The sequence below is a fragment of the Carcharodon carcharias genome, chromosome 1, assembly GCF_017639515.1.
Source record: "Carcharodon carcharias isolate sCarCar2 chromosome 1, sCarCar2.pri, whole genome shotgun sequence".
Lineage (NCBI taxonomy): Eukaryota > Metazoa > Chordata > Chondrichthyes > Lamniformes > Lamnidae > Carcharodon > Carcharodon carcharias.
The window spans coordinates 44,515,396-44,587,484 of NC_054467.1; the positions used below are offsets into that span (position 1 = coordinate 44,515,396).

The 72,089-nt window shown below is 45.4% G+C and overlaps 2 protein-coding genes across 2 annotated transcripts; both read right to left on the reverse strand.

Moving 5' to 3' along the window:
• Positions 1–38,592: 38,592 nt before the first annotated feature.
• LOC121277810 (interleukin-8-like) lies at positions 38,593–42,883 on the reverse strand. The gene is made up of 4 exons (XM_041187469.1): positions 42,727–42,883; positions 41,555–41,690; positions 41,342–41,425; positions 38,593–39,977 (listed from the first exon to the last, which is right to left on the reverse strand). The coding sequence occupies exons 1-4, from the start codon at positions 42,788–42,790 to the stop codon at positions 39,953–39,955; spliced, it is 309 nt and encodes a 102-aa protein (XP_041043403.1). The 5' UTR covers positions 42,791–42,883; the 3' UTR covers positions 38,593–39,952.
• A 12,642-nt stretch (positions 42,884–55,525) lies between these two features.
• Positions 55,526–59,362, reverse strand: LOC121277807 (interleukin-8-like). Its single transcript, XM_041187456.1, has 4 exons — positions 59,221–59,362; positions 57,833–57,968; positions 57,619–57,702; positions 55,526–56,254 (listed from the first exon to the last, which is right to left on the reverse strand). Exons 1-4 carry the CDS (start codon positions 59,282–59,284, stop codon positions 56,230–56,232), a joined length of 309 nt encoding a protein of 102 aa, XP_041043390.1. The 5' UTR covers positions 59,285–59,362; the 3' UTR covers positions 55,526–56,229.
• Between the last annotated feature and the right edge of the window lie 12,727 nt (positions 59,363–72,089).

Below are 72,089 nucleotides of genomic sequence, written 5' to 3' on the forward strand. Positions count from 1 at the left end.
ACCCCAGCAGCTCCAGCTCAACAGGCTGAATAGGGTGCAGCTGGCCCACGACAGGACATCCATAGCAGGCTGAGGCCCTTCAGGTGTTGGCTCTCCCGAGAACATCCATCAAGGTCATCAGTGACAGGGCCTAGCGGTCAGTTGGCTGCCTCCATCTCAGCTGTGGATTTGGGGGGAGCACCAAGACATAGCAGCAGGGTTAGAGAGGTTAAGAAGAATAACTCTTATAGAGTCAAAACAATTAAACTAAATTAACAAAATTGGGATAAATCAGCCACACCCCTAATTCAGGTCAGCTGTAAAACCAAAAACACAGTTTAAAGGAAACTTACAACGTTAAATCAAAATGTGATAAAAGGGGTCAATAAAGCACCCCAGTCCCCGCTGTGCCCACCAGGCACGGAAGGCCTCGAGAGTGCCAGCAGATACTGCGTGCTCCCTCTCCAGGGACATCCAGCCGCGAACGTAGCCGCGGAAGAGGGACAAACAATCGGGCAGGGCTTCCCCGTCGATCGCCCGCTGCCTGGACCTGTTTATGGCCAACTTGGCCAGGCCCAGGAGCAGGTTCACGAGGAGTCCTCCTCCTTCCTGACCCCCTTCCGCACCGGGTGCCCGTAGATCAGGAGCGTGGGGCTGAACTGCAAACAAAACATTAATAACAGGTTTTTCAAATAACTAAAAAGGGAGTGCAGCCTACCACACCCTATATATGCATGGTCCACGGACTCCACAAGACTGCAAAAAGGGCATGTGTCCTGGGGGTCCGTGAACCTATGCATTCTCCTATTATATGGGACTGCTGCATTCAACACCCTCCAACCCAGGTCCACGATAGAAAGGGGGAGGACACCTCCGTAGAGGGCCTCCCATCGGGGGCCTCCACCGCCGAACAGCAACAAGGCACGCCAGGGCGTGTCCGGTCGACGGACAAGGGCGAGAAAATGGAAGGTGTGCAGCAGCAGTCTGTACAAGAAGCTCCTCTTTGCCGTGCCAAAAGGCACAGAGGGCATGTCCCCGAGGCGGCTCATATTGTGGGGCACCAGCACCCGAGGGAGGGTTCGGGGCTTGGGGCCAATGTGGAATTCCGTCCGAACAGGGGAACGCTCAGACGGAAGACCACTGCGCACCTGGGCCACCTCAAGACCTAAAATAACATCAGGTCCGAGCACGACCGTTCTCAGGTCTTGGATGGCATCGGCTGCGACTTGGACACTCAAGGTCGCGAGACGCGCCAACTCCTGCGGGAGCATCCAGCCCAATCCTCCGCCACCCAGCATATCCCCGATCCTGGTCATCAAGAAGATGTAACTCTTATTGAGTTAAAACAGTTAAACCAAATAAATAAAATTGGGATAAATCAGGCACAGCCCCTAATTTAGGTCAGCTGTAAAACCAAGAACAAAGTTTAATGGAACCTTACAAACTTTAAACCAAAATGTGATAAAAGGGGTCGATAAAGCACCCCAGTCCCCGCGATGTCCACCGGGCACCAAGAAGATGTAATTGCACAGCCTAGGCATGGGTGTTAATCAATTGGACATAACGTTCACTATTGTAAATTAACTCCCAAGGATGTCTCCCTGCCTCTGGCTCCTTGTTCTGATGAGCAGTGTTCATTTTACTCAGACATGAAACCTTTCTGCACAAGATAAAGGCAGGTGTCTCAGTCCAGGGTCACTTCCCCTGTGCAGTGTGTAACCTTCAAAACAAAGTGATGGTCCGGCTTCACAATCATTGGACACATTACCAATGCCTGCACCTCAATGATGCTTGTCATTGCTGCCAGGATATCATCATTTTCTCTGTGTGCACTCAGCACCTTTTAGTAAGGGCTAGACCACCATCTCTTCATCTGTGACCGGTGACGCTGTGCTCCTGAAGAGTTCAGGTGCTGAAGGCAGTCAAAGGATCAGGTGCATTTAAAATTTCACAGCTGCATCTTCATGATATGATCCTGATCACAGAGCTCAAGCGAGCTGCCCTCAGCCATACAGGAGTCAGACATTCACAGAGGCTATGTGAAGATCTATGGGGTGCCCTCACTGCAGGTTGTCATCATCCTCCTGCAATGGAACACCTATTAGGGTCTCCACTGCATCTCCATGACAGGAGCCTGAGCACCAAGGGTATGTGTGCTGCCATCAGCCACACAGGAGTCAAACATGCACAGATGCAAGGTGAGGATGTCAGGACTGACCTCACAACATCTCGTCATCATCCTCCCGTCATCAGCCTTGTCCTCTGTGGGTAGCCCTTGTCCCTGAGGAGCCATCCCTGCAGCCTCTGTGGACCTCGGAAGATGTCAGGGATCTGAGACCTGCTAGGGATGTAGGAGTTGTGGACGATCCCTGGGAATCATGAGCAGACCTGTAGGATGCATTTGTGGTGATCATACACCAGTCGAACGTTCAGCAAGTGGAAGCCCTTGTGGTTGATGTAGTTGCCTGCTTGTTGCCATGGAAATGTAAGTGCCACATGAGTGCAGTTGATGGCACCCTGCACCTATGGGAATCCAGAGATTTGCGCAGATCCCAGCGCTCTTGTTTCCTGGCTTTCCTGATCCCGGGCAATTTGTACAAAGTTCTTTGCCTTCACAAAGATGGTGTCCGTGACCTCCTGGATATACCTGGTGCATGGAGGCTTGCGAGATCCTACACAGGTCACCTGCGGAGTCCTGAAAGGAGCCACTGGTGTAAAAATTGAGCGCAGCAGTCACCTTCATGGCCACTGACAGTGCATCCCTCCAAGTCCCCATGGCGCAAAATGCTGCAGCAGGTGGCATATGTGACTCAACAGTTCCCCAAGCATGCACAGTCTTTGGCAACACTGGTTCACAGTCATCTGGAGGAACAACAAGCGCCGCCTGTAGACCCTAGGCCTAGCGAGGTGCCTACGAGCGACGGCTCACTTTGGATCTTCAGCTGCAGCACCTTTATCTTGAGGGAGGTGCTCCTCGCTTTGCCATGCCAGGCGCTCCACAGCTCTCCACATCTTCTTCTCTGGTCTTTGTGAGCCATGAGGCAAACCATTAAATCACCAGGCTCCATGATCCTGATATTCCCCTCCTGCAGGATTAAAGAGAGAGATGCATGGGTTAGTATTGGTGTCCTAAGAACCTCTCTTGGTTAAGTCTGAAGGCCCCTTCCCACATGCAGGAAAGTGCTGGCCACCACTTGGATGGCCAGTGTGTAGAACGCTCACTGGCTGTCCGAAAGCCCACCCACCTTCACCCCACTCCACTTGACTGATTGGCAGCAGCTTTGGCCACTGGACTGTGCTCTCAGCTCAGGCATTCTCCTAACCCGCGCAAGGCTGCGCTGTTAGCTTGAACCATAATGGCTACTGGTCCAAATCTTAACAAAGACATTGCAAGGGACTGTGAGTGCCTCTGCCAGTGACTGTGCCATGGCCAGCTTTACAAAGGGAATTCTACAACTTGCCCAAAGGTCCAATTGCTTTGCTGCCCCTTAAAATGCGCATTAATTTGCAGTCTGTGCCTGAGGGGTGAAAGGTTCTGGAGCATATGGTGGCACTTTCATGCTTTTGCATTGCTTGAGTGGGCAGAAAAGCTTCAGAGGCCCGACTCCAAGCATGTCAATGGAGCTGCAGCTGAGCGGTCTCAGCTGTGGAGGAATGCTCAGTTTGGACAAGCTTTTCCAAGTGTGTGGCCAGTTCTCTCATACCAACCCCTCAACTCCTCAACCCCACCGGCATGTGCTTGTGCGCTTCCTTCAGTCTGCGCTGCCTTGCACTCCAATCCCCTGGCACCCACACCTCCACCCCCTCCTCCCCAACACCTCAGCCTGACCGACTCTGGACCCCTCGTCCCAGCTCCGCACTAAAAGCCAGCTGGAAAAGAGTGACTTGCCTGTGTCCCCTGCGACTACAGGGTGCCCCTTCCTTGGCGCACTACGGGCGAACCCTGTCAAGTGCTGTGCAAGGCTGTATGCCCTCACCTCCGAGTGCTCTTAGAGATTCAGAGGCCAGGTGCATGCCTTTCAAAGGTAGTCATGAAGCACCACATTCTGAAGGCATGCCGACGTGGGTGGTCAATTTGATGTTGGAACTTATAATTAGTTTCTAAAGTATTGAGATTAGTTTCCCGATGTGCAGCGGTGGCAGACACGGCCTGCCATTGACAACTGGAGCAGATGATCTCAAACTGGTTTCACAACAGCGTGAAACTGATTTTTGGCCTTCTCGCCAGATTACTGCCTCCCCCACCTCCCCCCAGCCCCCCCACCCCTGCCCCGCTCACTATGTGGCCTGACGCTAACCAGTCGATTCGATCTTTAATATCAGGTACTGATTTTCAGTCAGGGCAGGTATAGTTGAGGGAGTGGGTTATGTTGGGGGAGTAGGGGGCAGAGGACATACTATCATTATGTTGTCGGGGGAGGCATGAGCTATTTTAGCTCCCAGGCCTCACGAACATTTGAAGTCTGCTGAATCGAGTTGTCCATCCATCTGACCTGCAGAGCAGTCCAACACTCTCTCCTTGACTTTGCTCAAGGTAGAGATGCACTTCTTAAAGTAAGATTGTGTCTCCTAGTTTCAGTTTACATTAAACATCTCTGAAAGGTTAGCCGACTGCAAACGTGAGTCAAATAGCTGTTCCTCGTGCCTTTCCCCACTTTCCCCCAATTTCCTGATGCATCCCTGGAGTTTCAAGGATAGCAAGAGAGAAGTAACCTGCTGTGCCCAGAATCTGCTGGAACATTCATCAGTGTCAAGGAAGGTCAGCGATGGGGCCTGTGCCAGCAGCTTCACGCCAGGACTTGGAATCAACTGGATTCAATGCATAAAGAGTTTTAATGAGAGCAGCATGGTTAATTACATCTCCTTACATCGCCTGTTTTCTCAACGCCATCACGCTGGGAAGGTCTTTTTCAGCCAGCACAGGCATGATGGGGCAAAAAGAATCCTTCTATACCATTAGCTTTCTTTCTTATTATGGGCAGAATCCTGGGGAGGTGACGGGAGCCTCAGCCATCAGCTGGAGAGCAGGTGAGGACCCCATATCACCTCATTTCGGGAAGGCAACTTGTTCTGTTCAGGCACTGACAGGCCAGTGGTGGGCCTTCTCCGGGGGCGCTAGTCCCGCCTGCCGAAAGTGGCCAGCCAGCCAGAGGCTGACAGCTCACTTGGTGGCTACTGCCAGTACGACACCCATCCGAGGCCTCAGATTGTCACTGGAACCTAGGCCAGGGGTGAGTGATGGTAGGAGGTGGTTGTGGGGTAGAAGTCGCCAGGGAAGGGAATTGGCAACAAGGGGGGGGGGGGTGGGGGGTGGGCGTTGGTGGGGGCTGGTTCTCAGCAACCTCCCCTCTTCCCAATGGCGGGTTCCTCAATCAGACACTGAGTGCCTTTGATGAGGGACCCAACCGCCCCACCCCACAAACTTCCTGGGAGTCAGCAATCTACCTCGACAGGGTCTGTTTATCATGCTCCCCACATGGCAAGCCCCACATGCCCATGCCTGGGTTAATACCAGTGGCGGCAGGGCAGGCGAGCCATCCACAGGCCTTCCTGCCATGGACTCAAGCGAGGTGGAGGTGAGAGGTGACAGGATCCCCAGGCACCACACTCCTGGCCGATTAAATGCACTACCCCACCACCAGCGCCGTCGGGGATGGCACAAGATTTTGCCCTATGTTTCCATGGATGGAATTTAATGTCCTCCCCCATGGTGAGTTGGTGGAGAGGTTGTGCATTTAATTAGATACGAGGGTAGCGGGTAGCAACTCTACAAGGGAAGTTTGCTACTGCAGCACCATCCTGCACTACCCGACAGCTGGATCCAGTTAGTGACTCTTCAGCTGTAGACTCTGCGGCTTGGATTTACACAGAGTCAGGGAGACTACACAGACATGTAAAAATTGCAGATGGGGACCAGGATCCCCAAGTCCCATCCCCATTTGCAGCAGATCCCATTTTTGCCAATAAGGGCAAGGGTGTGAGGCATGGAGCACAGGGGTGCGAATTACGAATCGGCTAAGCCATTTAAACTCAGTACATGGGGCAAGCAAACCAGATTTTCACGCCAGGAGTGACCTCAACTCGCAGTATGTGCATGATGACATTATGCTGGAACATAAATGCTTATGAAGGGCAGACATGTTACGTTGGAGTTGTCAAGCTGTCAAGTTATTTAAACATCCATTAAATTTATAAACTGCATACCAGTGGCTGTGAGAGTAAATAAATCCGTTTTAATAGATGTTTGCTGACATAACCTTATGTGCTGGACTTCCTGCTGGTAACCCAGGCACCCAAAGATCCTGTGAGCTGTAGCAGACAGCCCCATTTTATGTAGCCTTAGAAGCTCTGAATCAATCCCATTCCGTTTTGCTGGCAGGTCCGAAATTGGGAAGAGCATCCACAAATTTAAATGCAAATGCAGTGGCGTAGAGGGGGCATTATTAACGTCTTTGGAATCTGGCCTTTTAATTAGGACCTCAGTTGCCTGTGGCAGGTGGTGGCATGCAGCCAGAAGCTGGTGAGCAGAAAATGATACTAAGTTAGAAAAGGCAACTCAGAAATAAAAGAACATGTTGAACAAGGTGAGCAAGTAAACAGGGGAGGCCAAGAAAGGCCAAAGAATCCGGCAAGACTGAGGACATGGTTGTCCTGTTGACCTTTGAGGGGTTGAGGGGAGCACTCCTGCTTCTCCTGACCTGCAAGAAATGATGAAAGAAGCAATTTACCTCATCTCTCCATGGCAGGACTTCTTGCACATCAGCAGGCACATACGGCCCCCATAATTCACCCTTTTGCTTCCCCCCACCTGCCCCTCTCTGCAGCCCAATCCTCCAGAGATCACATTTCATACCCATTTCATCAGGCTATACTGTGAATACTAAAAACAGTTTGGGTTGCTTAGCTAGAAGAGAGACATTCAAGCACAGAGGGCAGTGCACTAGGTTCTTACCCAGTGTCAGGTGTCTATGTTATGAAGCTAACTGAAGAAACTTCAGCTTTTCAAGCAAAATGGAGACATCCATACTTTTAATATAAATTGTTTAGTGTATAAAGAAACCTAGCTTGGAATAAATTACTGCCAAGAGTAATTAAGAGACACTGATTGATGCTAAGGAAGGGCAGTTTTAAGACAGATGTTAGGAAATTCTTCACACAAAGGTTGATCGACATGTGGGGCTGGATTTTATGCAACTGGCGGGTTTGAAGGTGGGAGCCTTGTTCAATCCAATGGGTGGTCTGCCCCCACTACAATTACACCAGTGGCGGGTGGTATTGGGCAGCCCACCCACTCATGGGCCAATTGAGGCCCATAAGTGGGCAATTATTTCCCACTTAAGGTCCTGACCCCACCACCACTGGGACGTAACCGGCAGCGTGAGAGACCCACGTTAAGTCGGGGGAGGCGGGAATCCAGTGCCTCATATAATTCAGCCCGTGGAATAAAGAATCATAAAGTCATTACAGCAGAGAAGGAGGCCATTCGCCCATTGATTTTATGCTGGCTCCCCACAGAGCAGTCCAACTTCCCTGCTTGTTGGCCATAGCCCTGTAAGTTTATTCCCTTCAACTAATTACAGTAGTGGAACCACAATGCCTGGGATTGCTTAAGAAACAATTTGCAGAACTTTGCACCATTTCTAGAAGGCTTTCAGCAACCTCCTGACAATGTGACTGTGAAGGATCAGAACCACAACAATTCCAGCAGCACGTTCTTAACCCTGTGGTTGGCCTCTAGCCCACAAACGTCTGACTCAGAGGTAAGGAGCACTATCAAATAAACCAAACAGACAGATGCACATGGGCATTTCCTCATCTATTTAATTGCAGCATTTCCTGTCTTGTGAGTATTGCAAGCAATGATGCATTTTTGGAAGTGACTGAGTAAGACAAAAGGTAATATTGTTAAATATATATATATATAATACGTACCAGGGATCTTTTTCATCATTGTATGATGTTTTGAAACCTCATGTTTTAAAACCCCACTCTGCCTTTCCCCTAGTGCTAATTTTCTGACTTTGACATGCAATACAATGAGAAAATGTCAATGTGTGAGAAAACTGGTACGTGCTCAGGCCAGCATAATTTGGCAGAGGAGTCCTAACGGGCATTCCTCATCATGGAAAACACTTCGTGCTGGTTTTGACAAAGATGCCTAAGAAGAGGGGCCCGCAAATTTAGCCTTAGAACGAAAGGATGCACAGCTCACAGCCGGCCACCCCTGTATGAAATTTGTCATTGATGCACCTATTTGACACTTTGACAAATAGAGCATTGTGTGTCAATTTCTACCCCCAAACTCTTAAGACCAGAATAGAAACAAAGCGGCAGATTTAACCATAGCAAGAAGCGGGTGAGGGAAAAAAAAGGCATGGAAGTTATCATGTGACCAATTTACATTACAATTCTTAATTGCAATAATTGTTATGAGGTGGATGCAATCTCTAGGCATGGCCTCCATAACTTTTTAGAATACCAAATGTGGTAGCTCGAAAAATCAACATTCAGGTGACCATGCCAATGAAGGCATGCTGTAGAATGAACGTTGAGCTCACCACAACAGATTGATTCTTATATTCTGAGAGAGTTACACAGAATACACAGAGAGTAGCAATAGATAGGAACTTCATGGATGTAAACCCCGAACTGTATTTTATGTAGCCCTAGGGTTGCCAACCTGCCTGGATTGGCCTGGAGTCCCCAGGAATTGAAGATCAATCTCCAGGACACTGCTGTGTACAACCTGGAGCATTAAAAAAGATTTTTTTTCTTCATTTTCTTTGAACATTTCTCTTCACCAGATATAAAAGTGCTGAAAATGGGGAAAAAATAGGCTGTTTGGCTGACAGTCAAGTATCATCCAATTGCATATTGAGTCGTTTTCCTTTCCAGCTGATGGAGGAAGGCAGTGCACCACAAGGATAGATATGCTGACCAACGAATAACTGCATCATGGGGGAAAGTCATGTGATGGTACTTCCAGGAATACATTTGATCACAGTTGGCAGCCCAACGTAGCCTACATAGATTTTAGATTTCTGATTGCATGCACTGAGCCGTGTACCATAGAATCATAAAGAGATGGAAAAGGACAATCAGGCCAACATATGCTAATCCTCCACATTGCCCTGTAAATATTTCCATTTAAGACCATAAGACATGGGAGCAGAAATTAGGCCATTCGGCTTATCGAGTCTGCTCCGCCATTCAATCATGGCTGGTAAGTTTCTCAACCCCATTCTCCCGCCTTCTCCCCCTAACCTTTGATCCCCTTACCAATCAAGAACCTATTTATCTCAGTCTTAAATACACTCAATGACCTGGCCTCCACAGCCTTCTGTGGCAATGAATTCCATAGATTCACCAGTCTCTGGCTAAAGAAGTTTCTCCTCATCTCTGTTCTAAAAGGTCTTCCCTTTACTCTCAGGCTGTGCCCTCGGATCCTAGTCTCTCCTACTAATGGAAACATTTTCCCCACATCCACTCTATCCAGGCCTTTCAGTATTCTGTAAGTTTCAATCAGACCCCCCCTCATCCTTCAAAACTCCATCGAGAGTGGACCCAGAGTCCTCAAACATTCCTCATATGTTAAGCCTTTCATTCCTGGGATTGTTCTCATGATCCTCATCTGGACCCTCTCCAGGGCCAGAACATCCTTCCTGAGATATGGGGCCCAAAATTGCTCACAATATTCTAAATGGGGTCTGACTAGAGCATTATAAAGCCTCAGCAGCACATCCCTGCTTTTATATTCTAGTCCTCTCGAAATAATTGCCAACATTGCACTAGCCTTCCTAACTACCGACTCAACCTGCAAGTTAACTTTAAGAGAATCCTGGACTAGGACTCCCAAATCCCTTTGCACTCCAGATTTCTGAATTCTCTCCCCATTTAGAAAATAGTCTATGCCTTTATTCTTTCTACCATGACCTCACACTTCCCCACGTTGTATTCCATCTGCCACTTCTTTGCTCATTCTCCTAACCTGTCCAAATCCTTCTGCTGCCTCCCCGCTTCCTCAATACTACCTGTCCCTCCACCTATCTTTGTATCATCTGCAAACTAGCCAGGATGCCCTCAGTTCCTTCATTTAGATCATTAATGTATAAAATGAAAAGTTGTGGTCCCAACACTGACCCCTGCGGAACCCCACTAGTCACCGGCTGCCATCCTGAGTAGGACCCCCTTATCCCCACTCTCTGCCTCCTGCCAGACAGCCAATCTTCTATCCATGCTAGTACCATGCCTCTAACATCTTTCTGTGTGGCACTTTGACAAAGGCCTTCTGGAAGTCCAAGTAGATAACATCCATTGGCTCTCCTTTGTCCAACCTACTCATTACCTCCTCAAAGAATTCTAACAGATTTGTCAGGCATGAGCTCCCCTTGATGAAACTGACTTTGCCCTATTTTTCCATGCACTTCCAAGTATTCTGAAATCTCATCCTTAATAATGGACTCTAAAAACTTACCAACGACCGAGGTCAGGCTAATCGGCCTATAATTTTCCATCTTTTGCCTCACTCCGTTCTGAAACAAGGGGGTTACATTAGCGATTTTCCAGTCCTCTAGGACCCTCCATGACTCCAGTGATTCCTGAAAGATCACCACTAATGCCTCCACTATCTCTTCAGCTATCTCCTTCAGTACTCTGGGGTGTAATCCATCTGTTCCAGGTGATTTATCCACTTTCAGTCCTTTCAGTTTTCCTAGCACCTTCTCCTTGGTAATGGCCACCATACTCACCTCTGCCCCCCCCCACTCTCTTGAACTTTGGAGTTGTTACTCGTGTCTTCCACCGTGAAGACTGACGCAAAGTACCTATTCAGTTCCTCCGCCATTTATTTGTTCCCCACTACTACTTCTCCAGCATCATTTTCCAGCAGCCCAATGTCCACTTTTGCCTCTCTCTTACCCTTTATATATCTAAAAAACTATTGCAATCTTGTTTTATAATACTGGCTAGTTTACCCTCATATTTAATCTTCTCCCTCCTTATTTCTTTTTTAGTTGTCCTCTGTTGGTCTTTGTAGGCTTCCCAATCCCCTGGTTTCCCACTGCACTTCACCACATTGTATGCTTTCTCTTTAGCTTTTATGCTGTCCCTGACTTCCATTGTCAGCCATGGTTGCCTTGTGCTCCCTTTAGTATGCTTCTTCTTCCTAGGGATGAATTTTTGCTGTGTCTCCCAAATTACTCCCAGAAACTCCTGCCATTGCTTTTCCACTGTCTTTCCTGCTAGGCTCATATTCCAGTCAATTCTGGCGAGCTCCTCCTTCATGCCTCTGTAATTACCTTTATTCAACTATAATACTGTTACATTCGATTCCAGCATTTTCCTCTCAAATTGCAGGATAAATTCTATCATATTATGGTCATTTCCTCCAAAGGGTTCCTTCAACTTAAGCTCCCTTATCAAATCTGCCTCATTACACATCACTAAATCTAGAATTGCCTGTTCCCTAGTGGGATCCAGCACAAGCTGCTCCAAAAAGCCATCTCGTAGACATTCCACAAATTCCTTTTCTTGGAATCCACTACCAACCTGATTTTCCCAGTCTACCTGCATATTGAAATTCCCCATGATCACTGTAACCAAGCCTTTCTTACACGCCTTTCCTATCTCCTGGTGTATCTTGTGTCCCACTTCCTGACTACTGTTCGGAGGCCTGTACATAACTCCCATTATGGTTTTTTTTTACCTTTGCGGTTCCTCAACTGTACCCACATCATCTGACTCTATGTCGTTTCTTGCTATTGATTTAATTTCATTTCTTACTAACAAAGCAACCCCACCCCCTCTGCCAACCTGCCTATCTTTTCGATAGGATGTATATCCTTGGATATTTCGCTCCTAGTCCTGATCCCCTTACAGCCATGTCTCAGTGATGCCCGTTACATCATACCTGCCAATTTCAATCTGTGCCAGAAGCTCATTTACCTTATTTCGTAAACTGTATGCATTCAGAAACAACACCTTCAGTGTTGTATTTCCTGTCCCCTTTCCCATTGTTGTCCCTTTATCTGATGTGCTTGAAATTAGATTCCTAGCCCTTTTCAAACACTCTGTCCTATTTTGTGTTCTCGATACTTTTATAGCCTCTCCTGGACTCTTTTCTTTTCAGTTTTTTCATAATTTTCCATGAAGTTGAATCCACCCCCCACACGCTAACCTGTTGCTTTATTTCCCATTAGTCATACTTCTTGTAGTTTTACCCTTCCCTCCTCCCCCACTTTCTAGTTTAAAGTCCTGTTGACCACCCTATTTACCTTTTTTGCTAGAACATTGGTCCCAGATCGGTTCAGGTGGAGACCATCCCAACGGTACAGGTCCCTCCTGTTCCAATACTGATGTCAGTGCCCCACGAAATGGAACCCCTCTATCCCGCATCACTCCTTTAGCCACGTGTTTACTTCCCTTATTCTCGAGTCTCTATGCCAATTTGCACGTGGCTCGGGTGGTAATCTGGAGATTATAACACTTGAGGACCTGTTCTTTAATTTAGTTCCTAGTTCCTGATAATCCCCAAACAGGCCCTCTTTCCTAGTTATACCTATGTCCCAATGTGGACCACAACAATGGATCCTCCCCCTCCCTGTCCAATATCCTTTCAAGCCAGTCAGAGATATCCCTCACCCTGGCACCGGGCAGCCAACATACCGTGCAGGACTCTTGATCCTGCTAACAAAGGATGCTATCAATTCCCCTAATTATAGAATTCCCTACAACTACCACTTATCTTTTTGCTCCCCCCTCTTGAATGGCCTCTTGTGCCACGGTGCCGTGGTCAGCTGGCTCATCCTCCCTACAACCCTGTTCCTCATCCACACAGGGAGCAAGTACCTCGTACCTGTTAGACAAGGTCAAGAGCTGAGGCTCCTCTGTTCCTGAACACAGGATCCCTCTACCTGCCTCATTTGCAGCCACACCCTGCTGACCCTGACCACCGACCGAACTTGAGGAACTTAATCTACCGGGTGTGACCGCCTCCTGAAACAAAGCGTCCAGGTAACTCTCCCCCTCCCGGATGTGCCGCAGCGTCCGGAGCTTGGAATCCAGTTCATCAATTCTGAGCTGGAGTTGCTCCAGCAAGCAACACTTGCTGCAGATGTGGTCACTGCGGCTTGCCATGGGATCTGCCAGCTCCCACATCAATACCGCTACAGCACATCTCCTGCCCAGACATCTTGGCTTAGATAATTTATTTATTAATTAGCTTTGCAGAGTTTTTTCTCCAAATTTGGTGCAGATTTCCTACCAACCAATCAGGTCGCAGCTTTCCCGTGATGTCACTTTTTCAGTTTTGGCTTCAGTTACTTTGTGCCCTGAGGTCACCTTTCCAGTACTTCCCCCTCCGAGTCTGCTCCCTAGAGAATAGGCTGCGAATCCCTGAGGTAAGCTAGACTTATACTCACCGCTCCGGTGCTCCTCCCTCCGAGTCTGCTCCCAGGTTTACTCACCAATCAGCTGCTTTTTCTTTAAAATCCACTTTCAGAAGAGTGTCCCTTGCAGGTCTGGTGCACTCCTGAAGGCACTGCCTCTTCCTCTCTCTTTTGTTTAAGTTTGAGGAGGAGGGAGGGATGGAAAAACTATAGCAATGTACTGTTTGGGGCTATTCCGTTCTTTGACAGTGGTCCTCCTCGATTCCCTCCTGAGTCACGGTGGCTGAGGTGACTTCTCCCAGAATGCTTCAGTCACTTCTCACCATCGCCCTCTTTTGGAAGAATTTAAGTGTTTACCCAATTCTCTTTTGAAAGTTATTATTGAATCTGCTCCCACCACCCTTTCAGGCAGTGCATTTCAGATCATTACAACTTACTACATAAAAACATTTCTTGGATCAATTAATTTAAAATCTGTGTCCTGTGGTTACTGATCTTTCTGCCTCTGAAAACATCTTTTCTTTATTTACTGTATCAAAAGCCCTCATGATTTTGAACACCTCTATCAAATCTCCCTTTAACCTTTTCTGCTGAAGGGAGAACAACAAAGGCATCTCTAGTCTCTCCATATAGCTGAAGTCCCACATGCCTGGAACCGTTCTATGAATCATCTACGTGTACCCTCTCTAAGCTTTGACATCCTTCCTAAGGAATTGTCCATAATACTCCAGTTGAGTTATCTATATAACGGGTGGTATAATTGGTGTCAGCTCTGGCTTGGTTGGTAGCACTCTTGTGATGAAATGTGCATCAGTTAGGTAAAATGTGATTAGGTGGAATATCGATAATAGGTAGAATTCACATATAATTAAGACCTTACAATATAGTGCATATGAACATACAAATTAGGAAAAGGGGTAGGCCACTCGGCCCCTTGAACCTGCTCCACCATTTCATAAGATCACCGCTGATCTGATTGTAACCTCAACTCCATATTCCCATCTACCTTTCACCCCTTGCTTATCAAGAATCTATCTAGCTCAGCCTTAAAAATATTCAACTACTCTGCTTTTGCTGCTGCCTTTTGAGGGAGAGAGTTCCAAAGACTCACGACCCTCTGAGAGAAAAGATTTCTTCTCATCTTTGTCTTAAATTGGTTGAGACCTTATTTTGACTCACTGACCCCTAGTTCTTGATTCTCCCACAAGAGGAAACATCCTTTCCACGTCCACCCTGTTAAGACCCCTCAGGATTTTATACATTTCAATCAAGTCACCTCTTACTCTTCCCAACTCCAGCAGATACCAGCAGAGCCTGTCCAACCTTTCCTCAGGAGTATGTGTCCTTGCTGAGATGAGGTGCTTACTGAAGGAGGATGCCCTGGCATCAGATGTCAGAAGGTGATGCCTCTTCGAGTGTACCTCCAGCAGCCCTGTCACAGTGGCAGCCTAAAAGAGCCAGGAGCTGTTCCACTATCCTCAGTGGAATCATTGCTGTATGCCTTCAATCTGACAATGCTCCTCAAGGAGATCCATCTCTGGAACAGGACATTGAATTCTGTGTAAAGTTGATGGTAAAGCTGATAGGTGATGCTTGGGCCAAGGTAACCGAAAACATTCTGCAGGTGTGCATCTATTCTGAGATGACTCAATCCTCTGTGCCATCATCCTCTCTACCACATTCACATCCAGTGTTCCCAGTTAGAGATGCTAGCCTGCGTTTATCCTCACCTTACTATGCATGTGGACCACATGAAAATGACTATGTTCAACTTGCTTGCCAGACATTAAAATGCCTTCTCTTTGAGAAACAAATTGTGCAGTCATGGCCAGCCCTGGCCCTTGTGAACTCCAAAAGTCTCAGACACCATGAAACCCTCAAGGTCACAAGTCCTTGCTAATAAAGAGCACACTTCAGCTTCAGTACATCCTCACTCTTATCCCATTGCTCCCCTAAACATTGTTTAAAGTTACGATGTGCCCTTCCAGAGCATGCTCAAAGGCTCTATTGACCACCAAATATGACCATTTTCAATTAGCAACACTCGTCCCATTGAGTGTTTAGGTGATGGGATGCACAGTGCCGCATCCCAACATTGTGACGAGAGCTTTGGACTGCAATACAGACAATTACAGGCTGGGAGATGCTCAATGTTGTAGGTTTGAGCACCAGGGCAATAATGGCTCAGAGGGGCAGATGTTTGGCAGCTTGAGGTGGCAGTAATGTGGCTGAAAGGGGTAGAGATTTGGCAGCTTGGGGTGGCAAAGTGCTCCCACTTATTGGTGAGCTCAGCAAATGTACACTCAGAAAGTTAGAAAGGTGTTTGGCAAATAGCAGCGCACATGGGCTCTGTGTATAGGCTCATAGAATGAAAACCCTGCCGGATGACAGAGATCACATGGAGTTGCATGATATATGATGCCTCTCCTTGCATAAACACATTCTTTCCTGTACACTGTATCATCACCTTTCAAGAACACAGACGAGGTAGCAGAACACGTCTACCTCAATCTTACTCAACCAAGAATAAACATGACGTGACACTGCAAAGCGTGTGAACGAGATTTATTCCACTAGCACACTTAACATTAAGGTCAAGGCATCACTGATGTTGATAATGACCTGGCAAAGGCTCACACACTGTCGTCATATGGAAACACACTACATAGATGCGAGGCCCATGATACTGACATCTGAGATAAGTTGGGGGAGGACCATGGTATCACACCTGATAGACAGCAACACACAGATCATCATAAAAAGGAAGCATATCCATGATGAGATTTGAAATGTGTGTGATTCTATTTACATTTGTGAACATTTTCTACATGTTGTGAACACTCATGCTGCCATTGTGCTCCTAAATCTTTTTAGCTTCCCCAACATCCACAGTGGAGGTGGAGGCAACCTGCTGACTGCTAAACCCTGTTGTCTGTGACAAGATCTGGAGGCTCTGGCCTGCTTTGGATGTCCTGCTGTGGGGTAGGTGTAGCTTCGTCAGTCTGCAGAGCTGGAGGTGATGGGGGTCACAGGAAGAGAGGATTGGGATTGGCCAGGCAGTCTTGGAGTCACCTGCGTGGATGACTCCGGGGTGTCCTTATGCTGGTCCTCCTCCCTATGGGTGTTCAAGGGTCCCTGGCTGATTCCTTGAGCAGAAGGGGCAGCTGGAATGTGATCTAGGTGCCCCATCGCCCCCTCTCGCATAGCCACTGATGGATGCCACCAATGGCTACAGCGATGGAGTGCAGCTCATGCAGCAGGGCAGGACCAATTTCCTGGACCAAGGCCACCATGGTGGCCACCATCCTGCCAGTGCTGACCTCAGTGCGTTGGTATGCTGGCGCTATCATCTCAAGCTGAAAGCAGATGGGCACCTCCGTTGTCCTTTGCGATCTGAGGAGTGCAGCTGACACCCCTTCTTGATGTTCCTGTGCTTGCCTTTACAGCTCCACCAACTGATTTAGGACTGAGTCTGGGAGGCTTGTTATCTGCCTTGGAGTCAGCAGAATCTTTGCCTCCAGCAGTCCTCCGAATGCTGCCGATCTCAGCTGTCCCTGCCTCCGCCTGCCGTGGACCAGATGGTGCACTGTGCTCACCAGACTGAGACCCCGAGGCTTCTCTAGAACTAGATCCCACTGAGGTGAGTAGGGTTCATGCCAGGGCAGATGATAAGGATACTTGCCTCTTGTGGGTGCTGAGTGTAGTCATTGACGGGATGAGGATGAAAACTGCAGAGGACATGAGGCAGATGGATATGTGAAGGCATATGTGATAAATATGCCGGCTGGGGGGGGGGGCGTACAACTCCAACCCTCAGCAACCCCCTCACCAACCCTCCTCACCAACCCTGCTCACCAACCCCCCTCATCATTACCCCTCACCAACCCCCCTCACCAACACCCCTCACCAACCCTCCCTACCATCACCACTCACCAATACCCCTCACCGACACCCCTCACCAGCCCCCTCACCAACCCTCCTCACCAACCCTCCTCACCAACCCCCCTCACCAACCCTCCTCACCAACCCCCCTCACCACCACACCTTCACCACCACCCTCACCACCATCCCTCACCATCACCCCTCACCACCACCCCTCACCATCACCCCTCACCACCACCCCTCACCAGCATGCACCCACCACCACCCCTCACCAGCACTCCCCCACCACGACTCCTCACCACCCCCCGCACCACCACGCCCCCACCACCACCCCTCACCACCATGCCCCCACATTCACCCCTCACCAATCATCCTCACCACCAACCCTCCTCTCCACCACCCCCTCACCACCACCACTCACCAAACAACCTCACCAACCCCCCTCACCACCACCCTTCACCAACCCTCTTCACCACCAGCTCTCACCAACAGCCCCCCCACCACCATCCCCTATCACCAGCCCACACCCCTCACCACCTCCCTCACCACCACCCCTCACCACCACCACTCACCAAACACCCTAACCACCACCCCTCATCACCACCCCTCACCACCATGCCTCCCCAACACCCCTCACCGCCAGCCCCCCACCACCACACCTCCACCACCACCCCCCTCACTACAACGTTCCTACCACCACCTATCACCACCACCCCTCACCACCACCCGTTCACATCACACCCCACTATCACCCCTCACCACCCCCCTCACCACCACGCCCCCACTTACACCCCTCAACATCATGCCCCCACTACCAGCCCTCACCAACCCCCCTCACCACCCGCCTCACCACCACCCCTCACTACCACTCCTCACCAACTCCGCTAACCATCGTCCCTCACCAACCTTCCTCACCACCGCCCCCACCAACCCCCCTCACCACCTCCCTCACCACCACCCCCCACCACCCCTCACCACCACCACTCACCAAACACCCTCACCACCACCCCTCACCACCTCCTCCACCACCACACCCCCACCACCACCACCACTCACCACCACTCCCCACCCCCCCTCACCACCACGCCCCTCTCACCAGCCCTCACCACCATCCCTCACCACCACCCCCATCATCACCCCTCTCCACCACCCCCCCCACCACCACCCCCACTTCACCACTCCCCTCAGCATCACCACCCCTCACCACCACATCCCCAACACCACCCCTCACCAACCCCCTCACCAACCCCCTCACCACCACCCCTCACCAACCCCCTCACCACCATGCCCTCACCAACCCCCTCACCACCAACCCTCACCAACCCCCCTCACCACCACCCCTCACCAACCCCCCTTACCACCACACCCTCACCAACCCCCCTCACCACCACGTCCTCACCAACCCCCCTCACCACCACGCCCTCACCAACCCCCCTCACCACCATGCCCTCACCACCACCCCTCACCAACCCTCCTCACCACCACGCCCTCACCACCACCCCTCACCAACCCCAAAGATTCAATTATGAGGAGGAGAATTCTAGGAGTATCTGCTCTCCAATGCCTCTTGCAGATGTCAGTGAGGATTCCTCAAAGTAATTGTTGTCCTGATGTTCTGCTTTCTGGAGGTCAGGTTGCTCCATAAACAACATCTCGTCTTCACTATGTTAAACTTCTTGAATGGGAGAATTATGAAGAACACAACAGCTTCACAATTCTGGATCCCTTATCTGGAGTGTACTACAGATCCTTGCTTAACCTGCTCAGGCAGCAAAAGCAAGTTTTCATCATTCTGATGATCCTCTCAACCACCAGCCTGGTAACTTCATTGGCCAGGTTTTATCACCCCCATGCTTCTGTTTAGGTAATTCAATTGGGATAATCAGCATGACAGCAGAGGCTAGGCTTTGTCCTGCTGTAGCTATCTGTTTGTATGGGGCCATAACTTTCGATGCTGTGGCGATCGAGTGGGATTGCCACTCCCCTCGTAATTCCTTATCTTCAAATCCAGGTGATCCTATCTTGCCAGACCTTCCGACTCAGGCTGGGTGAAATCTGCAAAGTGCAGCTCGCTCCGGGGACCCACCATCAACAGCTGCTCAGTCAAAGGCAAATAAGCCACTCCCCATTTTTTATGCCACTAGCCGCTGTAAACCAGGTAACCTTAAAGGTCCAAGCCAAGGAGAAGGTAAGTGTAGAAGATAAGTAGTTTGGGGCTGGTCAGTGTGGAGGAGGAGCATCGACGGAGGAGCGGGTGGGGGGGGTGGGGGTTTAGGTAGTTGGGGGAGTTCAGTAGTGTGGGGTCAGTCAGGGGGGTCAGTTGGGCAGGTCAGTAGGAGGGATGCCAATCGGGAGGGTCATGCGAGTCAGGGGGGTGTTGGGAGTTAGGGGGTTAGTTGGGGAGGGGTGGGGGCAGTTGGGGGTATCCCATACTGGGTTGGGGTTCCCATGGGGAGATGGGGTGGAGGTGTCAGGACCCCATGGGATGTCGTGTGGGTTCAGGGGTTGCAGTGGGGGTATGGGGGTAGCCGGCTGACCCATGCGAGGTTGGGGAACGTCAGTATAATAGTTACCCAGAATTGTTTTTTATGCTTCTAACTTTTCTTGGGTAACTATTGATGTTAAACAATCAGAACCATCTGAGGTTTGCTATTTAAATTGCATTATCGGATGGTTTCCATTCCCGGGCAATTGCCAGGAAATCCCCACCTGGGAAGTTTTTGGGGTGGGTGCGGACGTGAATTTCCCAGCACACCTATGGAGTAACCCCAGTTACAACCCCCTGGAACTCTGAAGTTACAGGCCATGGTCTACTTCCTTGAAGAGATCAGGAAATGACAAATGCCAAAGGATGGAGGTGCCTTGGATATCGAGTATTGACATGTTGGAGCCCCTGAGTGCAGTCAAAAACTATTCATGAAGTGGAATCCCTTCCTGTTCACATAGATAAGATGGTGCTGTGTGTTGCCTTCAATGTGACTTGTGTGCTATCAATGGTGTCCTAGAGCTTGGGGAAGTGGAAAAGCCCATAAAATACTTCTCTACTGCCTCAGTGTGATGTCAAAGTTAATGAAATGATCTGGTCCATTGTAAATGGAATCAATGACCTGGCATATGTATGGAATTCCGCAGGGATAGTTCCCTCTGGGACACTCTGGTCCACTACTCCATCACCCCCTACACCTCAACCCCATCCCACGGCACCTTCCCACGCAACCGCAGGAGGTGCAACACCTGCTCCTTTACTTCCTCTCTCCTCACCGTCCAAGGGCCCAAACACTCCTTTCAAGTGAAGCAGCATTTCACTTGCACTTCACTCAATTTAGTCTACTGCATTCATTGCTCCCTATGCAGTTTCCTCTACATTGGCGGGACCAAACACAGACTGGGTGACCGCTTTGCAGAACACCTTCGGTCTGTCCGCAAGCATGACCCAGACCTCCCTGTCGTTTGCCATTTCAACACTCCACTCTGCTCTCTTGCCCACATGTCCGTCCTTGGTCTGCTGCATTGTTCCAGTGAAGCTCAGCGCAAACTGGATAAACAGCACCTCATCTTCTGACTAGGCACTTTACAGCCTTCCGGACTGAATATTGAGTTCATCAATTTTAGATCATGAACTCTCTCCTTCATCCCCACCCTCTATCAGATCCCCCCTTTTTTTTCCAATAACTTATGTAGATTTTTCTTTTCCCACCTATTTCCATTATTTTTAAATGTATTTCCATCCATTGTTTTACCTATACCTTTTAGCCTATTTCAATTCCTTCACCCCACCCCACCCCACTAGGGCTATCTGTACCTTGCTTGTCCTGCTTTCTACCCTTAATTAGTACATTCCTTAGATAATATCACCACCTTCAACAGCTCTCTGTCCCATGGTCTGTGACATCTTTTGGCTTTCTCCACTTTCTTCACTGGCCCTCTACCCAGATCTACACCCCTCTTCCCCTTAAACCAGCTTACATTTCACCTCTCTTCTATTTTTCCTTAGTTCTATTGAAGAGTCATTCGGACTCGAAACGTTATCTGTGTTCCTCTCTGCAGATGCTGCCAGACCTGCTGAGATTTTCCAGGTATTTTTATTTTTATTTTTCATATGTATGACTGTACTGCTCCCCCTAAATATGCCAGATCCCTTCAGCCTCAACTCCACCTTCCTGTATTGTCCTCTTATCCCTTAATCCCGTCAGTGGCCAAAAAATCTGTCAACCTCTTGGCTTGCTCATACTCATTTAACAGTCAATGACTGAGTATCCACAGCTTTCTGGGGTAGGAAATTCCAAAAATTCACAATCCTTCGAGTGAAGAAATTTCCTTCTCTCAGTACTAAATGGCTGATCTTGTTCTAGACTCTCCATTATTGATGGCCATAGGTCCTAACCTCTGAAACTGCTTACCTCAACTTCTCCATCTTTCTCTTCTTAAAACACACCTTTGTGACAAAACATTTGGCCATCTCCCTACTATCTCATTATGAATCTCTATGTCAACTCTTTGCTGCTGTGAAGTGCCTTGGGACCTTTTACGACATTAAAGGTGTTATATAAATGCAAGTTGTTGTTGCAAAGGCATACAAATAGCAGGGACAGCTTCCAAACAAATTTCCTTTCTAAACAAAGGTCCCAACCCAGAGAGTATTCATGAAAGGTTGAGGAAATTCATCCACTGCGTTTTTAAAACCTATACAGAAGTTACAAAGTAGATCAGTTCCTCACATCAATTTTACACCTTTGGGAATGCAAATGAGCATCACAGGAAATTCATGTGCCCTGCCATCCATAAGTCACCAACGAACTTAACACATTTTTTAAAGGTGCCACAGATATAAGTAATTTAGAGGAATCTATGCCTGTGGGAAAAATTTCACCCCCGTTGTTGGGGGAGGTTCGGGAGTGGGTGTGGGTGGGCGCGCTTCTGATCGTCACCCCCAATTGGGGGCACGCCATCATTTTTTGTGGGCGGGCTTAATTGGCCTGCCCAGTGTGACATCCGCCAGGAAGCACTATGCACTCCCTGTGGGGGCAGAGGGGGATTCCCTAAGATGGGAGTGCGCACTTTAGTGCATGCGCATGAAAGTTCGCACAGATCTCCCTGAGGCTAAGTGCTGCCTCAGGGAGATCGGCTTGGAATTTAAATTTTTAATAGAAATGATAAACAAATTTCCCTGACATGTCCCCTCATGTGACACTGTCACATGAGTTGGGACATGTCCAAAACTTTTATTGAAAGATTTGATTAAAATTTAAAGACCCTCATGAAACCTTCATCCCGCCCATGGATGAGGTGTCATGCTTTTTCAGAAGCCCATCAGAGCTTCCTGCCTGCCTGCCAACCTTAAGGTTTGACGGGCAGGTCCTTTAAATATTTCAATTACCTTATCAATGACATCAATAGGCCGTTGACAGGTCGGTGGGCGTGCAGCTGATTTGGCTATGCCCCCACCGACCTGAAAATGGAAATGACGCGGGTTGACGTCGGGAGTTCCACCCAATGTCAACCAGCGTCATTTTACATGTCAGTGAGCAGGCCCCGTCCCCGCTCGCCGACCGGAAGATCCTGCCCTGTGAATAGATGTTTGTTACAGCTATCTTTTGTTGCTTGATGCATTATTCCCACATTATTTAGTACAGAGAATTCTGGCATCTTGCAAAACAATTCGGAATATATTTTAATATTTATTTTAATATATAAATCAAGTCAATATCAGGCACAAGCTTTCCTCTTCACAGAGTTATAATAACATAATAATAAATTAATGAAAAATGTTTCAGAACAATTCTTATTAGAGCAACATTTACAGATCAATTGCATATAGACATTTTAATTATTAATACATAATTCTTGGAACTAATAAATAAAATCAGTTATTTTAAGAGCTATCTGGATAATAAAGTAGAAATTGCATTGAATTCAAATAACAAAGACATTATTGACAATTTGTCATACTGAACAATATAACATTGAGTAACTGCATCCTGTAATATTACTACCTGGCAGCAAATGTTAAGAATTTGGTTGAATAACAATTAAGAATAATTATGCAAAAGAGCTATGTATCAAGCTATCTGATGTTTCTTACTCATTGTCAGGTTACTTTGGTACCTGGGCTGTAGGCTCATTAAATAAGGAAATGTTCATGTTTCAACGTTACAGGTGCTAAAATTGTTAAATAAGCAGAAACATTTTCAACAGTTTAACCTCATTGACTGTGATGACTCGGCACCAAGCAAGGCAGGAGGGTGTTAATTCCCAACTTTCTACAAGCGTTTTTTAATCTCTTGACAACTAGAATTGAGCTTCTCTTTGGTGAGGTCAACTCCTCTTCTTGGAATTATGGAAAATGTGAGAATGAGTAAATTAAGTGAATGTTACACCAAACAAGGATATTTACGAAAGACAAATTGCTTTAAAAGTCATTATATCGTGCAGGAAATTGTTTTAGTTGGTTGAAAGAATTTACAGTGTTGACTTGAAGCTGAATGAAATATTAAGTATTTAATAGATACAGAATATTAAACATTTAGATCAAAGACCACCCTGAAGAGACATGTCTTCTCCCTCTAACGTATTAAACACTGCCTGCAGACTCAGCTCAGCAGTGCATTTACAATCTTGTTCTGTGGGGACCAAAGTTACTTGTGCTCTGTCATTTCCTTTGAGTGGGCATTCTTGGAGTATTTGTGAGCTGTTTGACAATGAGGCTATTATTTCCAAACCTTGAGCTGTCTTTACCACATGACAAAATCACCCGAAGTAAGAGGGGGTCACTGGATAGTGACGAGGAGCAGGAACCATGCAGATTTCTTTCCTTTACTAGGCTTGGGATATGAAACCAACACTGGGAGCTGCCAGCTCTAGTTATCCAACCCAGAACAAACCAAACATAATCCCTGGAGTTTTCCTGGTCAGTACCAGATCACAAGGTGTACAGATTCACTGCGTCATTGGGGCCTATTCAATTCGTCAGTTTGACTCTGAATAACGTTATTAGAAAGTAAGATGAGTATTTAGCTGAAGTTGGGTTAGAGTAAATGTCGAGAAACCCATCAGTATGTCTGTCTTATACCACACCTAACTGGACAGAATTAGATATTGTGATCTGACATAAAGTGGTATACTAAATAAAAGTAGTGATAGAAGAAACTGTGTCCTTCCTCTTCCCCTCACCCCTACACAGAATGAAACTTACTCTTTCATCATCTTGCCAATGATTTTCTTCACCCAAAATGCTTCATGCCACAGACACACACGACCCATGTTTTTAAGGGTGGCACTGAAAGAAATGAAGAATGACATTTATTTCAAATCGTTAGCCACCTACCACCCCGAAAGAGACTTGAACTCCTATTTGAATCTAGAATAAACACTCTTGATCTTCAATACAGAAAACTGAAGAGGAGCTAAACACTTACATAATTTCTACATTCCCACAGTGAGGACCACTTGGTATAATTTCAAAATTGTCTATGTGCCTAGGATGGATGAATGTTGAAGTTGTTTTGATACATTGACAGCGTGGGTTCATTTCTGTTCCTCCAATCGATGCAGCTGTAAATTAAACAGATTGCAGGCTTTCATATTTATTTTCAGATTTGCACTTAGTGTCTCTCTTTCTTATGCCCACTTTTTCTACTGCGACTAAACTGCTATCTATCCCCTGTAATCAATTTCCTGAAAGTCACCTCACTGATTCCAAACAGTCAAGCGGGAATCTCAGCAAACAACATTGCAGATTGAAAGGAGAGCTTGCATTGCCGTTGTAATAATTTGTAACACTCAAATTAATTGAAGAATATAATAAAGTGTTTTGAATTTCTTGATGTCAAAATTATTTTTGTAATTTCCATCAATTTTCAAACTATTTTGACACACTCATTAATTCTAATTACATATACTCCCATCTCCTCTGGCTATAGAATCATAATAAATAGTTTTTAATATTGAAAAATACTGACAGATTTTAATAACTAGGATTCCTTTCGCTGTTAATTTTCATCTACGATATATATATGTGGCAGAGCCAGTCAGTGATATAAGGACCAAATCTAACCCATGTGATTATAGATATTGTATAAACACTATATCTTTCTTATCTTGTGTGGATAACACACACAGTACAATGAGATTGAGAACAGTAAGAGTAACCTTGCTATTCATTTTGATTTCCTTGTTTGATGATCTTTATCTGCTAGCCGTGGTGCTACTGCAACCGCTCACTTGCTGCATTTATGGCCAGAATCCCTGTGACTCACTGGGAGGAGTTGGTTTATTTTGGAATTTCTCCGGATGTTTGGCTGTATAATAAAGCTAATCATTCATGAAAGAAGATAAAGTATAATGAAATGGAAGACAGGTTTCTTAATTACGTCAATCAGAGTACTTCAATGAGAATTTTTACTATTGCAGAATCAGTTTCTATCCCAGGCCCAAGTGGCCAAAATAATCTCTTAATTCCAACAAAAAGTAATGGGAGATTTTCATAGCATCTTGTAATGAAAATATCACCAGATACAATATAAATGATATTAAAGTCAAAATTAAGTTAGAAATGAGCCCCACATTAATACTTTCTTTTTGCTGAATAATTTAATTAAAAAAAACAGATACAGGTAGTGAAGGTTGAGTTCTTTCCTAGATGGTGGTGTAGTATAAGATGAATTCAGAAGAAACTTCTTCACCCAAAGAGTGGTGAGAATGTGGAACTTGCTACAACAGGAAGTTGTTGAAGCAAATAGAATAGATGCATTTAAGGGGAAAATATGAGGCAGAAGGGAAAAGAGAGTTATGCTGATAGATTTAGATGAGAAAAGGTGGAGAAGGTATAATTGGAGTGTAAACACTGGCATGGCCTGGTTGGGCTGAATGGCCTGCTTCTGTGCCGTATATCCTGTGTAATCATTTGTAAGGCAGGCTCAGGATTGGAATCCCAAGCACCTGTTTCAGGTGTTCTTAGATGAGGCTCAACCATTCTCAGGCATCAGACAGGGAGATTGATGGTTCCACTCATCTCCTACCCAAAGTCCACTCCAGGAGAAAATTGTACCAGGCGAGATTGAGCGGTGGGGCCAATGCCTTGCAATGCAGACTGTAGGCTGCCATCTTTCTATTTTGAGCACTACTGTTCCTTGCACTGGCACTTTCCGTTATCCAGTGAACAATTTTCTCATTTACACCAGGGGTGAGGAGCCGGCAGCAGGAGCTACCCCCTGCAATGTTGATCTACAACAGTGGTTCTCAACCTGAGGATCACAGACCCTCGAGTGGGGGTGTGGAGTGGTCGCAGAGACATGACAGGGACTCTGCGATATAGGGCCAGTATTATTGGTGGGCGACTGACCAGGGCACCATGGTCAAGAGTTTTAAAATGAAGAATAGCTGGAAGCTTGCTCTGTTGCCCTGTGCAACAAACCCCTCTGCCCGCCCCCCCCCACAGCCCCGCCCTGCCCCTGCTCCACTTTTGCTGTTTCCTCCATCATCATGATCCCCCATATTCCCTCTCCTGCTTTCCTGCTCTCTCCTGGTTCCAGCTCTCTTCTGGTTTCTGCTTTCCTGCTTCCTGCTCTCTCCTGCTTCCTGCTCTCTCCTCGTTCCTGCTCTTTTTTGCTTCCTGCTCTTGGTTGGTTCCTGTTCTCTTCTGGTTCATGGTCTCCTTTGCTTACTGCACTCTCCTGCTTCGTGCTATCTTCTCATTCCTGCTCTTTCTTGCTTCCTGCTCCCTATTGGTTCCTGATCTCTTCTGCTTCCTGCTCTCTTCTAGTTCCTGCACTCTCCTGCTTCCTGCTCTCTTCTAGTTACTGCTCTCTCCTGCTTCCTGCTCTCTGATGGTTCCTGTTTTCTTCTGTTTCTTGCTCTCTGCTGTTTCCTGTTTGCTTCTGCTCTTTGCTTGCTCCTGATTCCTGTTCTCTCCTGCTTCCTGTTCTAAATTAACAAACTGCCCCCGAGAAAACTAATAATATTATTCTGGCTGGATTTGGAAAATGCAAACTGAAAATGGAATTATTCCTGGATAAGTTTGTCAATGAAGGGAGGAGACGGTCAGAAGAAAGGATTGAATGGAATCAAGGAGGGAGGTGGTAACCAGCAGATTGTTTCCACTTTGCTGCTGTGTGGATTCTCCCTGCAATGCAAAATACAGTCAAATTTAATGAATATTATGGATATGGCCTGTGCTATCTTGCTGGTAAGGCAGTAGACCAGGTTGTGAAATACCCAATAAATGACTGTGAGTATGCAGACAGGATGGATGATGAAATACTTTATGATATGTCAAGGAAGAGGGAAGGAGTTAGAGGTGATAAGGGCCCTAATGCTTTTGTGAACTTGACACATTTTGCATTATCTTGGGAATTTCCCAAGATTTGATGCATTTCCTTCTACTGGGAGCTGTCAAACAGTTAACTGAATTGTGGCTCTCCTCACCAGCAAACAAATAATTTTACAATGTGTGTTCCCAAAGTATAGCTGCGCTGGATGAGTGCCTGTATTCCATTAGGCTGCCAAGTTTTCTAGCAAGGTCCCTGAGATGATTAAATGAAAGGAAATACTGGAAGACCTCCAAATGGTACATGTGGCTAGTGTTCTGCAGCTTGCCACGTTTAAGCGGGATAATTTCAAGGTATTTATTTATATCACTGAGCTGTACTCGTGCAGGTCTCTTCCCCCCGTTACAAAAATCAACTTCTCTCAATGAGGTAAGCAAACATTATGCATTGATGACTTCATTTGTTGGCAGGGTCTAAATTCTGTCCGGTGATGCTGCTGTGATCTTCAATGTGCAGTTGCTGTCACATCTTCCAAGAAGTGTAGATTCATGGGGCCGACCCCTTGTGGACTCATTCATGCTTTCCCTTTGAGACATGCAATTATGGGGGTGGGGGGAGCAACAACTGAAAGTGGAGAGGGAAATTATCTTCCAAGTGGAGCTTAAGTTTCTCCTTATGCAAAATCTGCCACTCATGATGGGTGATTTTGCAAGCTCACCACTTTATTAGAAGATTCTGTTGTACAATGCTAAGCCCAAAGGAGCGAGAGGACAGTGCCCATGAAACCCTCGGAGGCGTTGACCTTTTTGGCAAAGGCGATACTCAGGCCTTCAATCTTCAAGAAGTAACAGCTAGAAAGGGCTGCACCATTGCTGGGGATGAAATGCCTCATGGAGAGCATCGAATACGCAAGGATAGGCTGTTCTTTTGTACACCGCGGTGTAGAGCTGAAGCTATGCAAAGAAATAGCTTCTTTGTTTTATTTGGCAATCAACAAATTGGACAGCTACAAATCATCTTGGCATTTTAAGGCCATTGCCTTATGAATATCAAAGAACTATTAATCCAAACCACTGGCCTATTCCAGGACCGGGAAACAGGATGCATTACACACCTGAGGATCTGCACAGTTATTTCTCCTGACATCCAAGCAGTACCAGCTGAAGTAGCAGTGGCACCTGTGTTAAAATGGAGTTCAGTGATATATGCTATGTTGCATATTTTCTAAATTACCTGTCTCTGAACTAGACCCCTGCTCATTTGAACACTTGGGAACTGTGACTTAGTTGTTCAGCCATTTTGGGGCCAGCATTTCACATTTATAATGGTGGGAGAGTAATGTGTTAATCGGATGGCCAATTTCTCCAACCCTATATTCGCAAAGTGCCTGGTGGATGCAAGAGTGAATTCAATCCCAAGAAATAGTAATGGAATAAAAACAAAGTATGTGATTGAAGTCATGAATTAATCTGTTTATTGTCCTTGTGATGGAATTATGCCATTAAAGTAAGAGTACATCACTTCACATAAATACCGAATCTGCATTTTTATGTACAAAGGTAAATAAGCGGTGAATGTATAAATATATTTTCACACATGAAAATCTCCATTGAAATTGGCACTATGATATTTTTTGCAATTTTCCTTCTGCAATGAAAATCTAACCTGCAAACCTCTAGATCTCCGCTTGGCTCAGCTCCCTGCTTAAAACTGCTCACTTCCCAAAAACAAACTCCTTTCAAAACTGCTCACTGCCCAAAACTGCTTTCAAAACTGCTTTCAAAACTGTTCACACTCACTTTTGCTCGCCCAGTTATACTATTTTTTTTAATTTCTTATCTCTTTCTAAATCAAGGTTAGTTCTTTGATTTTGGTGAGCTTCCCCAGGTGATTGTTGTCCCGTTTTTTTTAATGGGCTCACGTCATGTTTATCATTGTCTTCCTGCCCCCATAACTAGGTCTTGAACTGAAAGCCATTGTATGTGTGGTGTATTGATGGGTTCGCATAATTGCAGATTATGGTCTTCCTGCCTTAGTAGTTAGTAGCGATTATTTATGCAAGATTTTGATGGCCATTAGTTTCATGTTGATTGTTTTAAAGGGAAGAATGCGTATTCTGTCTCCTCTCCTTGTCTGGTTTCAGGTAAAAGTCCAAAAGTCAGATCCTTGTTGATGATATGAAAAATGTGGGAATTTTGAGAACCCTGCAGTCCCCTCTGTGATACTTAAACCTTGCTTCAAGTATCATACTGGAAAAAAACAAAATTCCTGACCCTCCATAGTCAATCTTCCCCTGTAATTACCCATCTAAGATCTCATGAAACATACATTCCCCATTCTTTAAAATGTGGTGTGCATAAGCATGCATAGGCAAAATACAGTTATTTACATACATCCAAATATTTAGGGCACATACACCTTTATTAAAAGGAAACAACACGTAAAAGTCTTTCTTAAATATAACCGAACACAAAAAAAAACAATAATCTTTATTCAGGAACACTAAAAAAAAATGAAAGATTCGAACAGGTGTATGTCTCTCCACCTTAGCATAATGCTTCTTCCGGGTCCTTTTGTTTTGGCCTGAACATTTCTCTTAAAAGGGCCTGGTATAGCTGTTCTGTCTCCTTGGGGCACCACTCAGGTAAGTGTACCTCTGTGAGGTTTAGAATCACGGAAGCTACCGCTTAGTGTACCCCCTGGTATAGCACCTTTTCGGTTGGCACTAGTACCAGCTCATTCCCTGGTCCCTTGGTGGTGCCAGGGCACTTCTCCGTATGTGTCCTTACTGTCGGGGCCGTGGGCAGGGGCTTTTGGGCACGTGCCACGAGATCAGTGGCCTTAACTGAGGCTGGAGAGGATGGGATTATGTAAATATGTAGGAGGGAATCCCATTCCACTCCCTTCCCCTTGTCCAGCCATGCTGCAGAAAAGATAATGGATACGCCCGTGGGGCAGGTCTTCCACAATCCCCACATGCCAACATAGATTCCCTGTTCCAATTTCCACCACTTGTCCCAGCACATGCTCACCCCCCCATTGTTCCCGGTAATGGTCCGATGGGTGTCGTTCCCCAGTCACTCTTAGTCAGCTGTAATGTTCCCCATATCTCGTTGACAGGGCCCTCAACCGTGTCCGGCCCATCTCCCGTGCATCCGCCCTCACGCCTTCTCCTCCCTCCCAGAAACATGATAGGGTCTCCCTTGTCCTCACTTATCACCCCACCAGCCTCCGCATTCAAAGGATCATCCTCCGCCATTTCCGCCAACTCCAGCATGATGCCACCACCAAACACATCTTCCCTTCACCCCCGCTGGCGGCATTCCGTAGGGATCGTTCCCTCCGGGACACCCTGGTCCACTCCTCCATCACCCCCTACTCCCCAACCCCCACCTATGGCACCATCCCATGCCCACACAAAAGATGTAACACCTGCCCCTTCACTTCCACTCTCCTCACCGTCCAAGGGCCCAAACACTCCTTTCAAGTGAAGCAACATTTCAATTGCATTTCCCCCAACTTAGTCTACTGCATTTGTTGCTCCCAATGTGGTCTCCTCTACATTGGAGAGACCAAACCTAAACTGGGCGACCGCTTTGCAGAACACCAGCGGTCTGTCTGCAAGAATGACCCAAACCTCCCTGTCGCTTGCCATTTCAACACTCCACCCTGCTCTCTTGCCCACATGTCTGTCCTTGCCTTGCTGCATTGTTCCAGTGAAGCCCAACGCAAACTGGAGGAACAGCACCTCATCTTCCAACTAGGCACTTTACAGCCTTCCGGACTGAATATTGAATTCAACAACTTTAGGTCTTGACCTCACCCCTCCATCCCCACCCCCTTTCTGTTTCTTCCCCCTTCCTTGTGTTTTTTTTTCCAATAAATTATATAGATTTTTCTTATTCCCACCTATTTCCATTATTTTAAAATATTTTTAAATCTTTTATGCCCCCCCACCCCTACTAGAGCTATACCTTGAGTGCCCTACCATCCATTCTTAATTAGCACATACGTTTAGATAATATCACCAACTTCAACACCTATGTGTTCTTTTGTTCTGCTGTCTGTGACATCTTTTGATGATCTGCTTCTATCACTGCTTGTGCCTACAACCACACCACCCCCCTCCACTTCTCTCCCCCCACCCAACCCCACCCCCCCACCACCTTAAACCAGCTTATATTTCACCCCTTCCTGGGATTCGCCTAGTTCTGTTGAAGGGTCATGAGGATTCGAAACGTCAACTCTTTTCTTCTCCGCCGATGCTGCCAGACCTGCTGAGTTTTTCCAGGTAATTCTGTTTTTGTTTTGGATTTCCAGCATCCGCAGGTTTTTGTTTTTTGTTTTTATCCCCATATCTCTGCTCAGCTTCCTGGGCCAACACCACCTTCCCAGGGGAATCTGTCCTCTGCAGGTCAGGCACACGCATTTCCCCTCAGTGACCCCGATCCGTGTGGCCAGAACCTGTTTGCTGGGTCAGGGGAGGGAGGCCTCCCTGTAGGTGAACCCAGTCTGACTGGAATATCGGGTGGAGTTCGATCCCAGCCACCCTGGCCAACTTCCCAAGTGGGAATAGATAACGATCTCCTCCACGTTACCTTCACTGGCCCTCGCAGTCACAGCCGCTGCTCTCTCCCCTGAGCACCCAAAAATGTGGGAGTCCTTCACATCACCTCACCTCCCAGCGGCCATTCCTATCAGGGCGAGTAGGATTATGCCCCCCATCCTATCGAACTCCTTTCTGTAGGGAGACATAAGAACATACAGCCAGGTCCCAAACAGATTCACTGGCTTGGGTAAAGCATAGTCGAGTCTTGCGACCTCGACTCAATACAAACACTCTTAAACAATAATACTTAAACCATCAACCAGCTTATTTAAAATTTAACTAAAACACGCAAACTTAACAATCTCAAAATTAAATAACAGAAGCTATGTACATCCGGCACCCGTCCCCAGGCGGCCAGGTTAACCCCTGTTCGGGCTACAGCACACTACTCCCTTCAGTGTGGCCGCCCTGTCCTGTACCTTTGGCCCCAGGTTAACCCCTGTTCGGGCTACAGCACACTACTCCCTTCAGTGTGGCCGCCCTCTCCTGTACCTTTGGCCCCAGGTTAACCCCTGTTCGGGCTACAGCACACTACTCCCTTCAGTGTGGCCGCCCTGTCCTGTACCTTTGGCCCCAGGTTAACCCCTGTTCGGGCTACAGCACACTACTCCCTTCGGTGTGGCCGCCCTGTCCTGTACCTTTGGTGTCTCACAGCCTGTGGCTGCTGGCTGGGGACCTCTGTCCTCAGATCGATCCCTGACTTGAGGGGCTGCCCTTTTAAACTGGGGAGCCGGTGACCACGGTTTCTTTGGTCGTGGTGTTCGTGGGGACCTTCTAGGGACTCTGGCTGGTGGGGGTTTACTGGCTGGAGGGTCTTCAACCAGAGCCACTGTCCCCTCGTGTGCAGTCTGTGGAATCTCCACTGCCCCTGGCTGGGGATTTCTATCCTCAGGCTGTACCTCTTCTAAACCTGTGTCAGGGGCAGGTAACTCTCTGCCCTCAGGTCCCACCTCATCTGAGTCCCAGATGAGCGGGGGGGTGTCCCAAATGGTGGGTGGGATGGCCCTTCCCTTAAAACAAGCCATTGCACCTGCTTGTGCAATCTGAGTTTGCTCCTGCTGCAGGCTGAGGAGTTTTATTCTCAGACCTTGCCCAACTGGCTGCTCCCTTCTCTCAGATTTAAACAACTTACGTTGGTTAATGTGGACTGCTTCCCGTCTAGCTTTATCTATGGCCCTTTCCCCAGCGTGTGTTGTCAGGCCCAGGAATTTCACCTCCTGCTGGCCGATCTGTCCTTTCTTTGGGTTCACTTAAAAACCTTCCTGCCTGAGCAGTTCAGCCAGAAGTGGGCCATGCTCCTCTCTTGAATCGGTGATCCACGTAATGTACCAGTCGCCTGGGCTGGCTGAAGCATTTTAAAATGTTTGCCATGCATTGGTGGAAAATGCTGGGGCTATTGTGGAAGCCCTGAGGCAGACAGTTCCAGGTGTACTGTTGCCCTTGAAAGGTAAAGGCAAACTTGTACTGATCCTCTCTCCTTAACGGGATGGACCAAAACCTGTTGGAGATATCCAGCACTGTGAAAGTGGTCGCAGATGCTGGGATACTTCCTATCAGGTCGGCAACTGCTGCTACTGTGGGTGCACAGGCTGGGATTTTACTGTTGAGCCCCCAATAGTCCACTGTGGCCCTCCAGGAGTTGTCCAGTTTTCTAACCGGCCACAGTGGCGAGTCCACGTGGGTGGCTATTGGTCTCAGGAGCCCCTGTTGCCCTAAGGAGGACATGGCTGCTTCCATGTCTGGCTCCGCTTCCCTGGGGGAGTTATATTGCTTTTGTGGTCGGGCCATAGGGTCCCCATCTACACTGACCTCGAACCCGTTGACCCTCCCACAATCGTGTTTGTCTGTGGCAAATGTGGCGAGGTGGGCTCACACAAATGCCTGGAACTCCCTTGGGGTATTACTGACCATGAGTTCGAGGTTATAAACCTCTTTAGGCTTCATGGTACAAAGGGTCCCCTTTCCCTGTTTCCCTGGGATGACTACTACTCTGCCTTCCTTTCCTGTTTTTGCCCCCCCATAGGCAGTGATTCCTCAAATCCACTAGGATCCCGTGGCCTACAATAAAGTCGGCTCCCAGGATCCCTTTTCCACCCTCCACTTCCCACTTCAGTAGGATATAGGTCCACTTAGAGCAGAGTGTCCCTAAACAAATGGTTAGCGGGATGGAAAATGAGCCAGCCTGTTCTTCACCTGTGAATCCCGACAGAATGTATGGGACCCCGTTAGATAGAGGTGAGGTGGTGGGTTTAGCTGAATGGATCATGGTACATGATGCTCCCGTGTCCAACAGATAGGTCCCCTTTACCTCTTCCACCTCCATCTCAACGAGGGGTCTCTTTTATAAGTTGTAGGTAAGGGAACACAGGTAAACAGGCTGCGCTGGCTCTAGTCAGGTTTGTGGGTTAGATGGGGCTGATGCGGTCAGCTGGTGGTGGCTGCTACCTTCCCTGGGCCAGTCAATAGGGTTCTCATGGTGTCCAAAAATGACTCGACCGTGACGGGAGGGATTCCAGTCTCTGCCTTTTGGGCTGGGGTTGAGGAATTCATCCCCTTGTTATCTTTCCAACGTTTCTTACACTCCTTCCTCCAGTGTCCTTTCTTCCGACACGCATAACAGTTGAGCTTTGTGCTGTAAGGGTTATTCCCTTCCTGATGCCACTCCTTCCTACCCTGGCTGGCTTTCATTTCATGCACTTTCCCTTTAGGTGGGTGTGCATCGGTTCCTTTACCATTACGGTAAGCTATGGTCAGTAGTCTGATCACTGTGAGTTCGGTAGTCAGGGGATTCTTTGGGTCAAACCATATTCCTGCCGCTGCCCTGACCTGTGCCAAGCTGTTTGCCACCAGGCAACGAAGCCAGTGGGTTGGCTGATCCTGGTCCAGGTTACCCCGGTTAGGCATCCCACTGCATGTGCTCCTATACACTGGCCACAACCTGTCTGCAAAAGTCTGCGGGGGTTCCCCTACGAGCTGCACTGTTTATTCCATCCAGGAGAAAGGACTTCCCTCATTCATCCCCATGGCCTCAAGAACTTCCTCCGTGAGCTCCCCATAATCACACTGTCCCATCTTTCTCCCAGGTGGAAAAAACAGTGCAGCTCGTAGGGGAACCCCTGCAGGCTTTTGCAGACAGGTTGTGGCCGGTGTATAGGAGCACATGCAGTGGGACGCCTAACCGAGCTAACCTGGACCAGGATCAGCCGACCCACTGGCTCCGTTGCCTGTTGGCAAACAGCTTGGCACAGGTCAGGGCAGCGGCAGGAATGTGGTTTGACTGAAAGAATCCCCTGGTCAGAGAGGGACTGGAAGAGCTTACTCTCCAGGGAGAATAGCAGCATTTTGGCCTGTTCAGCATCATTGCACTCGTTGATGTTTGCTGCTTGTGTGCCTGAAGTGGACCGAGGGATCCCTATTTGCCGCAAGTTTAGTTAAATGGCTTACCATGGCCCTAAGCTTTTGGGTGCCGTGGGGAACTACGAACTGGTTTTGGAGGGGTCCCTCATCCCCGTTATCAGCGGGTGGGCCGAAACTTTGCTGCCGGGCCAGGCACATGGGCCCCAGTCCCAGCCTTTCTTGCTGGGGGTTTTCCACCTCAGCTTCTGACCCTAATTCCACCCCTACCCCCCCGGCCAGATTTCGCTAAAACTTGGCGCTACAGGTGGTGGTCGTGGGCCCTCCTGCTCCTCAACCGGGTAGTCCCTTGACACTACCTGTGGTGTCTGAACCGTCCTCCCCAGGTTCCCTGTGAAGTGGACCTGAGCTGCACTAGGGCTTATGAGGCACACCATGCCTTTTGCCGTGCTTAGAGCAAGGTTCAGACTCTCTATCTGCTTCTGGCAGGAGCCATGGTCTGCATCCTCAAACCCCTGTGCACTCAATACCTGACAGGCTGCCTGTAAGCCTTTTACTTACTCCTCCTGCTTTCTTACTTGTCTTGCTGGGCGAGCATTCTATTCCCACAACCCCAGCTCATTCTTCTTGGCCTCGGTGACCTGACACTGTAAATATTCCTGCTGGGTCTTATGCTCCCCCACTAGCTACACCCTTTCCTGGTTCTCAGCCTGCAATGCTAACAGTAACTTGTCCCCTGCTAGGGCCTTTGCTTGGACTTCCAGGGCTGACTCCCGAGTCTCAGCTGCCTGTGCTTCAACGGGCCTGTCCAAAAGCTGCATCTGTTTCTTGAAGCACATCAGCCAGACGGCCTTTTCTATGGATTTTTTATGATCCTTCCCTTCTGTCCATTTTGCTGCAGCATCTACCGGGTGCCCAGCCTTTAACAGATTAGTGACCCATTTTTGTCCCATATTCACCTTTCTGAACACATAATTAGAAATCCTCTCTTCCATTACAGTTCTCTCTTCCAAATCAGTGTCCACTGCATCGCATCCCTTTTGCCAAGGTCCTGCCACGGTCGCCATTAAGTAGGTGAGGGGGTGGGGTGGTGTGTGTGTCAGCTTCACCTCTGACTTCTGAGCGGTCCGAATCGCTCCCACTCACTGGACTCTAGACCTTGGACTTACTTGGGGGTTGTGACAAAGTACAGCAGACAACTGGTTTTGGTGCAAGTAAAAAACTGGGTTTATTGAAGTCACAAATGAACTTATAACATTAGGATTACACTGAGATTATACAGATTTATGAAGTATACTTAGTTAAGGATGGGGAACACAGGGCATAACGAAGGAAAATCATGCTACTAATCCCCTTACCCTTGTCCCATCCCCAAAACCTAACAAAATTGAACTAGGAGAGGTCAGGGATCATGCTCACCAACCAGGGTTCCTTGACAGTATGAAATCCAGCCAGGTAGGTCGGTTGCAGTTTTGGGGTACGCTCTTTGTGTCCTCTGGGGCCTGCCATCCCCACAGGGTTCTGGTCTGTGGAATCTGTGAAGCTTCTTCAGTTGGGTGGAGGGCGCGGTTATGGGTGGTCGATCTTCATGGAGGGCTGCAGTTGCGGCTTTGTCTCCATTTGAGCCTGCCACCCCGTGCCCCTCACCATGATATTGCCTGTGGGCCTGCAAACCTCCAGATCTCCGCTTGGCTCAGCTCCCTGCTTAGAACTGCTCACTGCCCAAAAACAAATTCCTTTTAAAACTGCTCACCCTTCTGTGTCTCCTTTCAAAACTGCTCACTGCCCAAAACTGCTTTCAAAACTGCGCACACTCAGATCTACTGGCCCAGTTATACTGTTTTTTTTCGAATTTCTTATCTCAATCCAAATCAAGGTAAGTTCTTTGTTTGTTTTGGTGGGCTTCCCCAGGTGATTGTTGTCCCGTTGTTTTTAATAGGCTTGCATGATGTTTATCATTGTCTTCCTGCCCCCATAACTAGTCTTGAACTGAAAGCCATTGTATGTGTGGAGTATTGATGGGTTTGCATAATTGCAGATTGTTGTCTTCCTGCCTTAGTAGTTAGTAGCAATTATTTATGCAAGATTTTGATGGGCATTAGTTTCGTGTTGATTGTTTTAAATGGAAGAATGCATATTCTGTCTCCTCTCCTTGTCTGGTTTCAACTGAAAGTCCAAAAGTCATATCCTTGTTGATGAGATGAAAAATGTGAGAATTTTGAGAACCCTTCACCCCGCGTCACATTATGCATCGATGAGCAGGCCCTATCCCCACTCACCAACCTGAAAATGCTGCCCCAGACATCAACTGGTCTATAGTTTCCTGTTCTCTGCCTCCCTCCCTTTTTGAATAGAGGCGTTATATTTGCTACTTTCCAGTCTGACGGAACCTTTCCAGAATCTAGGGATTCAAAGTTTACGGATGGAGAATAATTTGGAAAGAATGATGAAGTTAGAAGGATAATTCATGTGAGTTAGGCTAACATACTGTGACCTTGCATTTCTGCAGAACTTTTCATTATTACCGAACATCCGAAAACATTTTAGCCAATGAATTACTTTTCAGTCTGTGCAGTAATGTCGGGATATGTAACAGCCAAAATGTACACAACTTCCCATAAATAGAGATGTGACATATGACCAACCACCTTGGGTGGAATTTTATGGACATGTCGCAGTGGGGGAAGGGTGGAACATGCGGCAAGCCATTCAAAACTCCATTGACTTCGGTGAAACGAGAAGATCCTCCTAGCAAGAAGAGTCGTATAATTCCAACCCTATTTTATATGCTTATTGAGGGATTTATACTGGCCAGGGAATCAGAGAGCTCCTCTGGTCTCCTCTGATTACTGCCATGTGATTTTGCATGTCCACATAAGAGGGAAGACATGGCCCTGGTTTAACATCTTATCAGAAAGAAGGCACTCCTGTCAGTGCTGCACCAAAGTATCAGCCCACAATATCCTCATATTTGTAGAATGGGGTTTGAGCCCATGATTCAGTGCTGGGAGTGCTACCATTGAGCTTAGAATTGCCAACTAACATTCCATTGTCTACTCATTTCAGTTAAGCTCAATGATTTAAATGGAGACCAAAAATTGATAATGTAAAACACATATAGAAGATAATACTTGCTTTATTTAAATAAAAATGTCTTATCAATTTACAATAAATATAAGTTACAGATTATTTCCTCATACAAAGATTTTCGTGTTAACAAATTTACCAAATGCTTTCATGGCAAAACATAAATACATAGGGAATTAAACATTTTTAGGACAGCATAAATATCAATGAGAATAAATAAATTGCAACTCAAATACATTACAATAAAAATCAAAATTACAATACTGACAAAATGCCATGTCAAAATTGTGAGCTTCATTTCCAGTGAGTAACTACACTCTGACACGTTAATCTGGCAGCAAGTGTATAGCAATATGAAAACAGGATCAAAGTTGTACCGTCTACACTGTCCAGTAATTTAACTGCATTGGCAGAATTTTGCCCTTGGTGTGCGGGCTTGGGGCGGGGGCAGGTGGGGGTGTTTGGGAAGCCGACCACACCCACGATCAGGCCCAGAAACCATTTCACGCTGGCCGGCCAATTAAGGGTATAATAGAAATGTAATGGTAAATGTAATGAAACATGTCCCCTCATATGACTCGGTTACCTGAGCAGGGACATAGTATGAATGAAAAATTAAAGTTTTTATTTTATTTTTATTTGCTTTTGGAAAGCTCATCCCATCCGTGGATGAGGTTTGCAAAAATGTGCTATGGCCGCTTGGCGAAAAATTTATTTCAATGAACTTTTTAATGGCCTTAACAGGCCTTTTAATTGATGGTGGGCGTGCTGCCAACTCCGACATGTGCCCGCTGACAGAAAGGTCACACGTCATTTTATGCTCGGTTGGGTCAGGTGCGCACCTGCCTACCTCGCGAAAAATTTTGCCCCATGTCTAGTCTCTTGGCACGATGGTATAGATGAATGAAATCTCAATGAAGAGAAGATCGAGGCCTTGAATTCCAATGGGGGTTATCACATTCTCTTGTCAGAAACTTAGACAGTAAATTTGCAGAACCCTTGGAGATAAAATTGTTTTTTTTAAAGAATATTGAATTCCTTTGTGACGTCTACAGACCTTGCACAGAAATTTTAAGTGCCTCATTCAATTCTTAAGTGATAAAACTGTCAAATAAATTAATAAAAAGATAAATACAAACAAAAAAGTCTTAACAGTTGTGGGAGGTTGTCATAGTTTTCTATGGAATACTGAGCGAGATGGGCAGAGTGGCCTCTTCCACTTTGTGATTGATTGTAAATACATTGCTTTACATCAGTCAGACAGTCCCGCGATGTTACAAGTTTACGACAGGCTTGAACATGATGGTTAAAAATCTGTAAATGTCGGAGTTAGTACAGAGTCTCATTGTGAACGGGTGTCACCTTCTTGGCACTCAGCCATTGAGGTCCTCCTACTGAGCGTCATCAGTCTTGGAACTATAAAATATACAGAAACAAATAAAAATTACTCTTAATATTGCAGGAATGTGTAATAAAAATATTCAGGAAAACAATCGATTTCACAAACTCATGTCTTAAATATTATTTCATACACAATTACTCCAGAACATAAGAACAGTCAGTTCCGCCATTCCACGTGATTGCGACTTATCTGTATCTTAACTATAACTGCAAGTCCTGACCTCATCTCCTGTTATATTCTTGTCTCGCAAAAAAGATCAATTTCAGATTTAATCATGAATTGAATTAGCATCTACTGCTTTTTGGGTAGGAGAATACCACCTTCTATGCAACAAAATGTTTCCAAACTTCTCTCTTGGCTCAGCCCTGATTTTATACTACGTCCCTTGTTGTAGCGCTCCCAATTGAGAAGAAAAGTTTATTTATCTACTCCATCTATTCCTTTCAAATTCCTAAAAATCTTAATCAATTTACCCTTGAACTTTTCTATTTCAGGGAATACAAGCCCAGTTTCTGTAATCGCTTCTCATAATCAAACCCTTGGAGCTCAGGTGCCACAGCATAATGAACAAAATGTTCACCAGTTTGTCATTTTTTTGAAAGAATATCACCCTTTCTCCTGTTAAAACCTTTGAGTGACAGCAGCAATAGACATTTATAACTGATGATAATTGCACAGGTTTACTGCTGTTTCAAATCAAACAACGTAAGATGCAATGAAACTCTGTGCTAGCTTTTAACAATATTCGGCATTAAACCAGTTCCCCAGTGTACATAACCTAATGGGACAGGGTGTGTGAGAAATGGATCAGTATTACATTCATACCACAGAAGATATACTGCTAAAGTTACAGTATACATTGCCACCTAAGTCTTTCTTTTTGAGGTATTCATGAAATACTTGAGGAAGGTCTCACTGGGATTTAAAGTGAAAAGTCCTGTCATTATTGATATTTCTCTCCCTCAACGCTATGCAGAAATAATAGTTTGAATTAAGTTACAGCTTGCCCAATAGAATATGGGTAAGCACGGCAATTTGTCCATTTCAGGTTCTCTAGATCCAAGGTCCTCCCACAGTTAACTACAATTTTATCAATAGCTTGTCAACTCAGTGATATAGATTTTCATCTTTACCACATGGACTGTACCTGGTGGAGTAATCACCAGCTTTTTATGGAATCCGCCTGATTTTTATTCTCCAAAATCAAGTAGGTTCTCTAATAGCCAGACAATCTGCTCTTCTGGATAACTACCCAGACAGTGAAGATAAACCCCTACCTTACATATTCGGTGACTTTATTCCCATTGCATGCCTTGCGACTTTTTGGAGAGCTAAGATAGATCTATTGTTTTATTGCAAGCTAGCATCTGAAACTTACTGTTTGGTCATCAGCTCAATGATCTTCTTCACCCAAATGGCTTCAGGATTCAGACACACTGGAGAACCATTTTTAAGAATTGCACTGAAAGAAGTGAAATATGACAATTATTTAAAGTTCTGCTGCCTACTTACAATAAAAATATCATTAAAAATTATGTTAGCATTATTCACGTACACGGAATGTTTTCCATAACCAGTTATTAAAACTTACATGATTTCAACATTTGAACAGTGTGGGCCACTTGGAATAATTTCAACATTCTCCATGTGTTTTGGATGGATGAATTTGGAAATTGTATTAATGCATTGACAGCGCAAGCTCACTCCTGCGTGTCTGAGAGATGCAGCTATGGAAAGAACAGGTTACAGAAAGTCAGTATTTGTAATTTTAATTTGAAAAGTCTTTTTCGTACAGATGCATAGATAGTCTTAGACAAACCAATAGCTGGTAGCAGACACCCTAAAACTTTCTCTGTACTGAAACAAGGGTGCCAACCAAAGATTAGACCTCTCAGGCTATATGGTCCTCGCTTGGCAATTGTACTGAGTGAAAGCAAGATACAGTTAGTAAACGGCTCTATTTCTAAGTCAGTAAAAATGCAGAGTTACATCTACAGAAAATCTTGTTGACTTCAACTGAACTCCAGCCTGGTAAATAATAAAAATAAAATCCTGCCTAACCACTGGCTAAAATTGAGTTATTTTTCTTGGAACCATTTAAGCCTAAGGCAAAATTTCTTCTTAAAGGAGCATTCTTTCCTTTTCTGCCTTACTCAACACCCTTAGTTAAAAATACCCTTCAACATAAGTTTACCTCTGCTTTTGATCTTGGTGCACATTGTAATTTGGGGTCATTCACTTGCCTATTCCTTGTCCACTGTCCAGGTCAGAAGAGCTGCTAATTAATTTGTCTAAGGCTGCCACATCCTAATGGTTTGAGACTGAACAGCATTGTCTCAACACAATGTATAACAGGTGATGCTGGCAGGGCAAGATTTATTTGGAATCACCAATTTCCTTAAAAGGTGGTAGTGGGCTAATCTTGAACCACTGCAGCCTTTGTGATGATGGTGTTCGCAAAATGGAGCAATTGTGGCTGAATCATTCAGTAACAATAAAAAATCACAAATCTATCCCTGAACACTTTAGAACACATTTCTGAAGTTACAAACAACAGAACTGATCCCTAAAGTTAGCCTGTGCAGTCTATGATTAACAAATAATTGTTTCATAATACTCACTGACAACTACAATTTCAACTGTGAATCTTAATCAGTATTATTTGTATTTACCTATTAACTCTACTAGTTATATAAATGTTTTCAAACAGATTCTAGGTTCTGTATAATTGCTGTGCAACTATGAAGTCAGATTAGCTCTTACCTTGGGTGGAAGCCACATAAAGTGCAAAGAGAGTCAAGACGGCGAGAGTAACTTTGCTGTTCATTGTCTTTTGCTTGTATGATGGTCTTAATGTTCTCCTTGTTGTTGTGCTCTGTGGCTGAAGTTCGTATCTAACTTCTCATTGTCCTGTTTCTCTATTTATAACCAGAGTACTGTTACTCAGGACATGAGATGATGTCAGCAGGAATTTCCCAGGAAGTTGCGAAATACAAACATGCCAATAATGAAGATGAAAAAGCTTAAAACGAGCCCATGCATGTAAACTATATCACTTTAAAACTTAAGAAAGAAAGCTATAAATGGATTATTTGAAAACTATTCACAGAAGAAATCTATTTCCTCCAGGATTCTTGCAAAGCTGCTTTCATTTTAACCCACAGTGGCCAAAGTGGCTGTGAATTGTCATAGAAAATCTTTTAAAAAGTTTTAATGAAAGCAATGGCTATATGATGTAAACTTTAATGATGTATTCAAATGAAGTTATGTTCAAAGCAAATAAATTAACATTTAATTGTTATTGAACTATTGATATTTGTTTCTGCCAAATTTAGTCATCAGACCCAGTGGAGAGCAAACACTGGCAGCTGGTGGTGGAAAATTACTGAGGTATTTTTGTGAACGAAATCAGCAACACAAGCTGGACACATTCATATGATATTCCTCTTTCCACGAGTTAACATTTTTATTTTAATTATGTTAAAAGCTCCACCAAAACTGTGGGCTCAATGGTAAAAATTTTCCAGCGCCATTGGCGACAGGCTGGGAGGCAGGAAAGAGGGCAAATGGTGCAGAAAGGCTTTGGGAGCAGAGTGCCCGCCACCTTCCTGCTGCCATGCCATTTTGTAATAGCAGAAATGGTGGCAGAGAGTCCAGCCACCTGGAGGTCAATTAACTTCAGCCTTGTCCAGTGGGACTGTGCCACCTCCACAAGTAACAATGTAGCTCGAATGTGTTACGCATTCATGTTGTCTCCTTGAGAGGTGTGTGTGATGCAAGGGACCTTTCGTAAAAAGTAGATGTCAGTGTAGTACACATGAAGAATGGTAGTGGATTTTCCATCCTTTATTACCACTCCTTTGGATCTCCCTCACAAGTTAATATCAGGGAAACAAATTGCTAATCAGTGTAGGGAAAGAGTTGATAATGACCTACCCTGCTCTCAATGCATTGGAAATTGAATGGAAGAATATAAATTAAAAATTAGTTCTGAAGTTATATTCAATGCTTACATGATTTATCTGAAACAAAGGCAAAATTCTGAAGCATCAGTACTGATATTATTTAAGTGTTTAAAAATTAGTCCTGATCAGTAATGTGACAGATAATTCCAAATATATTTTATAAGCATATCATTATCTCACCAAAATCATTTAATGGCATTTATTTAATGTAGCTTTTAACATCTAATATATGTCAAAAGTTCAATGATTTTGAAGGAAATGATTCAATTGTGCCAATGTGTCATATTGGATTCAGCAATTTGATGAACAGTGGAATCATTGTAATGATTGTCATCAAATTGTTAAACATTTCAATCCCATTATTTGTAACACAAGAGCCTAAAATTTCCCCAGAATGTTCTGTGTAACAATGGAATGAGAGTGCTAGAGTGTCAATTTTTAGTGAGGAACCTGACACCGATTTCTGACATAAAAACAAAAAACTGCGGATGCTGGAAATCCAAAACGAAAACAAAATTACCTGGAAAAACTCAGCATGTCTGGCAGCATCAGCGGAGAAGAACAAAGTTGATGTTTCGTGTCCTCATGACCCTTCAACAGAACACCGATTTCTGACAGATGAATGATAAAATATTGGTATGCACAAGTTTCCTCGATCTTCTGCAGCACTTTCTTGATATTTCTGCCAAAGGCCTTTCTGCTCATAACTCATGAACAAAACTTTGCTGCTGTGCAAACAGGCAGCTCATCCAGGTTTCCTGCATGTACACCAGTTAAACACTGGCCTAAATTTTTGCTCACATATGTAAGCACTGCATGACCAAAGTCATCTACCATCAGCCTAACTGAGGAGTTTCAGACTCTGAAGAACACCCAGATTTCTATCACTTTCTGTATGAAAAAAAAAACAGGTTTGAGGTTCTTGCTGCCTGAATGGATGAAAGTGGGGGCTGCAGGGTGGATGAGTGAACTGACCATGGTACCGTGGTATAGGAAATCATTCATGTGTGGGGAGTTGATAGGAATGTAGTGTTAGTAAGGGACAGTATAGTCAGGGGGTTAGACACAGTTCTCTGCAGCTGAAAGCATGAGTCCAGTTTGCTCTTTTGCCTGCCCAGGGCCAGGGCTTGAGATTTTTCTATGGGCTGGTTAGGAACGTGCAATGGGAGTGGGGGGTAGGATCCAGTTCTTTCAGTCCATGTAGTTACCAGCGACACAGATAGGACTAAGAAGGAGGTCCTGCTTAGAGAGATGAACAGCTAGGGGCTAAATTAAAAAGCAAAACCTCAAGGGAAAAACTCAGCAGCTCTGGCAGCATTTGCAGAGAGAGAAACAGAGTTAATGTTTCCAGTCCAATATCATTCTTCTTTGGAACTGCTGCAGGGTGACCAAGGCTGGGAAATGAATGTACAAGGGTATTCAACATTTAGGAAGGAGAGGCAAAAAGGAAAAGGCAGTGGGGTAGCGCTATTATTAAAGAATGAGAACTGTACATTAGTGAGAGAGGATCTTAGATTGAAGGATGAAGATGTAGGATCAGTTTGGGTGGAGCTAAGAAACAGCAAGGGGCAGCAAAGATTGGTGGGAGTTGTTTAAAGGCCAACAAGCTGTAGTGGTGATGTAGAGCATGGTATAAATCAGGAAATTAGAGGTGCAAGATTAGAGTAACAAAAGTAATACAGTAATCATGTGGGAATTCAATCTACATATGGACTGGGTAAACCTAATTAGCACTAATGCTGTGAAGGATATATTCTTGGAACATATGCAAAATGGTCTTCCAGAACAGTATGTTGAGGAACCAAATAGAGAATGGGCTCTTTTAGATCTGGTATTGTGCAATGAGAAAGGGCTAATAAATAATCTCAAAGGAATAGAGGCTTGAGGGAAGAGTGACCATAATATGCAAGAATTTTACATGAAGTTTGAAAGTGATGTCGTTCAATCTGAAGCTAGAGTCTTAAAACTGCACAAATGAAACTATGAAGGTATGAGGGCGAATTGGCTGTGGTGAATTTGGAATTTACGTTAAAAGGTATGATGGTAGACAGGCAACATGGGGAGGAATCATCCCAGATTGAAACTAAATGCAGTGATTGGGAGTTAAAACAATGTTTTACCCATTGGCCGCAATGGTTGTTTTTCATGCCGTTTCGTATCAAACCTGCTGTGTTAATTATGCATTACTGGGAAACACGCCGTTTCCATGGTGAGTGGACACTCGTTTGCCCGCCATACCATCACCTCGCCGCTTCATTATCACCTCATCAATGACGTCTCCCTCAAGCACCCTTTAGATGCATTGGGGGCTCGCTGTGACATTGTCTACCCATGCTCTGGCTGCAGGATGGGCAGTAACATCACCAATCCAGCTTGGGAGGCAGTGGCAGCGGTGGTCAGAGCCAACGCTCTGCAAAAGAGGACAGCCACTCAGTTGCCGCAGGGGGATGAATGATCTCCTCTGTTCCGCCAGGTTACATCACTTTTCTCATCACTCTCAACTCACACACCCACAAACCCATCAATCCTTACACTCCCTCTCTATTCATGTAGGACAAGCTGGCACACAACAAGAGAGAGAGGCCACAGACCGGTGGAGGAATGCCTGAAGTCAAGGCCCTCACGGACTTTGAAAACAGAGCCGCCCAGCTGGCCAGTGAGGATCTGGACTGGTTCTGTGCTGATGGTGAGGTCGGTGCTGCTCTACCAAGTGAGGGTCCAGCAGTGCAACATCCATCAGACAACCATGTTGCAAGTGATGTGTCCTGTTTCACAGGCCACTGCCATGCACTAATGATATCCCCTTGCTTTCACAGGCACATCAGGGAAACAGCCAATGCATTCCATGACCCAAGGCCTCAAATCAAGCCCTGAAGAAACCTCTGAAGAGGAATCTGAAGGCGCCCTCATTGAAGTCCTGTCACAGCGCTCACCCACATCCTCCACCAGCGCAGAGACACACACCTTGGTGAGATCTAGCCTCAGAGTAACCTTGAGATCACAACCTGGTGAGCACATCACACTTTCTGATCCACAGCAGGCTGCAGCAGGGACTTTCCAGGTTTCCCACACTCCAAGGACTGCTGGAGGCCAAAACACTGCTGAATCCGAGTCAGATAAAGAGCCTCTGGTCTCGGTCATGTCACAGTTGCTGGAGCTGCAAATGCAAGCTCGGGAACATCAGGTGGGGATGTCCGCTGCACACCTCAGATTGCACGGCACGATGAAGGATTCTGTCCACCTTCACCCTGGAGTGATGGTGCCGGCATTGCAACGCACCGAGATCTACCATGGTAGCACAGCGGCTGCCATGGAGACCTTGGTACAGGACGTCACTCCTGCGCCATCTCAACTCCATTGCTGACTCCATAGTTGGCTTCTAACAGTGAGTCCACGAGAGGGGTGTGGGGCAGCTCGATCTCACTCCAGCTACCCCTTCTCCTCAAGGAGTCAGCAAGGCACCCGTGGGCACCCATAGGGAGGACGATCAGCAGGTGTAACCCCCGGGACCATCCATCCAGGTGACTCTGGGAGAATATCTTCTCCCCATGGCTCCAGCTCCAAAGCCCAATGAGGGTGCTACTGCCACACAGCAGGACCCCGAATGCAGGCCTGCCCTGCCTTGCTCCCAGCCTGCCGCTGCACCTGACAGCCCCAGGGTCACCTGCCCTGACTCCTGCTGTAGTTCGCCACCCCCTGCCCCCCGACCAAAATCCCCACCTGCTGGCGGCCATTAAAGATCTAGTTCGTCGAGTCAGGAAATCATCTGAACCTGCAAAACTGACCTGGGGACGAATATCTGGGCCTATGTGTCTGTCTTCACAGAGGAATAGACAGGGTGGGTGGGGGGGAGCCCAAAGAGGGAGGAGGAGCCCAGAGAGAGAGGAGGAACCAGAAAGAAAGCAGGAACCTGGAATGAGCTGGAGCACAGAGACAGGGCAGGGGCACAGTGAGAAAGCAAGAGCAGAGAGCGAGCAGGAATCCTGAGAGGGAGCAGGAAGCCAGGCAGAGAGGAGGAGTCCAGAGAGAATGCAGGACTCCAGAGAGAGTTCAGGAGTCCAGAGAGTGAGAGGAAGTGAAAGAGAGAGAGCAGGAGTCTGGAGAGACCGAGAGCAGGAGCACAGAGTGAGCACGGGCTCAGAAAAGGCAGGAACCCAGAGAGAGTGAGAGAAAAAGCAGGAGCCCTGAGAGAGACCAGGAGCTCAGAAACAGAGATAGAGCACAGAGAGGAAGGAGGAGCTGTAAGCAGGAGACCAGAGAGAGAGAGAGCAAGGGCTCATAGAGAGCAATAGTCCCGAGAGAGCAGCAGGCTGGAGAGTTCAAGAGCTAGGAGAGGCTGGAGCACTGAGAAGGCGGAAGCCCGCAGAGAACAGAGCATTGAGGAAACAAATTGAGCAGCATCCCAAATTGAGCACAAACACAGATTGAGTAGGAAAAGAGATGTGGTGGGGAAGAGAGCACACCCCTAGCCGGTGCTCACCATATACTCTTGACCATGGCTCCCTGGGAGGTTGCTTACATTGGCCACCCATAGGATGGTTCAGTGCTGCTCCTCAGTACCTGGTGTCCTTGGACCCATATGAGGCCTTTACAAATGCAGAAGGGTCTATGTGTGAGTGGTGGAAACAGAACAGTAGCGAACGGTATTGGGTCACTTATCACGCTAATTACACGGCTTCACCAGCCTCTGCCATCTTGGGTGGGCATCTGAAGTGACCAATTGACAACTTTTGGAGATTAGGGTCCTGCTACACTTCACTAATGTCCTTTAAGGAACGAAATATACTGTCCTTGTCTGGTCTGGCCTACATAATTCTCCAGACCCACAGCAATGTGGCCGACCCTTAACTGCCCTCAAAAATGGACTAACAAGTCACTCAATTCAAGGGCAATTAGGGTTGGGCAGCAAATGATGGCCCATGAAAGATTATAGAAGAATACAATTTTGAGGTTAATGTGTATCAGTGTTGAACAGGCTATCACAAAATAGATTTTTTTTTAAACTTTGAATTTTGTGAGAGCTGGAGGAGAAGGAATGTTGTTCCTCAGTCCAGAAAAAGAACTTTGGTTTACTGCCAGTCCGTGCAAGGCCCAACCCAGCATTCCTTTTCCCCCTGACATCCACTTGAAACGAAGAGAAATAAAATGCTTTAACAAAGCTGATCAAATCATTGTCCTGCCTAAAGTTTATAGATTACAACACCAGAATGTTTCAAGAATCATCACTCCACACCTTGTGACCCTGGTAGACGTGGGAATATTTCAGACTTCCTCCTTCAAAGCAATCACATAAATTTCCAGTGGCCTTGGTAATTGTGGCTAAATTTATCTGAGAATCTATAAAAATCATGCCTCTGCACAAAATCTGCTCAAGACCTACATATACAGCTCTGCTTCACCTGATGACTCAATCCTCTCTGCCACTCCTCCTTGCTAACAAAACAACAAAAGAACATAAGAAATAAGAACAGGAGTACACCATTCGGCACCTCAAGCCTGCTCCACCATTAAATAAGATCATGGCTGACCTTCTTGTGTTTTGATTTCCACATTCCCATCTAACCCTGATAACCTTTGATTCCCTTGCCTAACACGAGTCTATCTACCTCTGCCTTAAAAATATTCAATGACCCTGACTCCACCAGCTTCTGAGGCAGAGAGTTCCAAAGTCGCACAACCCTCTGAGAGAAAAAAATCCTCCTCATCTCTGTCCAAAAAGGGCGACCCCTAATTTTAAAACAGTGCCCCCTAGTTCTGGACTCACCCACAAGAGGAAACACCCTTTTGACATCCACCTTGTCAAAGCCGTTCAGAATCAGAATGTATACTTCAATCAAATCACCCCTCACTCTTGTAAACTCCAGTGGAAACAAATGGAAACCTTTCCTCATAAGACAACCCACTCATTCCAGGTATCAGTCTAGTAAACCTCCTCTGAACCACCTCCAGTGCATTCACATCCGTCCTTAAATAAGGAGCCCAAAACGCCATTTGACGGATCTTTGCCCAGTTAAAGTTGTCTGCCAGCCCGCCCCCAGCAAACGGAAGGTAAAATTCACACTATTCTTGCCACAACCTACTACAGTTTTCTTATGATCTGTTTATTGAAGATTGTTTGAATGCTCCAAGTTGTGAAACTTTCCTGAGTTTCCAATCACTGGAATATTGAAAACAAAACGAATAATGACACACTAAATAGTGTAGAAAATTACCATTGTCGCATCTGATGGGGGTTCCAGGTGGTGGACAACCAGCTTATGTTAGTTAGGGAGAAGTTCAAAATACTTGCTCAGCAGAGCAGAACAGGCACATTGACTGCGTGTGGGGAAATTTGGTTTGGCACAACGGAGGAAAATTTGGTGTTGTGGATGGCCCACCCATTACACAGCTGGCTGAATTTTCACTGAGCTGTCGCCGGTTTATACCCGTTGAACGTTCAAATCAATTGCAGGCAGTGGAGTCTCACACACCCCAAGTATTTGCAATAGGGTGAGTTTGCACATGGTTTCTCTCAACTGTTTGGCACAAGATTGGCAGAAACTTTGAAGGTACAGATTGTGGATGACACTATGGAAAGGATTCCACACATAAATGGATCATTGGTACTGCCTGACGTCGACAGAGGAGGAAATGATGTCAATTTGCTCCCCTGGAAACAATACATTTGCAAGATGATGGGATAAAGAAAAAATCAAGACAAGACTGAGTTCAAAAAAATACATATGGAACAAGGTGGAAGCAACTGTTATGATGTAAAACTCTCCCACAGGTAGAGGAGACCATATTGTGAGCAGCAAAAACTCAACTGAATGATGTACAATTAAATTGCTGTTTCACTTAGAAGGATTTCCTGGTAACCATGAGCTTTAATTTACAGATCAGGCTGCCATCTGGGGCATTGTCAAAACTCTTGCTAAAATCCAAATAGACAACATCAAACATGCTTCCCTTGCTGATCCTCCTGTTAATTCCTCAAAAAATTCAATCATGTTAGTCAGACATGAAACTCCCTTTACAAAACCTGGATCAATCTGTGCCTTTCTATGGGATTTAAACCATCTATCAGAATTTTTTTCCAATCAGTTGCCCACCACCAAAGTTATGCTGACTGGCCTTTAGTTACTTGGACTATCCCTTCTTTCTTTTTTAAACAACAGCTCAATGTTGGTTATCCTCCAGTCTTCTGACAACACACCCATGTCCAAAGAGGATTAGAAAGTAAAGATTAGTCAGTGATCATCATTGTAGTACTTTGGTCAGAATTGATAAATAATGTTGAAGGCAAGGCTGTTGTTAAACTTTATCTTTTATTGAATATTGTACTAGGTATAATACAAGGCTTAGCATGAGGCTGCATATAGAACTATCTCTGGATACGTTGTTGTTATGTGATTTTACATCACTGATGCTGTGGACTGCCTATTTACATATTTCTTCCTTTGCTTCCCTTGACTGTCTGGGAAACATTTCATCTGGGCCTGGGGATCTATCCACTTTCAAAGACATTAAACCCCTTAATGTTTCCTCCCTCACTGTGGCCCAGATTATTGCACCCGGGTCGGGTGCACAGAGACAGGGGAATTTCCGGCTTCGCAAACCCAACCTTTAAAAATGGTGATCCACATGTTGGATTTTCAGTGCAGTGGAGGGGGTTGGGGGTGGTGGGGACAATGTGAACTGGGTTAGATGTCAAGGCGGGTGACATGGTAAGAACTGAGGAGGATGCTGACTGCAGAGGCAGGCTGGCTGAAGGTATTCAGCAGGGATTGGCAGTGTGTCCAAATTTTAAAAATAAAGATTAAAACATGAAACAGGGCTTTCAGCCCTCACCCCTCTCACCCATCCGCACCCCGACACTTCCCATGCATTACCAGTGCCAACCCATGCCAACTCATGCCCCCCACCAACTCCCCCTTAACCCCTCATACCCTCCATGCTAGCCTATGCCCCTCCACCCAACCCCAATGGTCTGTTAAAGTCCTTATGCCAACATAGTACAAATTCAGGCCAAGCCATCCCCCTACTGACCGAACGGAAAGGTAATGTTTTGCTTTTATACCTGCCAAGCCAATTATTTTTTCACCATTGATTCATGAAATGGGGGCATGGCTGGCTAGGCCAACATTTATTGCCGTCCTTAATTGCCTTTGAGAAGGTCATTGTTTGCTGCCTTCTTGAACCAAAGAGCAGCTTAGTTCCCCCAAAGGTGCCCTGGGACAAGATCCAAAAGGGTATCTTCCCTCTCCAAAGGGCTGCCACTTATTCCTGTAACTGGGACCACATGTCTAAAGTGCTTCATTGACTAAAGTGTCTTAGGATATCCTGAAGTCATGGAAGGTTCTATGGAGATGTAAGTTCACGTTATTAATTTGCTTGTAGACCTTTAACAATTAATTCATGACTCTGAAATCAATCGGTGGTTTAATTGTATCAATAAAGTTTTGAATTGCAACAAGAAATGAAAGAATCCCAGCACAACACATATGTTTGATGGTATTTGTTGGGCCTAAGAATTCAAGCCCTGTTTCTAGTCTGTTTCTAAATAGGAGGTCACCTGTGAAGTTACCATTTACCTTCTTGTCTAGTTTAACCCAACCTTTTGGTGAGTCTTAGGTTGTTGGGTCTATGTACAATATGAATGGGAATCTTGGATTGACCCGAGAGTGGACATTTGAGAATTAAATATATACGGACATATGACAATACGAAATAAGAGCAGAAATAGGCCATTTGACCGTTTGAGCCTGCGCCACCATTCAATAAGATCAAAGCTTATCTGTTTATGTTTCGAGTTCCACTTTCTCACCCACCCCCTGTAACCTTTGATTCCCTTGCCTAACAAGAATCTATCTACCTCTGCCTTAAAAATATTCAGTGACCCTGCTTCCATCACCTTCCAAAGTCCCTCAGCCCTCTGAGCAAAGGATTTCTCCTCATCTCTGTCCTATAAGAGCGCCCCGCGACTCCCCACCCTCCAGAATTTTGAAACACTGTCCAGTAGTTCTGGACTCACACACAAGACGAAACACATCCACATCCACATCCACCTTCTCGAGACTGTTCAGGCTCTTGTTTACTTCAATCAAGTCACCCATTACTCTTCTTAACTCAAGTGGAAACAAGCCAAGGTCATTCAACCTATCCTCATAAAACAAGATGCTCATTCCAGGTATTAATCTAGTAAACCTGCTCTGAGCTGCCTCCAACGCATTTACATTCTTCCTTAAATAAGGAGACCAAAACTGCACACGGTATTGGAAATGCAGTCTCACAGATTCCCTGTTTAACTGAAGCATAACATCCTTAGTTTTATGTTCAATTCCTTTCATAATAGAGGACAGCATTCCATTAGCCGTCTTCATTACATGCTATACCTGCAGGCTAACCTTTTCTGACTCATGCCCAAGAACACCTAGCTCCCTCTGCAGCTCTGAATCCTGCAGTTGTTCTCCATTTAAGTAACACTCTGCTTTTATATTCTTCCTGCCAAAGTGAACAACTTCACATTTTCCCACATGATACTCCATCTGCCAGATTTTTGCCCACTCAACTTATTTCCATCTACAAACTCCTTATGTGTTCTTCCCAACAAACTTTCCTATGTATCTTTGTGTCGTCTGCAAATTTAGCTGCCATACGTTCACTCCCATCACTTAAGCCATTGATGTAAATTGTAAAAAGTTGAGGCCCCAGCACAGACTCCTGCGGGATTCCACTCGGCACATTCTGCCAATCAGACAAAGACCCATTTCTGCGTACTGTAATCTGCCAGCTAGCCAATTTTCTATCCAGGTTAGTATGTTACCCACTACACCATGAAATCTTATTTTCTTCAATACCCTTCGATGTGGCACACTATCTAATGCTTTCTGGATATCCAAGTACAGTACATCAACAGGCTCCACTCTACACACCGCAAATGTCACTCCTTCGAAGAACTCTAATACATTGTTAAACATGTTTTCCCTTTCAGAAAACCATACTGACTCTTCCTACTGTCCTTAAGATTTTCTAAGTGCCCAGCTATAACCTCTTTAATGATCAATCCAACAGAACCCACACAACAGGGGCAGCATTTTCCGTCCGACGGGGGTTTGTGCGGGAACAGACGCAAGCGGGCAAGTTCCCGATCAGCACCCTGGATCGGGGGAGGGGGTGGGGGGGGGTGGGGGGTGAAGGGGGCACTGCCATTTTACGGGGGCTGGCCAATTAGGGCTTGCCCAGCGTGACATCCACCCGGAAGTGCTGTGCGCTCCCTCTGCGGGCGGGGGGTGCTCCCTGAGCAGGGAGTCCGCTCTTTCCTTCATGTGTGTGAAAGAGTGCAGCGATCTCCCTGAGGAAATATGCTGCCTCGGGGAGATCAGTGTTACTTTAAAAAACATAATTAAAGAGGGAAAGACATTTAAGGACATGTCCCCTCAGGTGAAGCTGTCACATGAGCTGGGACATTTATTAAAAATTGTTTATGAAATTTTAAATCTTACATGAAACCTCATCCCGCCGATGGATAAGGCTTCATGCATTTTCCAAAGGCCACCTGGCCTCCTCGCCTGGCCCATTAAATTCAGTAATTAACTTTCTAATGTCCATAATAAGCCGTTGGCAGTTCAGCGGGTGCGCAGCTAACTCAGCTGTGCGTCCGACAAACTGCAAAACTAACTAACACGGGGTGACACCAAGATGCATGCCCGACGTCACCCTGCGTCATGTTACGCATTGGCGAGTGGGCCCTGTCCCCACACGCTGATCTGAAAATGATGCTCCAGACGTCAATTGGCCTATAGTTTCCTGTTTTCTGCTTCCCTCCCTTTTTGAATAGAGGCATTATATTTGCTACTTTCCAGTCTGATGGAGCCTTTCCAGAATCTAGGGATTTAAAGTTTACGGATGAGGAATAGATTGGAAAGAATGATGAAGTTAGAAGGATAATTCATGTGAGTTAGGCTAACATACTGTGACCTTGCGTTTGTGCAGAACTTTTCATTATTACAGAATATCCTAAAACATTTTAGCCAATGAATTACTTTACAGGTATAGTCTGTGTTGCAATGTAGGGATATGTGGCAGCCAAAATGGACCCAGCTTCCCACGAATAAAGATGTGGCATTTGACCAAACACCTTGGGTGGAATTTCATGGACACATCGCCATGGGGGAAGGGTGGAACATGTCGTGAGCCATTCAAAACTCCATTGACTTCGATGGAATGAGAAGATTCTGCTAGTGAGAAGAGCAGTAGAATTCCAACCCAATTTTAGACTGAGGGACTTATACTGGCCAGGGAACCAGAGAGCTCCTCTGGTCTCCCTTGATTACTGCCATGTGATTTTGCATGTCCACATGAGAGGGAAGACATGGCCCTGGTTTAACATCTTATCAGAAAGAAGGCACTCCTGTCAGTGCAACACTTCCTCAGTGCTGTATCAAAGTATCAGCCCACAATATGCTCATATTTGTAGAATGGGGTTTGAGCCCATGATTCAGTGCTGGGAGTGCTACCATTGAGCTAAGAATTGCCGACTAACATTCCATTGTCTACTCATTTCAGTTAAGCTCAATGATTTAAACGGAGACCAAAAATTGATATTGTAAAACACATTTAGAAAATAATACTTGCTTTATTTAAATAAAAATGTCTTATCAATTTATAATAAATATAAATTACAGATTATTTCCTCACACACATTTTCATGTTAACAAAATTACCAAGTGCTTTCATGGCAAAACATAAATACATAGGGAATTAAACTTTTTTAAGACCGCATAAATATCAATGAGAATAAATAAATTACAACTCAAATAAATTACAATAAAAATCAAAATTACAATACTGACAAAATGCCACGTCAAAATTGTGAGCTTCATTTCCAGTGAGTAACTACACTCTGACACGTTAATCTGGCAGCAAGTGTATGCCGATTTGAAAACAGGGTCAAAGTTGTACCGTCTACACAGTCCAGTTATTTAACTGCAGTGGCAGAATTTTGCCCTTGGTGTGCGGGCTTGGTGGGGGCAGGTGGGGGCGTTTGGGAAGCCGACCACACCCACGATCAGGCCCAGAAACCATTTCACGCTGGCCGGCCAATTAAAGGGATAATAAAAATGTAATGGTAAATGTAATGAAACATGTCCCCTCATGTGATTGTACATACATTGCTTTACATCAGTCAGACAGTCTCGCGATGTTACAAGTTTACGACAGGGTTGAACATGATGGTTAAAACTCAGTAAATGTTGGAGTTAGTACAGAGTCTCATTGTGGATAGGTGTCACCTTCTTGGTACTCAGCCATTGAGGTCCTCCTACTGAGCGTCATCAGTCTTGGAACTACAAAATATACAGAAACAAATAAAAATTACTCTTAATATTGCAGGAATGTGTAATAAAAATATTCAGGGAAGAAATTGATTTCACAAACTCATGTCTTAAATATTGTTTCATACACAATTGCTCCAGAACATAAGAACAGTCAGTTCCGCCATTCCACGTGATTGCGACTTATCTGTATCTTAACTATAACTGCATGTCCTGACCTCATCTCCTGTTATGTTCTTGTCTCACAAAAAAGATCAATTTCAGATTTAATCATGAATTGAATTAGCATCTACTGCTCTTTGGGTAGGAGAATACCACCTTCTATGCAACAAAATGTTTCCAAACTTCTCTCTTGGCTCAGCCCTGATTTTATACTACATCCCTTGTTGTAGCGCTCCCAATTGAGAAGAAAAGTTTATTTATCTACTCCATCTATTCCTTTCAAATTCCTAAAAATCTTAATCAATTTACCCTTGAACTTTTCTATTTCAGGGAATACAAGCCCAGTTTCTGTAATCGCTTCTCATAATCAAACCCTTGGAGCTCAGGTGCCACAGCATAATGAACAAAATGTTCACCAGTTTGTCATTTTTTTGAAAGAATATCACCCTTTCTCCTGTTAAAACCTTTGAGTGAGAGCAGCAATAGACATTTATAACTGGTGATAATTGCGCAGGTTTACTGCTCTTTCAAATCAAACAACGTAAGATGCAATGAAACTCTGTGCTAGCTTTTAACAATATTCGGCATTAAACCAGTTCCCCAGTGTACATAACCTAATGGGACAGGGTGTGTGAGAAATGGATCAGTATTACATTCATACCACAGAAGATATACTGCTAAAGTTACAGTATACATTGCCACCTAAGTCTTTCTTTTTGAGGTATTCATGAAATACTTGAGGAAGGTCTCACTGGGATTTAAAGTGAAAAGTCCTGTCATCATTGATATTTCTCTCCCTCAACGCTATGCAGAAATAATAGTTTGAATTAAGTTACAGCTTGCCCAATAGAATATGGGTAAGCACTGCAATTTGTCCATTTCAGGTTCTCTAGATCCAAGGTCCTCCCACGGTTAACTACAATTTTATCAATAGCTTGTCAACTCAGTGATATAGATTTTCATCTTTACCACATGGACCGTACCTGGTGGAGTAATCACCAGCTTTTTATGGAATCCACCAAATTTTCATTCTCCAAAATCAAATAGGTTCTCTAATATGCAGTCAATCTGCTCTTCTGGATTACTACCCAGACAGAGAAGATAAACCCCTACCTCACATATTCATTGCCTTTATTCCCATTGCAGGCCTTGCGACTTTTTGGAGAGCTAAGATAGATCTATTGTTTTATTGCAAGCTAGCATCTGAAACTTACCGTTTGGTCATCAGCTCAATGATTTTCTTCACCCAAATGGCTTCAGGATTCAGACACACTGGAGAACCATTTTTAAGGATTGCACTGAAAGAAGTGAAATATGACAATTATTTAAAGTTCTGCTGCCTACTTACAATAAAATTATCATTACAAATTATGTAAGCATTATTCACGTACACGGTATGTTTTTCCATAATCAGTTATTAAAACTTACATGATTTCAACATTTGAACAGTGTGGGCCACTTGGAATAATTTCAACATTCTCCATGTGTTTTGGATGGATGAATTTGGAAATTGTATTAATGCATTGACAGCGCAAGCTCACTCCTGCGTGTCTGAGAGATGCAGCTATGGAAAGAACAGGTTACAGAAAGTCAGTATTTATAACTTTAATTTGAAATGTCTTTTTCATATAGATGCATAGATAGTCTTAGACAAAGCGATAGCTGACTACTGGTAGCAGACACCCTAAAAAATTCTCTCTACTGAAACAAGGGTGCCAGCCAAAGATTAGACCTCTCAGGCTATAAGTACTCGCTTGGCAAATTTCAGGACTATATTAGACGCTCTTACAGGTTAGCACATTTGACCTCTCCTGTAAGTGGACCCTCACAATGAATTATTAAATTTCACTCTTAATGTCTGGATTTCTAATAGCATACTCTGGTGGTTAGGGCTCCCATGTTATATAAATTAGATACCATGACCCTCACATTTGTTTTTCTCCAATTGTCCAAAAGCTGGAATGATTAGCAGTTGTACTGAGTGAAAGCAAGATACAGTTAGTAAACTGCTCTATTTCTAAGTTAGTAAAATGCTGAGTTACACCTATAGAAAATCTTGCTGACTTCAACTGAACTCCAGCCTGGTAAATAATAAAAATAAAATCCTGCCTAACCACTGGCTAAAATTGAGTTATTTTTCTTGAAACCTTTTAAGCCGAAGGCAACGTTTTTTCTTAAAGGAGCATTGTTTCCTTTTCTGCCTTACTCAACACCCTTGGTTAAAAACGCCCTTCAACATAAGCTTACCTCTGCTTTTGATCTTGGTGCACATTGTAATTTGGGGTCATTCACTCGCCTATTCCTTGTCCACTGTCCAGGTCAGAAGAGCTGCTAATTAATTTGTCTAAGGCTGCCAGATCCTAATGGTTTGAGAATGAACCGCATTGTCTCAACACAGTGTTTAACAGGTGATGCTGGCAGGGCAAGATTTATTTGGAATCACCAATTTCCTTAAAAGGTGGTAGTGGGCTAATCTTGAACCACTGCAGCCTTTGTGATGATGGTGTTTCCAAAATGCAGCAATTGTGGCTGGATCACTCAGTAACAATAAAAAATCACAAATCTATCCCTGAACACTTTAGAACACATTTCTGAAGTTACAAACGATAGAACTGATTCCTAAAAGTTAGCCTGTGCAGTCTATGATTAACAAATAATTGTTTCATAATACTCACTGACAACTACAATTTCAAATGTGAATCTTAATCAGTATTACTTGCATTTACCTATAACTCTACTAGTTATATAAATGTTTTCAAACAGATTCTAGGTTCTGTATAATTGCTGTGCAACTATGAAGTCAGATTAGCTCTTACCTTGGGTGGAAGCCACATAAAGTGCAAAGAGAGTCAAGACGGCGAGATTAACTTTGCTGTTCATTGTCTTTTGCTTGTATGATGGTCTTAATGTTCTCCTTGTTGTTGTGCTCTGTGGCTGAATTTCGTATCTAACTTCTCGTTGTCCTGTTTCTCTATTTATAACCAGAGTACTGTTACTCAAGACATGAGATGATGTCAGCAGGAATTTCCCAGGAAGTTGCGAAATACAAACATACCAATATTGAAGATGAAAAAGCTTAAAACGAGCCCATGCATGTAAGCTATATCACTTTAAAACTTAAGAAAAAAAGCTATAAATGGATTATTTGAAAAATTATTCGCAGAAGAAATCTATTTCCTCCAGGATTCTTTAATGTTATATTCAAATGAAGTTATGTTTAAAGCAAATAAATTAATATTTAATTGTTATTGAGCTATTGATATTTGTTTCTGCCAAATTTAGTCATCAGACCCAGTGGTGAGCAAACACTGGCAGCTGGTGGTGGAAAATTACTGAGGTATTTTGTGAATGAAATCAGCAACACAAGCTGGACACATTCATATGATATTCCTCTTTCCACGAGTTAACATATTTCTTTTAATTATGTTAAAAGCTCCACCAAAGATATGAGCTCGATGTTAAAAATTTTCCAGGGCCATTGGCGACAGGCTGGGAGGCAGGAAAGAGGGCAAATGGTGCAGAAAGGCTTTGGGAGCAGAGTGCCCGCCACCTTCCTGCTGCCATGCCATTTTGTAATAGCAGAAATGGTGGCAGAGAGTCCAGCCACCTGGAGTTCAATGAAGTGGCCAATCTAGAGCCTCTTCTTGCCTGAGCTCGCATTTTATCAGTGGCTTATTTATGGATTATTATAATTACTGCTGCATTTGGGGGAACTGCCTAGATAAACTTTGCTGGCTTCCCAGCAGGCACCAGTGATTGATTCCCACATTTTTGGGCATTCCATGGCCCACGGTGGTCCTCCCTCCCCTGACAGCAATGGCTGTCCCCATGGTAACAACACTGCCAGCCGTCAGTGACGCCTGCCATGGGGCACAGTCAGGTAGGTCCCAGCAGCCCCAGACTCCAGTTGCTGGTCTTTGAGGGCATACTGCCATCGATGTGCCCTCATCCTCCAGCTGCAGCTTCAGCAAGGGCCAATGTTAGCGTTGGACCTGCTGAGCTGCGAGCCATCTGATTAGGCTGGCAGCTCCTGGGGTGGGATCTCCATCGTTAATAGGATGGCAACTCCAGCAGCAGCCACCTAATGGCAGCCACTGGCAAAATGTGATCCAGGGTCCTGCCAGCCCCACCAAAGCAGGGTCGTTCCTCCAGCTTTCGGCCTTGTCCAGTGGGACTGTGCCACCTCCATAAATAACAATGTAGCTCGAATGTGTTACTCATTCATGTTGTCTCCTTGAGAGGTGTGTGTGATGCAAGGGACCTTTAGTAAGAAGTAGATGTCAGTGTAGTACACATGAAGAATGGGAGTGGATTTTCCATCTATTATTACCACTCCTTTGGATCTCCCTCACAAGTTAATATCAGGGAAACAAATTGCTAGTAAGTGTAGGGAAGGAGTTGATAATGACCTACTCTGAGAAAACATTGGAAATTGAATGGAAGAATATAAGCTCTAAAGTTTATATTCAATGCTTACATGATTTATATGAAACAAAGGCAAAATTCTGAAGCTGCACTCCAGATACTATTTATATCCTTAAAAATTTTACAAATATAGTCGTGATCAGTAATGTGACAGATAATTCTAAATATATTCTCTAAATGTATTATATAACCAAAATCATTTAATGGCATTTATTTAATGTGGCTTTTAAGCATCTAATATTTGTCAGAAGTTCAATGATTTTGAAGGAAATGATTCAATTGTGCCAATGTGTCATACTAGATTCAGCAATTTGATGAACAATGGAATCATTGCAATGATTGTAATCAAATTGTTAAACATTTCAACCCCATTATTTGTTACACAAGAGCCTAAAATTTCCCCAGAATGTCCTGTGGGCATCATTTTCCCCCTGTTGGGGGAGGAAATGCAGGAGCGGGCGCGAGTTCGCGCTGCCGATCGGCACCCCCAATCGGAGGCGCGTTGCCATTTTGCACGGGCGAGCCAATTAAGGCTTGCCTAGCGTGACGTGCACCAGGATGTGCTATGCGTTCCCTGTGTGGGTGCGGGGGGGGATTCCCGTGTAGGAGCGCACAGATCTCCCTGAGGCAAAGTGGTGCCTCAGGGAAATCGGCACCGGTTTAAAGCTTTCAACAAAGATTGGAAAAAATTTCCCTGACATGTCTCCTCATGTGACCCTGTCATATCAGCTGGGACGTGTCCATAACTTTTATTGTAAAATATTCTGCATTTTTTAAATCACTCATGATGTGGTTTCATGTTTTTTCTCAAGCCCGCCTGGGCTCCCGGCCTGCCCACCAACCTTAAGGTTAGACAGGCAGCTCCATTAATGAGTTTAATTATCTTTTTAATGACCTTAATAGGCCATTGACAGGACGGCAGGTGTGCCTCCGACTCGGACGTGCGCCCGCCGAACTGACAATCTAAATGACACTGGGCGACTTCAGGACGCACGCCCAACATTGCCCCACGTTGTTTTACGCGTCGGCGAGTGGGCCCTGCCCCCACTCACTGATCCGAAGATGCTGGCCCATGTATCAATGGGACGAGTATACATAGTGCCAATTTCTCATGAGGAAAATCACACGCAACCAATTTCTGACAGATTAAAGTTAAAATACCGCTACACACAAGCTTCCTCGATAATCTGCAGCTCTATCTTGACATATCTGCCAAAGTCCTTACTGCTCATAAATCATGAGCAAAACTTTGCTGCTGCGCAAATCAGCAGCTCCTGCTAGTTCCCTGTATTTACACCAGTAATGTGCTGCCGTAGATGTCTGCTCACATATGTAAGCACTGCATGACCAAAGTCATCTGCCACCAACCTAAATGAGGAGTTTCAGACTCTGAAGAACACCCAGATTTCTATCACTTTCTGTAGTTTGATAGTGACTTTCCTTGTGATTCTTTTCAAAAATATTCTTACACATTCAGAGGGACAGAGCAGCTGGAATGTACTTAACGATTGAAAAAATGGGGGAAGAGGAGGACCCGGAGCCAGGCAGTAGCACCTAAAAGAGTGGGAATATGGAGGACCTGGAGCCAGACAGTAGCTCCTAAAAGAGCGTGAATATGGAGGACCTGGAGCTAGGCAACAGTACCTAAAAGAACGGGAATGTGGAGGACGTGGGCCAGAATTTTATGGAGGTTGAATAGACACGCACCCAATCTGAACTCACATGAAATTGCACGAGATGTCATTGGGCGCATGTCCCAATATCATGGCGCCCTCGTGCGATATTGTGGTTGGCAGGTGCATGCGGGAGTTGGAAGTTCATCCGCGGATCATTAACAGGGGAATTAAGCCCATTAAATATGTAATTGCCCCGAATTTTACATGGCCCAAGCGCTTTTACATTTGGCGCACGGGCCAATCACACAGGCGGACTTCACATTTCTTCACCAATCTTGATCCAGGGCAGGATCAAAGGCTCTAATATGTTTGAGGTTTGATGATTCATGAGTATTACTGTCTGGTGTCTCTTGTGTCATTATCGATAGTTTGGGATATTTTATCTGAGCTGATATCCCTCCAACAATTCTGCAGCACCCTGAGGTATCTTCACAGCAATTGGCAGCGTTCAGGGAGCTGGTGTGATACTGCACTCACTCACACCCTCACTTGTCTCAGCACTCGCCCTGCCCCCACCACGCCCCACCCATCCCCACTGCATTGTGCGTTTCACACTGGCTGGCAATTAATTGGCCAGCCAACGTGAAATCACTGTTGGGAGCTGACAGAGTGCAAGAGCAGGTTTCACATCTGCTTCAAGTCCTGCCAATCGTGCTCCCTCACCAAGTGTAAAATTCATGCCCTGGAGTCAGGCAGCATCACCTAAAGGAGCGGGAGAGAGGAGGACCTGGGGACAAACAGCAGGGCCAAAAAGAGTGGGAGAGATGAGGACTCAGAGACAGACAGCAGCACCCACAGGTGCTATTTAATCCAGTGCAATTTATGGCTCCAGAACGGACTAAGCATGTTCTGAATAAAATCAATGCGTGACATCACAGAAAAACAGGTAGTTGATTAGTTGATATTTTTCTCATTCATCTTTTAAAAACTGTGTAATTTTAGTAATTGTAAGTTTGTTTTAGTAATAGGAAGGTTTACTAATAGTAATAAAGTTTGTTGGATTGCCTGGTGAGTCTTTCCTAATTATCCTATCTAGGGAATTTCAATCAGGTTAAGTAGAACATTTATTGAAATAATGGGCAGGATTTTACTGTCGCCGAGCAGGGGGTGGGACCCGCTCATCGATACTCCCGACGTCACCGTGCCCCATTTAAATTTTCAGGTAGGCGGAGGCGCAGCAAAACCAGCTGTACGCCCACCGACCTGTCAATGGCAAATTGAGGCCATTGACAGAGACATGAACCTAATTAATGGACCTGCCCATCCAAACTTAAGGCTGGTGGGCAGGCCAGGAGACCCGCCGGGAATTAAAAAAGCATGAAACCTCATCAAAGGCGGGATGAGGTTTCATGTAGGGTTTAAAAAATTTAATTAAAGTTTTTTAAAAAATTATGGACATGTCCCAAGGCCCGTGACAGTGTCAGATGAGGGGACATGTCAGGGATTTTTTTTTCTATTTTTAATATTTTTGCACGTAGAGCCGATCTCCCTGAGGTTGCACTTAGCCTCAGGGAGATGAGTGTGCTCGTTCATGTGCATGTGCAAAAGAGCGCACTCTTGGGTTTAGGGATTTCCATCCCCCCCTCCCCCACCGCGCACATACAGCGCTTCTGTGTGGACGTCACGCTGGGCGGGGCTTAACTGGCCTGCCAAAGTAAAATGGCGCGGTGCCCCCAATTGGGGTGGAGGGGGGTTGCGATCGGAGGCACCCATTAGGACAGTTTCATCTGATTTGGTCCACGGTCAGAGACAGAACATTGTGGTTGTGAATGAGGCAGGTATGGGAATCAATATGGAAGAATTGGAGGCCTCAGCTCTTGCAATTTTCCAACACCGCATGGACTGCAGCAGTTCAAGAATGCAGTTCACCACCATCTTCTCAAGGGCAACTAGGGATAGGCAATAAATGCTGGCCTAGCCTGTGATGCCACATCCCACGAATGAATAAAAATACAGATTTGAGGTTCTTGCTGCCTGAATGGATGAAAGTGGGGTCTGCAGGGTGGATGAGTGAACTGACCATGGTACAGTGGTATAGGAAGCCATTTGCATGGGTGAGTTAATAGGAATGTAGTGTTAGTAGGGGATAGTATAGTCAGGGGCATAGACACAGTTCTCTGCAGCTGAAAGCATGATTCCAGACAGCTGTGTAGCGTGCTCAGTGCCAGGGCTTGAGATATTTCTATGGGCTGGGTAGGAACTTGCAATGGGGGTGGAGGGCAGTTGTGGAGGTCCATGTAGGTATCAACAACATTGTTAGGACTAGGAAGGAGGTCCTGCTTAGAGAGATGAACAGCTAGGGGCAAAATTAAAAAGCAAAACCTCAAAGGAAAATCTCAGCAGCTCTGGCAGTATTTGCAGAGAGAGAAACAGGGTTAATGTTTCCAGTCCAATATCATTCTTCTTTGGAACTGCTGCAGGGTGATCAAGGCTGGGAAATGAATGTACAAGGGTATTCAAAAATTTAGGAAGGAGAGGCAAAAAGGAAAAGGAAGTGGGGTAGCGCTATTAATAAAGAATGAGATCAGTACATTAGTGAGAGAGGATCTTAGATTGAAGGATGAAGATGTAAGATCAGTTTGGGTGGAGCTAAGAAACAGCAAGGAGCAGCAAAGATTGGTGGGAGTTGTTTATAGGCCAACAACCTGTAGTGGTGATGTAGGGCATGGTATCAATCAGGAAAATAGAGGTGCAAGATTAGAGTAATAAGAGTAATACAGTAATTATGGGGGACTTCAATCTACATATGGACTGGGTAAACCTAATTAGCACTAATGCTGTGGAGGACATATTCCTGGTATGTATGCAAGATGGCTTTCCAGAACAGTATGTTGAGGAACCAAGTAGAGAATGGACCCTTTTAGATTTGGTATTGTGCAATGAGAAAGGGCTAATAAATAATCTCAAAGGAATGGGGCCTTGAGGGAAGAGTGACCATAATATGATGGAATTTTACATGAAGATTGAAATTGATGTAGTTCAAGCTGAATCTAGAGTCTTAAAACTACACAAAGGAAACTACAAAGGTATGAGGGCAAATTGGCTGTGGTGAATTTGGAACCTACATTAAAAGGTATGATGATAGACAGGAAACATGGGGAAGAATCATCCCAGATTGACATTAAGTGCAGTGATGTTTTATGATGTTTTACCCACTGGTCGCAATGGCTGTGTTTCATGCTGTATTGTCACAAACCTGCAAAAGAGGACAGCCACCCAGTACCTCAAGGGGATGAATGATCTCCTCTGTTCCACCAAGGTAAGTCAATTTTCTCATCACTCGCAACTCACACACTCACAAATGCATCAGACATCCACAGGCCCCCACTCACTGCCAGTTTAAGAGACATCACCTTTCACTCTCTCACACACACCTTCATTATCCTCATCCCATCCATCGGACCACTCACCACCCACACATGCCAGGCATACTTGTCATCTGGCCTGGCAGGTGTCGTGCTTAAACTCTTTCCATCTCTACTCATGCAGAACAAGTTGGCACACAACAAGAGAGAGATCACAGACCAGTGGAGGATTGCCTGAAATCAAGGTCCTCATGGACTTTGAAAACAGAGCCATCCAGCTGGCGGGCGAGGATCTGGTCTGTTCCTGTGTTGACCGTGAGGTCAGTGCTGCTCTACCAAGTGAGGATCCAGCAGTGCAACATCCATCAGACAACCATGCTGTCAGTGATGTGTCCTGTTTCACAGGCCCTGCCATGCACTAATTATCTCCCCTTGCTTTCGCAGGCACATCTGGGAAATAGCCAATGCATTCCATGACCCAGGGCCTCCAATCAAGCCCTGAAGAAACCTCTGAAGAGGAATCTGAAAGTACCCTCATTGAAGACCTGCAGTGTTCGCCCATATCCTTCACCAGGTCAGAGACACAAACCTCAATAGGGCCTAGCCATAGAGTAGTATTGGGATCACAATCTGGTGAGCAAATCACACTTTCTGATCCACACCAGTCAACAGCAGAGACTTCCCAGGTTTCCGGCACGCTGAGGACTGCTGGAGGCCAAACGTCTGCTGAATCCGAGTCAGATGACGAGCCTCTGCACTTGGTCACGCCACAGTTGCTGGTCCTACAAAGGCAAGCTCGGGAACATCAGGAGAAGATGACCATTGTACTCCTGATTGCAAGGCATGATGGAGGAGTCCAACTGCCCTCAGGCTGAGCTGATAGCACCAGCATTCCAACGCACTGAGGTCAACACTGGTACCTTGGCGGCCGTCATGGAGACCTTGGTCCACGATGTCACTCCTACATTGCTGCATGGTCTGAACTCCACTGCTGACTCCATAGTTGGCCTCCAACAATGTGTATACAAGAGGGATGTGGGGCAGCTCGATCTCACTCCAGCTACCCCTTATCCTCAAGGAGTCAGCAAGGGGCACTTGGGCACCCAGAGGGAGGAGGATCAGCAGGTGTAACCCCCAGGACCATCCATCCAGGTGACTCTGGGAGAATCTCTTCTCCCCATGGCTCCAGCTCCACAGCCCAATGAGGGTGCTACTGCCACACAGCAGGACCCCAAATACAGGCCTGCCCTGCCTTGCACCCAGCCTGCCGCTGCACCTGACAGCACCAGGGTTTGTTTCAGGATCACCTGCCCTGACTCCTGTTGTAGCTCGCCACCCCCTGCCCCCTGACCAAAAACCCCACCTGCTGGCAGCCATTAAAGATCTAGTTCATCGAGTCGGGAATTCACCTGGACCTGCACAACTGACCTGCGGACGAAAATCTGGGCCTATCTGGCATCACAGAGGAATACACAAAACGTCCCAGGGATGTTAGAGAACTGAGGGACTAGCAAGAATGAATAACTGAAAGAAATTAGCATGAATGAAAAAAAGCACTGGAGTAATTATTGGACTGAAATTTGATAAATCCCTGAGACGTGATGATCTACATCCCAGAGTATTGAAAGAGGCAGCTGGAACAGTGCCTACAGATTGGAAGGTAGCAAATGTAACCCCACTATTTAAGAAAGGAGGGAGAGTGAATACAGAGAACTACAGACCTGTTAGGCTGATATCAGTAGCAGGGAAAATGCTAGAATCTATTAGAAAGGATGTGGTAACTGGAGTCTTAGAAATAATGGTGAGATTGGGCAGCGTCAACATGGATTTATGAAAGGAAAATCTTGTTTGACAAGCTATTAGAGCTTTGTGAGCATGTAACTAGCAGAATACATTAAGGGGGAACCAGTGGATGTGGTGTATTTGGATTTTCAGAAGGTTTTCAAAAAGATCCCACACAGGGGGCAGGATTTTACCGTCGGTAAGCGTGGGCAGGGCCCACTCGCCAACGTGTAAGATGACGCACGGTGATGTCAGGCAGAACTCCTGACATCATCATGCCCCATTTAAATTTTCAGAAAGGCGGGGGCGTAGCAAAATCAGCTGTGAGCCTGCGGACCTGTCAAAGGCCAATTGAGGCAGATCAATTAAAGTAATTAGTGGACCTGCCCGTCCAATCTTAAGGTTGGTGGGCAGGCCAGGAGCCCCAGCAGGAAGTAGAAAAAACATGAAAGGGGACATGAAAGGGAATTGTTTTTTCGTCCATTTTTAATATTTTTGAAAGTAGAGGCGATCTCCCTGAGGCAGCACTTAGCCTCAGGGAGATGAGTGCGCTCTTTCACGCACATGTGCGAAAGAGCGCACTCTCGATTTTGGTATTTCCCACCACCACCCCCCCCCCCGCCCCCCACCGGCCCCTCCTGCACAGGGAGTTCATAGTACTTCCCTGCGGACGTCGCGCTGGGTGGGCCTTAATTGGCCACCCACGTAAAATTGGCCTGCACCTCCGATGGGGGCGCTGATCGGAAGTGCACCCGCAGGCACCCGCCATCAACTTCCCCCTGACTGGGGGAAAATTCTGTCCAGGAAGTTGGTAGGCAAAATTAGAGCACATGAGATTGGGCATAATGTACTGGCACGGATTGAGAATTGGTTAATGGACAGAAAACAGAGAGTAGGATTAAATGGGTCATTCTCAGGTTGGCAGGCTGTAACTACTGGGGTACCACAAGGATTGGTGCTTGGGCCCCAGCTATTCACAATCTACATCAATGATTTGGATGTGGGGACCAAATATAATATTTTCAGGTTTGCTGATGACACAAACTCTCTTTCCAGGAAAGGTTGTCGATCTCTTTTTCTTTCCACAATCCTCCCGAGGATTTCCAACAATTTCTGTTTTTACTTATATCAAATATTTATTTAGTTAGTTCATCAACTTTATTACAGCACCTCCTGACTTGCCAAGTAATTATGTATTACCTTTGGTGCATTCCAGTGTACACTGTTCCTGACTGCAGCCTAAGAACTCTGTCTTTGAACTCAGTGCCTGGGCACTTGTCAATTTTACCATTGTGACTAATTGATTTGTTTTATAATTAAAATATTAGTACTGTCATTATTGACTTATCTCTTCTCTTCAAAAATTATTTGAATTGGTACTCTTTAGTCTATTTTGAAGCTATGTTAAGTTGATTTTTTATAGTTATTTTGTCGATTTTATTTCATATTTCACTAATTATTCAGAATTGTTTACACAAAGGGGAGAGTTTGAACCCTCGGTTAAATTGAGAGCAGGGGCTCTAGGGATCAGGAGTCAGGGGATCAGGAGTCTGGCTTTCCTTCCATAGCCTGGAGATTTAGCTCCACACCTTGTGTCTTTAGCCACTGACATGTCCCCAACTCAGAAGGAATCTTGAATGGCATCCTCAGCATCCAGTTGGAAAGGGAATGTGGCGGAGGAGATTATAGGACCAGGTAGGTGTGATCCCTGTACCCCCAGTGGGGGAACTATGATCTCAAAGCAAGCCCGATCCGCAAACCCATGGGGAGGAGTTCAATTCCAGGAGGGGTTGGATCCCTAACTTGACGTGAAGGAATCTGGGGGGAAACCAGTCACAAAGGGAGTGCAATCCCTGGCCTGGCGGGAGTCTGATTCCAAGGCAGGGCAGTGGGGAGGTTCGGGGGGTGGTGGGGCAACCCTCGACCCTGGATGGGGTGATTGGCATGAGTTTTTGTGGTGGAGGGGTTTATATGGGAAGTTGGAGTCTGATGGAGGGAGAGCTTGAGGCTTCCACAAAGGGTGCTGTGAAAGCATTTGCCTTCTCCCCAAAGTTGTTGCTGCCAGAGCTAAAATTGCAAAGCAGGTTAAATCTGAAGCTTCCAGTCTCATTTACATATTTAAAATGTCAACCCATCTCCTAGGAACGGTTGGTTGCACCTTCTCGTCCCGCCTGATTAAAACTTGGAAGTTGGTGGGTTGGAGTCGGCTTCCTGAAATTAACGTAGAAACAGGAGTAGGTCATTGAACCTGTCAAGCCCGTTCCACCATTCAGTCCTATCATGGCTGACCAACCACTCCAGTGCCTCTATCCCACACTATTCCATATCCCTTCATGTCATTGGTATTTAGAAATCTGTCAATCTCTACTTTAAACAGACTCTATAACTGAGCTTCCACAGCCCTCTGGGGTAGAGGATTCCAAAGATTCACAACTCTTTGAGTAAAAAAGTTTCCCCTTATCTCCGTCCTAAGTGGCTTCCCCCTTATTTTGAAATTGTGTCCCGGTTCTAGACTCCCCAACCAGGAGAAACATCTTAGCTGCATCTACCCTGTCTATCCCTTTAAGTATTTTGTAGGTTTCAATGCGATCACCTCTCATTCTTCAAAACACTATAGAATACAGGCCAAGTTTCCCCAATCTCTGCTCATAGGACAGTCCCCCCATCCCAGGCACAAGCCTGGTGAACCTTCATTGTACTCTCTCTAAGGCAATAATATCCATAGGGGACCAAAACTGCACACACTACTCCAGGGGCAGTCTAACAAAGGCTCCACACAACTGAAGCAAGACTTTGCTACTCCTGTACTCAAATCCTCTTGCAATAAAAGCTAACATACCATTAATCTTCCTAATTGCCTGCATGTTAGCTTTCAATGACTTATTGATGAGGAACCCAATTCCCTTTGTATATCTACACTTTTTAATCTCTTATCACTTAAGAAATACTCTGCACATATATTCCTCCTGCCAATGTGGATAACCTCACATTTTTCCAGATTATATCCCATCTGCCATGTTCTTGCCCACTCATTAAGTCTAACCAAATCCCCTTGAAGTTGCTTTGCATCTTCCTCACAACACACATTCCCAGCTAGCTTTGTGTCATCCATGAACTTGGAAATATTACATTTGGTCCCCACATTCAAATCATTGATATATATTGTGAACAGCTGGGTCCCAAGTACTGATCCCTGCGGTACCCCACTAGTTACAATCTGCCAATGTGAGGATGACCCGTTTATTCCTACTCTCTGTATTCTGCTTGTTGGCCAATCCTTAATCCATACCTCCTATCCTACATGCTTTAATTTTGTTAACCAACCTCCTCTGGGGGACATGTCAAAAGCCTTCTGAAAATCCAAGTATACTGCATCCACCAACTCCCCTTTATCAATTTTGTTAGTAATATCCACAAAAAACTCCAACTGGTTCGTCAAACATCATTTCCCATTCATACATCTAGGTTGACTATGCCCAATCAATCATTATTATCCAAGTATCCATTTATCACATCCTTTATAATAGATGTCAGGGTTCTCCCTACTACTGATATAAGGCTAACAGGTATATACTTCCCTGTTTTCTCTCTCCTCCCTTCTTGAATAGGGGAGTGACATTTGCTACCTTCCAATTTGTGGAATTTGCGGAAATACCATTCCAGAATCTATAACATTTAGGAAGATGATCACCAATGCACCCGTTATCTCCATAGCTACCTCTTTCCACACTCTGAGATGTAGAATATCAGGTCCCAGGGACTTATCAATCCTCAGTCCCATAAATTTCTCCAATACAACCTCTTTACGAATAGTAATTTCATTAAATTCCTCTTTCTGCCTAGCCCCTTTGTCATGAAAATATAATAATTTCCATAATATTATCATGATTTATTGTAAAGGTAGGTTAATAGTGGGGTTTGGATTAGTTTCTCTGAGTGTATGTGTGTTTGGGGGATTTAACTGAATTGAAGACAGCTGATCCGGGTGCTTTGATGTATCAGAAGAGAAGCTAAATACATAAACATGGTTGAAGTTTTAGAATGGGAGGTGTGAAGAATATTTACATTTTTAGACAAATTAGATTATTTTGAATTTCAAAGCGATGGTAAGATGTTACACCTAGCAAACAGAGGCTAAGCCAAACAATGTATTAATTTTTCCCCAAATGATATGAGTACTATGAGAGATTTATGTTATGGAAAAAAGGAAAGTTGCACAGACATATTGGAACAATGGGATTTACATCAAAAAGATAGAAACATGTATAAAGGAGCTGAGGTTATGTGTAAGCATAAGGCATTCTAAGATCTAACAAGTGTGAAAAAGCCCCCAGCTTCTATGTACGAAGCTGCTGTCTCCAGGGACTGAAGCTAAGAGAATTCACTTTGAATATCACTGTCCAGGATATTGTGTGCTCGGCCTGGGTCTGTTGAATTCTACCTTGTTTTATGTTGCCTTAACAGAGGTGTATCTGGGATTCAGAATAATTAGAGGAA

Excerpts from the sequence above, each read along its gene's own strand:
- LOC121277810 (XM_041187469.1), bottom strand. The coding sequence starts at position 42,790 with ATGAACAGCAAAGTTACTCTCGCCGTCTTGACTCTCTTTGCACTTTAT. Across the intron at positions 41,691-42,726 it reads TTATGTGGCTTCCACCCAAG|CTGCATCTCTCAGACACGCA; the intron begins GTAAGAGCTAAT and ends TTCTTTCCATAG. Across the intron at positions 39,978-41,341 it reads ATTGAGCTGATGACCAAACA|TTCCAAGACTGATGACGCTC; the intron begins GTAAGTTTCAGA and ends TATATTTTATAG.
- LOC121277807 (XM_041187456.1), bottom strand. The coding sequence starts at position 59,284 with ATGAACAGCAAAGTTAATCTCGCCGTCTTGACTCTCTTTGCACTTTAT. Across the intron at positions 57,969-59,220 it reads TTATGTGGCTTCCACCCAAG|CTGCATCTCTCAGACACGCA; the intron begins GTAAGAGCTAAT and ends TTCTTTCCATAG. Across the intron at positions 57,703-57,832 it reads TGTTCAAATGTTGAAATCAT|TGCAATCCTTAAAAATGGTT; the intron begins GTAAGTTTTAAT and ends CACTTCTTTCAG.